The sequence below is a fragment of the Pangasianodon hypophthalmus genome, chromosome 27 (assembly GCF_027358585.1).
Source record: "Pangasianodon hypophthalmus isolate fPanHyp1 chromosome 27, fPanHyp1.pri, whole genome shotgun sequence".
NCBI classification, from domain to species: domain Eukaryota; kingdom Metazoa; phylum Chordata; class Actinopteri; order Siluriformes; family Pangasiidae; genus Pangasianodon; species Pangasianodon hypophthalmus.
In genome coordinates, this window is record NC_069736.1 from 4,049,717 (window position 1) to 4,121,805 (window position 72,089).

The 72,089-nt window shown below is 38.3% G+C and overlaps 4 protein-coding genes across 8 annotated transcripts in view; all 4 read left to right on the forward strand.

Moving 5' to 3' along the window:
- Positions 1–24,351: 24,351 nt before the first annotated feature.
- june (JunE proto-oncogene, AP-1 transcription factor subunit) lies at positions 24,352–30,383 on the forward strand. The gene is made up of 2 exons (XM_026921972.3): positions 24,352–24,683; positions 25,241–30,383. Exon 2 carries the CDS (start codon positions 25,363–25,365, stop codon positions 26,392–26,394), a length of 1,032 nt encoding a protein of 343 aa, XP_026777773.2. The 5' UTR covers positions 24,352–24,683; positions 25,241–25,362; the 3' UTR covers positions 26,395–30,383.
- Positions 30,384–39,695: 9,312 nt separating this feature from the next.
- LOC128317615 (clumping factor A-like) lies at positions 39,696–41,723 on the forward strand. Its single transcript, XM_053230645.1, has 2 exons — positions 39,696–39,852; positions 40,641–41,723. The coding sequence occupies exons 1-2, from the start codon at positions 39,696–39,698 to the stop codon at positions 41,207–41,209; spliced, it is 726 nt and encodes a 241-aa protein (XP_053086620.1). The 3' UTR covers positions 41,210–41,723.
- Positions 41,724–50,980: 9,257 nt separating this feature from the next.
- Positions 50,981–56,558, forward strand: thap1 (THAP domain containing, apoptosis associated protein 1). Of its 2 annotated transcripts, XM_026921974.3 has the most exons (4): positions 50,981–51,212; positions 52,346–52,541; positions 53,522–54,014; positions 56,294–56,558. In XM_026921974.3, the coding sequence occupies exons 1-3, from the start codon at positions 51,142–51,144 to the stop codon at positions 53,981–53,983; spliced, it is 729 nt and encodes a 242-aa protein (XP_026777775.2). In that variant the 5' UTR covers positions 50,981–51,141; the 3' UTR covers positions 53,984–54,014; positions 56,294–56,558. The 2 variants fall into 2 exon arrangements, with proteins under 2 accessions (XP_026777775.2, XP_034156467.2); XM_034300576.2 differs by having other exon boundaries at positions 50,982–51,212; positions 53,522–56,558.
- Positions 56,559–59,171: 2,613 nt separating this feature from the next.
- LOC113531283 (MOB kinase activator 3B) overlaps positions 59,172–72,089 on the forward strand; it is a 25,403-nt gene continuing 12,485 nt past the window's right edge. The window contains exons 1-3 of one of the 4 annotated variants that reach the window (XM_026921896.3): positions 59,172–59,481; positions 60,046–60,130; positions 68,840–69,443. In XM_026921896.3, the coding sequence (XP_026777697.1) occupies positions 69,026–69,443 (418 nt within the window). In that variant the 5' untranslated portion in view covers positions 59,172–59,481; positions 60,046–60,130; positions 68,840–69,025. Of the gene's footprint in view, positions 59,482–60,045; positions 60,131–65,119; positions 65,361–68,839; positions 69,444–72,089 lie in introns of those variants that run through there. The other 3 variants (XM_053230673.1, XM_053230674.1, XM_053230675.1) reach the window with 3 other exon arrangements.

Consider the following 72,089-nt stretch of genomic DNA (forward strand, 5'->3'; position numbering starts at 1 on the left):
TAATGACCATAATGAGTGGCGTACTCACGTTATCAGTCATAGGTCATGGATATGGCGAAAAAAAAAAAAGGCAGCTGGCTTTGTAAGTAAGCAAAAAATGATGGGGAAGAATAAAATGCTAAAAAAGCAAAGGAGGCTTCGTTTCTGTTTCTGAATCCTGGCAATGCTACAGCCACGAGCCAGGGGAGCGAAATTAGTCTGCTGTCTGGGTAAGAGTGATGGCATACTCTCTCCGCTATCAATCACAACGACACTAGCCAATCACAGGCATCTGTGAGCTCATGTATGTGGAAGAGGGCAGAAGTTTTACTAATTAAGCACTGCTCATAGCTCCAGTGTAAACTTAAGAGACAGTAACTTCCTTCGGGATATTTGTGTAAATTTGATTCTTCATTCTTTCCAGTTTTACTTTGAGTGAGGTATTCACTGTCTCATTTTACTTTACAATCCCATGGTGCATTGCAGCCGAGCTAGGCTGTGCACTGTGAGGTCATCTGGCCTCTTTGCAAGCAGTTACACCCGCCTGAAACTAACCATGACACTCACATACACACACACACACACACACACACCCACACACACACCCACACACGTGCACATACACCTACACACACACACACACACACCTACACACACACCACACACCATGCAGCAGCAACATGTCGGCTCTTCTTGGAGCTCTGATGTGGGTTTTGGTGCATCAGATGACGCACAAATAAACCACACACAATCACGACTAACACACACATGCACACACACACACACACACACACACATATCGGTCCATCATTTAGCTAGTGTTTACAGCAATTAGCAATGTATAATTTTCATCATGTATACTGCTTGTGTGTTTTTAAAAATAAGCAAAAAATGTATTTAAACAAAACAACATTTTGTAATTTTGTCATTCAATGGCCATATGTGAATCATTAAGCAATCTGAATCAAAATGCTTTACCTAAGTCCAGTATTCATAAAGCTATATGACACCTGCATAATCCCTTTCTGACAAATGACATAAACCTGCAGAAATATTTTCGAAAAATGTATTCCAAAAAACATCACCTGTCATAAAGACAGCTTTTGTCAACGTTGATATCAAGTTGATGTAAGACCAGAGGCGAATGACTCGATGCTGTTGTTGAAGTGTAATGATCACTGTCACCGTCAAAACCTTCACTGTATAAGAGTCTTATAATGTCTCATAACATAACCTTATGTCAACAATTTGTCTCAAAAACTCGTTATGATAACAAGCGCATGTTTGAATGAGCTTTAATAAATGTTTATGTAGGCTGATGGTCATTATCATGAAAAGCCTATGTAGGTGACATACACCTTTCTCCATTCTAGTGTTCTAGTGTCAGCTCTGGTTGCTACACTGATGTGCACGACTTCTGCATCTAATGGCGGCATCTTGTTTTTAATAAATTTTACATTTTGGTTGCAGCATTTTGTAATATTTTAATATATGCATGTTATATTAGTAACATACAGTATAGTTAAGAAATAAAACACTTTGGGGTGTGCTGTTATAGGAAAATAATCAATGATGTGTTTTATTCCTCTTATACCACAGCAATTTTTCCACAGTAATTTTTTTATTTATTACAGAACCACACATCACTGAAGCGTGTTATTCCTTACTTATGACTTATGTTATAGCAGCTACAAACAGCAGTTCCCTCACCAGCCTCTCTTTTTCTCTCTCTTGAACTTACTAAGACTGAAAACTTGCTTCGTCAGGTTACCGAGAAACCAGAAAGTATAAACTTGTAAACTTTTCTGTCCCTAAGAATTTCCAGTGACGGAAAAAGTTACAGCTTTACCTCCAACTGTTACAAAGTGCTGACACAAGCTCTGAAAATGTAAATAAACGTCTCCTCACAGAAAATATGATGTGTGTGTGTGTGATTGTCGTTTTCTTGTCATATATATATATATATATATATATATATATATATATATATATATATGTATATATATATATATATATATATATATACATACACACACACACACACACACACACACACATATATATATATATATATATATATATATATATATATATATTTTTTTTTTTTTTTTTTCTTATTAGTTTTAGATTATACGGAGCGTTTGCCCATACATGTCCCTGTGAATGAGCAGCTACTACAGAAACGATAGAATATTAGAACAAGCATGTTTATAGAAAATTATTCAACACCGTCTGATCAATCAGATTCGAGAATTAGATAGCGCGAATTAGATAAATTGTTGTCATAAATTGCTATTAAAAGCCCAAAGAGTTCAAGGGAAAAGTGTACATTCCAGTAAACAGTGGTTGAATTTCAACAGAAATGATTCACCAGCAGGAATGTGAATGATATCATCACACCGACTGGCCTACACACTAAAAGAGCAGTTAGCTGTAAACGTCCACGTCCAGTCAGGAAACGTGTGAAAATAACCACAGCTCGCAATGTACGTTTTCAAGGTGCTTTTTTCCAACCCACAGCTGATTCAGATGTCTGAAGGCTCTTTGAGGACCGCTTTTCATTAGGCTCAAGACCCACTCTTACAGGAAGTGTGTAAGAGTGTAAGTGTGTAAGTGTGTAAATCATCCCCCTTTGCTATGGGGGGGAATATCAGAGGGACACGTTTACATCATAATAGTATGTGTGTTTTCGTAAAGTGATTGTGTACGCTCAGTTTTGGTGTGTCTCCCCACACAAATGCACACATATACACAGACACACACACACACACATACACACCACCACCCCCCCGGGATGAGGTCATTGTAATTACCCAGAGCCTGGCCTGAAAACACCCTAAGCAGTTCGCACAGGGGGAAATCACACATGTGTGTGGGTGTGTGTGTGTGGCGTATCTGTGTGCGTTCAAGTGAAGGTGAATTTTTTTGTAAAGGTTTTTATGAAGGTATTAAGCAAAGCAGAGCTTCTGTAGAGAGATGGAGAGAGAGAGGGAGTGTGTGTGTGTGTGTGCGCGCATGTGTGTATTAGTACACATGTGAGTGTATGTGCAGATGCATGAAATGGGATTTAAATATATGTTGTGTTATTGTGTGTGTGTGTGTGTGTACATGTTGCCTGGGTTTCGTGTGTCATTGTGTATCTTTTGTGTGTCAGTGTGTATCTATGCATGTATCTGTGTGTGTCTATGTGTCAAAGATCTTTGTGTTTGTGTGTTTGTGTACAATGTACAACTGTAAGTGAGTGAATTAGTGCTATAAGGGACTTTGTAGTGTACGTGTATGTGTAAGTATATGTGTCTATATGTGTCAACAGGGGTTTTTGTGTGTGTATGTGTTGGGTGGAGTTGTATGAGCTCATCTGATTGAGTAGCAGTGGCTTGGCGCGATTGTTCACACCGTGGCTCAGGGGACGCGGAGAAGAGGGAGCGTTGCCACGGTGATCCGACCCTGGCATGGTCCGCGCGCCCTGAGGCTTTACACATCCCAGAATCCTCTGCAGGAGAGACCTTTCCATTCGGTCAAAGGGATTAACCTGTTAATGCTCAGCCCGGAAAATTACACACACACACACACATACACACACACACCTTTCCCCCTCAATCACTGCCATCCACCCACCATCACTGCACATGTACACACACACACACACACACATCTCTCCAGCTTTCTCCTGTCTGTCTGTAATGCTGCAGCAGTGCTTTATGTCATGTATTTTTAATTTGTGTTTGTTTATTGACATTGTTCTGGTTACTCAGGAAAAGCGAGTGATGAAAACGAAAGCGAAAAGATGAAAAGCATAACATTCTGTAGCTCCAGGTTTGACTCAGCGTTCTCTCTGATCTGCGCAGGTTCTCGTAATGTTATGGGAAAGGTGTGAAGGTGCGGTGAGGTCAGCTATTGTGGCATATATAGCTGATATTGCACTGTATATTTACCTCAGAGACAAAATAGCAACCATATATACAGCACAACACAAATTTATACCACAGCGCTGCTGACGTCTGAAATCTGATTGGTCATTGGTTTATATTAATGCAGTCATTACTGTTTCTATGGTAACAACTAACATAGGGACTTTTGTGGTGGATGCTCCACCAACAAATTCTTAAAAACGTCTGTAGTTGTTGATACGTTGTGAAGTTTTCTATGAACTAATTCATATGAACCGTGCAGCAAAACATGACCAGCTTGCAAACAACCTCAAAAGAATATTAAAAACTCCAGAGGATCTGAGTTTTTGAGGCATATGAAAAAGTTGCAGTGTTTCGGCCATAAGCGCCTGAAGCAGATGGGGGAAAAACACCCTTTCGCACACTGCTCTACTGTACACCCAGGCCTTTGCCGTGAAGCGCCAGCGCTACATTACGCGCCGTACGTGTGCAACCTGTAATTGCAGTCAGCTAATGGGCTCGGAATAACCCAGGGGCTGACCGTTACACCCGCAGGTTTGAGTTTCAACAAAATTATTCGCTCTGACTGCGCATAACATTATGGCACGCCTGACATGCTAATGCATGCAGCAAACAGCTATTTTCCCCAAATGAACAGGAAAAGAGGGCGGGGAGTTCAACATGTGTGGATTTTCATTTATATATTTATTTATTTATTTCTGAAGAGATTTTGGTGGTAGGGTATGGAAAGAATAAGTAATGGAGTAGGAGTCAAAAATGCAACAAAAATTACATGCTGAACTAAAACTAACAAAAACTACACACTAAAACTAACAGTTATTGAAATAAGCATTTGCGTTATTTCATTTAATCCAATATATGATCAGAAACTGAGTATATTTTTATAGTATAGTATATACGGCAAGGCTGTTTAACTCCTGATAGGTTTTCTTTTATTAGTTTTAACATTATTCATGTGATTTTATTTTCATTTGCTTACCTTTACCCGTAAAGCATTGCAAATTTAAATTTTGTAATATTATTAAATTCTAAAATTTTGCTTTTTGTCATGTAAATTATCTAGTCAAGTAGTCCTACTCAAGTCTACAGCAAACAGTCAGGGATGGGAAAAGTACAGAAAAGTTTTTATTTAAGTGAAAGTGTGCATTAAAAATCATACTTAAGCAAAAGTTAACTTAAATATTTGAAAATTTTAAATCATAAAAACAACTATTCACAGGAGTCAAGTTGAAAAGGTTAAGGTTATGGGTTAACCTAGTACTTTCTCTTATGAAAGCATTCATATTAATTTGTAGAAAATAAGACAAAAAAGACGTACCTTGTAATGTGATCGAAAAACGGGAATGCGGAAAGTTCGACTGATACTGGAGACTCCTTCCATAAATACAGAAATGTCTCCTTACAGAAAACCTCACCATATCAATGATTATAGATTAAATAACCTTTTTTTAATCAGTTTATTATTATGTTTGGATTATGTGGAGCGTCCGCTATACACCTCCCTGCAAATTTGTTGTTACTATAGAAAGGATAATGTATTTGAAGGAGCGCATTAATGTGAACCTGTGATGACATAGAATAAATTTTTGGTAATCAATCCATATTTAGGTCCTAAAATGTTGTCTTGTTTTGTTACAAATTGTCTGCCGATACGTATTTTTCACCTATTTCATCTGTTAAGTCTAAATTTTTTCTCTTAACCACGGCTCACATGCATATATAGTAGACCACGCACTGGAAAAAAAATAAATAAATAACACCAGCTCAAGAATTTGGCTTGTAAAACAATAAAGGAATTAAATGTATGCAATACGTCCAAACCCCCAACCCACATACAAGTCATGGCAAGTCAAAAATAGCTGCAAAACCAAAAATATGGTGGAAAACTGCAGATCTGGCAACTCCAGTTAATACCTCCTATATGACAAATACATATTTTAGATTTTTATTAAGTAGAAAACCGCTGTAATAAGCTTCGGGTTGTGATCGAGATACCTCCATGAAGTGTTTATGTGAACACAGTGGCTCCTCTCGAGAAAACACTCAGTGTGTGTGTGTGTTTGAGAGTGTGTTCACTGAGGCTTTGCTAATTACTATTAGAGTGTGTATCTGCATTAACTCGACTCTCTGACATGTCTAAGAGGATTTGGAAAATTGGTGGTTCATTTTCAGACTGCGAAGCGACACCAGAGAAGTGGAGAGTGTTACATCGGGCTGAGCTGAGCGCACAGCCACACACACACACACACACATGTTGACTTCACACACTGACCAGCACTTGTCTGGGCACTGAGATAAATCCCGGCCCTGTCTGGCCCCATTAGCAGATATGACATCACTCCTCTCTCATAAAGCAGACATGATCCCATCACATCTTTCCACCACTCCCTCCATCCATCTCTTCTCTTTCACTCACTCATTCTCTCACACTCTCAGTCTCTCGCCTTTGCCCATTTCATTTCTCGCTCATCCCTGAGATTACTCTCATGCTGTCTGGTTAATCTTTTCTTCACTCTGACTCTTGCATTACAGAAAAGTCACACGACCTTTGATTCACGTGATTCACACATGACATTTACACATGTGGTTTTTAGATACTTCACCTTTCACATTTTTCACGTCGTGCATGTCATTTTTTTTCACAATTCATTTATTTTCACATAATGTTCCACATTTAGATGTCACATGCTTATGAGATCACATACTATTTCAGGGCATAACATGATGAACTGTACCTTCACATGGTTTTATTTTCACACGTGAACACATGAATATGTACGCGATTCTTCCATGACGTTTCTCATGCTTTTACTCACTTAGAATTGCTTGACTTGTCTCTTCTTTTATGTCAATTCTTATTACGTTGATGTGTACCCTCATCAAACTTTGCACTTTTCCATTCAACTATTTCAGTAGTTTTGAAAAAAAAAAAAAAAAAAAAGATTTAGCAGCAGTATATATGAACTGAGTTAGTGTTGTTACTGAATGCAAAATTGCTCAAACCTACATTATCACGACTAATATGCAATCCATTAGATGATCATCTGGATTTTTTTTTTTGCTTCAGTATAGACATGTAAAGAGCTAAGCTCTTTCTGGAAATTCATCAGCATTCTGTATTCACAAGTCTCTAATGCCGCTGATCACATATAGATTGAAAAGCATCCAGAGTAAGATGTGTCTTTGTCTCTCAAAGCAAATAGTAAATGCAAATATATAGCACTCTGCTGTTTATTAGTAGATGTATAGATTTTATTACAAACACAATGCAAAGTATAATGCAGTCGAGTAGATTTCAACGGATAATTACAAAGACTAACAACTTTGGCTGGGTTTTTAAAAAAAAAAAAAGAAGGAGAGAAAAGGAGACAAAATTCCCATCACGAGTATGTGCATAGAAGTGAGTGTAAAGTATAAAACAAATACGATTAAAACCTTTTTAGCATGTTTTTTTTTTTTTTTTTTTAAATAAAACTGAAAAGGTTCAAGCCATTGACACTATATTGTGACATCACTACCTCAAAAAATTAATTTTAAAATTACATTGTTATTTAAAGATTTTCATTAACAATTACATTAAAAAATGCATACATTTTTTTCACCATAAGGTTGGAGAATAATTTAAATTATAAAACAAAGTTTAAAAAAAAACAAAATGGTGGCTAAGTTTTCACAGTAAATATGCAGAATATCACTGTATGTTTCCAGTAAATTTATAGTAGTTTACTCATACGTATAATTATAGACTAAACTAATATATACATACATTATTATAATCCACTACATTTGCTTATTTGGCTGATGTTTTCATCCAAAATTTCAAACAACTGAAGCAGGAAATGTCTGCGTAGTTAAAGGCTAAGGGCCTTCTGCTGTGTAGCTCAAAGGCTTAACCACTGAGAAAGCACTTCGACTAGCTTGCAGTGATTCAGCTACCCCCACCTCTGAATTAACTCACGCTAAACGACAATTTTCGGTGTGTTACGAAACCAAATTTTGTACTAGCATATAAACCTAAAAGTTTGACTCATTTTCAATACGCTTATTTTCGGATGTTGATACAAAGAGAATCGGCCCAATCATTTACAGTACAATCCTGGGAAATAATAAAACAGTATTTTGCTGTAAAAAACTACTTGTGTAAGGTTTAAACACTAATAAAGGGAGAGGCCCAATCTGGATTAGGTAAAATTAGGGAAATCCAGACTGGTGTGATAAACATCACATAAGCAATGACACAGCAGCGAAGGGAAAATCGTGCGAGTTCACCACTGCCGTATTTACGTCTCAGCCATGACTACAAATGGTTAAAGTCATTCTGAAATGCTCCCATTTAGTGTGACCTTAACATCGCTGTGAACAGTGAAATCATTTTGACAACCACCAACCGTTTGAGTACAAAAGTATGACTGTGCATCGAATCCTGAGAAGACAATTACAAGAGAGGATTGACTCACTGAGTGACGGTGAGACACTCCATTATCGAGCCCTTTTTTCCCTACATTTGATAGATGCTTTTATCTAAATGAGGCAGTCCAACCATGAAGCTGAGCATTGCAGGGTTACTGGGTTTGCTCAATGTACTCAGCAGTGTGGGATTTGATCTCACAACCTTTGGGTCAGGAGAGTGTTAACTGCTGTCTCTCTGTCTCTTCCACACACATTGCTCACAGACTGGATGTAATTACGCCAGTCCATCAGACAGCTCCATCCTTCAGCGCTTGGCTCGATGACATGTTTATGGCAGTCTGTTATTCTCAAAATGACATTTTTAACGTTGACCAAGCATCGGGATCGCGGCAGTGCCCCTCGAACAGTGTGTACTTTTCTGCAGTAAGCATGCTCTCGCTCTCTCTCTTTCTCAGAATGAGCATCAAACACATGAAACCGCAGTTCGTCAGCTTTAATGGTTTGTATTTTTAATTTATTAGACATCATGCGATAAATTTTAAGCAGACTGAGGACTATCACACTTGATCTAATTACAGATTTACATTTCTCGTTACTCTCATAACTACACACCTTTTCGCTGTAGTTACTGAAAAACTTATAGTAATTATCAAATAATATGCCTTAAGATGTATAACTATGTAATAATCATGGACTTAAAAAAAAAAAAAAAAAAAAAAAAGCCAGGGCTACTCTGCTGTGGCATTAAAAAAAAATAAAGTTCACGAAGGCTATTTTCTTTCCATCCAATTGTTTTTTAAGTTAATTGTCTTTCCATCTTTCTTTTTTTTTACTTTAGTATACATTTACTGTGCTAATCCTTTCATGTCAGATATCTATACAGAAATAACAAAAAATTGCATTAAATGTTCTTCTTTAATTTAAATACTCAATGTTCGCCATAAATCATCAACATCAATAAGAAATCATTCAATAAATTCAACCTCTTGCTAAATACATCATCACACAAGGCTTCCTGTAAGCAGGGGTTGTGTTTGGACAGTAAAATTGTTCAAGGGTGATGGTGAGTTCAAGCCCACAGTTTTAGGACATCAGGGAATTGGCTTAGTTAACAATCCTGAATCAGAAAATGCAGCTGGTGTTTTCGTAATATGTTTCTCGTTTGGAATTGATATATTAGGTTTTTTCCCCATTTGTCATTGGATTTCTTTGGAAAAAGCCTAAAATGTATTTCACAAGAACCGGAAAACTGAAAGACAGCCTGAAAAGGAAAGCACTGTATAGATCACACAGTTAGCTAGCTAGTTAGACAAGCTAACATGGAAGAGGAGCAATGCGTAGTCCGGATGAATAGTGGGAGAGAAAAAACACAGTAAACAGTTAAATACATATAACAGTACTTTTTTGATTTAACCCTTTTTCAAAATCGCTCATCTAATGTGCCATGTGAAATCCTTTATCATGGCCGACATTTTTCAACATTAATCTGCTGCTGCTCAGACTGTTTTAACACATATGTGCTGAACATGATTGGCATTTAGTAATCTCTTTCTCATTATCATTAGACAACCTTTAAAATGATTTTTGGCCAAAAACCAAAAGTGTCGTTTTCGACATCCATAATAAATTATAGCTAACAGTTAGCTATACACTTGTCTAATGTTAGTTACGCTACCTACACTGATAGATTTTATTTCACAATAACGAATACACAATATTCTCCATTTACCGTGACAGAAAGCAAGAACTCAGAGTCAGCATGGGACACGTTACGAGACGAGAGTACCAAAAAAACATTACTAATGCGAGATTAGGAGAACGGGTGGGGCTTCTAGGTGTGAAATATTTGACTTGAATGAAACTAACAGGAAAGGTGTGTATTTATAGGCATCTGCAATCAATCTAAACTATATAGTTCACTCCAGTTGTTTTTCTTCATATATCTGTATGTTCATCCTCTATATAGGATCGATTATTTATCACACCTATGAAACATTGCATGAGTGATCTACTATTGTACAAATGTCATTCAATGCAGCTATCCTTCAGGCTCAAGAGCCGCCACAACCTTTAAATCCATCACACACACAGCTACAGAGCTATTTATATCCGATCCAACACTTCACAATACAATTAAAATACAAATGCATGAACTGCTCCATGCCTGTCTAACAACACACACACACACACACACAGACATTGCAAGCGACTAAGGTCACTAATTCAGCTGCCACAGATCACATCCCATCAAATCACAGTCAATTCCTTCAAGTGTAGAGAAAAGACAGTCTCCATTTTAAAGAAAGTTAGAGGCTGAAAACAGGGCAGTGTATCTCCAGCACGTCACAGCTTGCGAAAATAAATTCAACCCAAAATGATGCAAAAATTCAAGTTCTAACACGAGACCTTTAGTTCATTGCATGATGTGAAAAAATGTACAAATGCTAACCCTGTTTGATGCTAACAAGTTTTACCTTTTCATACACTAGCAATACATTTGGACATGACTAGTGAAAAAAAAAAAAGAAAATTTTCACACAAAATCAGTCTTTATTGTAAAGTCTGCCTACTCCACGGCCATCTTGGCAAACCAGCGAGGGTTTGAAATGGCTACCATCTGACAAAAATGGTGTAAATAATGAAAAATTTCAGGTTTTCCTGGCTACTGTGTATGCCATTTCTCCATAACTCGCCTTCACTCCATACTGTCTCTTTACTAAACACACTAAATTCTCTTGGCCGTATACAGAACTTCTTTATCTGTATTTCTGCTATATCATGGGCTCCCTGTTCATAACATCAGAACACAGTATAGCATGTTTGCTATAATGCTAGTCAGTAGATTAGTCTGTTTATTATAATGCTAGCTTTTGGGTTAACCTGTTTACTTTAAAGCTTGTTTCTTTACTACAACTACAAGATACAATGTTTACTATAAGGCTATGTTTTAGCCTGTTGCACTGTAATGCTAGTTCTAGAGTTATCCATGTCACTGTAATGCTAGTCCATGGGTTAGCCTGTTTACTATAATGCTAGTAATACAGTTAGCCTGAGCAGTATAATGCTAATCCATAGGTTAGCCAGTTTACTATAATGCTAGTTTATATTTTAGCCAGTTTACTATATTTGTAGGACAGACTCTTTACTTTAAAGCTAGTTTATGGGTTAGCTGGTTTACTATAATGATAGTTTATATTTTAGTCTTTACACTATTATTATAGGATAGTTTACTTTAAGCCTAATTTATGCTTTAGCATGTCTATTATAATGCTATTTCTATAGTTAGCCTGGTCACTATAATGATATATAGCGTGTTGCTAGTCTGTAGATTATCCTATTTACTATAATGCTAGTTTATGTTTTAGTCTGTTTACTATAATGCTACTTAATACTTTAGCATCTTTATTATAATTGAAGGACAGTCTGTGTCGATAATGCTAGTTAATGCTTTAGCATCTTTATTATAATCAAAGGACCAACTATTCTATAATGGTAGTTTGTGGGTTAGTCTGGTTACTGAAATGCTAGCTTTTATTTTAGTTTGTTTAGTATAATGCTAGTCTGTAGCTCAGCTTCTTTACTATAATGCTAATTTATATTTAGCTTGTTTACTATAATGCTATTATAGGGGTTAGCTTGTTTACTATAATGCTATAATCAATTTGGAATAATAAATTGATTAATCCAAATGCATCTCTGCAGCTTTCTTTAAAATTGACTGATATGTTTGATGTAAGGTCAGGATGCCTTGCAGGAGTCCATCAAATGCTCAATTTCATTGTCTCATATTGCATTTTTTTGCAAATATTCTAATAATTTGTCAGTTTACATGGTTCAGAAATAGGACGGCCGGTATTTTTATGCCAGCATGCAGAAGGCTGAAATTGATCCCAGGAGCTTCTGTTCTATTTAACCTACTTAAGCATGAGCGTGTGCAGAAGCCCCAGGGATTTAACATTTCCAAGTGTCAAAATGAATTAAGCATCACAAATACTACTTAAATCTCTCTCTCTCTCTCACACACACACACACACAGTAGTAAAAGTTTGTATTTGATATTTAGGGGCTCAGATCAGTGCAACAGGAAGAGAGAGGAAGTGTAAGAAAGGAGGAAGCAACCTCAGGAAACCCTTTATATACTGAATTAAAAGGGTTTTTTTGTTGTTGTTGTTAATCATGTATACGGAATGGGAGAGAAAGGTGGAGAGGAAATGTAGTTATTTGTAATTTTAAAATGTTTTTTTTTTTTTGTCTACATGGCATCATCATACTTCACTTGTCCCCATGTGGCTTTAGTTCACTTTCAGCCCAAGTCTCTTCTATCAGATTAACTGAGAGAACCCCTGGCATTTCATCATTACCAATGGTTGCCTAGGGACAGTGGATGGATGAACACCAAGCGGTGAGCGTGAAGAGGTGCCATTCGGTCAGACAGCAGACTGAGGTCAGATTAATTCTCCGGCTTGGTCAATAAACATTAACGTGTCAAGCCATCACCTACAACTCCACTGTTCATTTCACAAACTCATTTAGAGTGTATCGTGGTGCTGCAGTCGCTTCATTAATCCCTGATTCATTCTTCTCAAACTTCTGAAGGCCTGGAATTTTTAGAAAGGTAGTACAATCTCCACTATTTATCAGGCTATCCAATTAACAGGAAGTATGCTGCATTTTTCAGTGATGATACAGAATCACACCATCTCAGCAGTGTTGCACAAGCTACTCCAAATCATCCCTAAAAACTATGCCGGCTTTACGCTCTATGATTTTCAGCCCAGTTTTGCTGTAACAAATTGTAAGAATTATATGCTTCAGATAGTTCAGAACGCAGCAGCGAGGGTCCTGACTAGGACTAGGAAGTATGAGCATATCACGCCAGTCTTATCTACATTACACTGGCTCCCAGTAAGATTCCGCATCGATTTTAAAATATTACTCCTAACCTATAAAGCATTAAACGGTCTCGCTCCGCAGTATTTAAGCGATATGTTAGTACCTTACGTTCCGCCGCGCCTACTTCGCTCTAAGGATGCAGGCTGTCTATCAGTACCACGCGTTGCCAAAACCACGGCAGGGGGCAGAGCTTTCTCTTACCAAGCCCCAAAATTATGGAATAGTCTCCCAGTTAATGTACGTGAAGCAGACACGGTCTCAGTGTTTAAGTCGAGGTTGAAGACTTATTTATTTAACCTAGCATTTAGCGACTAGTGTTTTTATCAAAGGAGTAGATCTGGGGGACTCGTGGATGTTGAGTTTTATCTCCACACGGTGACTGTGAGTGTACCTAACCACTTTCCTTCTCCTTCTGCCGAGCTACACTCCTGAGCTGCCGGTGATCCAGACCTCCCCCCCCCCTTCACTCTGGACCTGTCCACCGGCAATGCTTCATACTGCCACGAAAACGCTTCAGCTGTTTTCCATGGACTACACCAACACACATTGTGCTCACACACACGCACACTACAGTGTAAACCCATATGAGGATGGGTTCTCTGTTGAGCCTGGTTCCTCTCAAGGTTTCTTCCTATCACCATCTCAGGGAGTTTTTCCTTGCCACCGTCGCCCTGCTTGCTCATCAGAGACGGCACACACACACACTTCACTTTACTTTAGTTTGTGTAAAGCTGCTTTGAGACAATGACCTTTGTAAAAAGCGCTATACAAATAAAAATGAATTGAATTGAATTGAATTGAATATGGTTGAGAGTTGAGATCAGCAGTCTTAAAGGCATAACGTGGCACGCTCATCAGCGATTTGGTCCCGTTGTGACCAAGGACCAATCAGCTGCTATGACGCTCGTCTAAAAGCCACCAATAGGAGGACAGCATAGGACTAAACAAAACTCACACAACACCTACAAACATGGGAGTGGAAATAGTGAAACGTAAATGCAATGTGGGACAACTCCTTGCCTTTTTAAAATGTTTTTTTCTAGACATAAAATGGGCACTATTGTTCCGGTTTGGTGAAATAAATTTTGGTTTTTCAAGCTGATGTGTTGAAGTTATAGAAAGTCCTCATACACTTACAAGACAATAAATACAAAAAATATGAGACACTGTGTACAGACAGTAATTACAGACAGTAAAATGTGTGGTTAGCCTTGTATTGTTCTTGCCTTGAGCTAGGAGCAGTGCAAAGATATGAAGTAGAGCAGCATGATATTACACAGTTCCCAGAAGGAGTCTATGGACCTAATAGACTTCAGTGATGTTAATATGTGTATATCTTTGCACTTCAGTCTGTCTGCAGGGAAGCAAGAAAGTAGCTTCCTACAATACAAATAACCTGATAAAACACATTATGGCATTTAAGCAGTATCTTTATTAGACAGTGTGAGGACGGCCAACCTGAGTGCCGACCAGAGCAGTATCAGCAAGCGTAGTCATTAAAAATTAGAACAAGGTGTCGCGAACTGCATGCACATGAGAGCACTTCAGTTCTGCTGAGCACTGAAGCCCCGACTGATTAATACGAAGTACTCATTTTGGTAACAGTATCAGTATAGGCATTAGCGAGCACCAAGAAGCATATACCATGGTACAATATATTACCATTGGTCTGGTATGGATGCATCCCTAATTGAAACCATTAGACCAATTCCCAGTACAAGTGGGTGTTTCTTGTCAGGGTTTTGCAAGTGCAAATTCAAAAAGCTGATAGAGACCCATTCTTGGCTTTGGATTGTCTGTGGGTAGACTATGAGCATGCATGGCTGGAGAGTAGTCATCATCAGTATGACATCAATAAATGGTGAGTCAAACAGCTAACTACTGCGCTTGAATGAGCGACAAAACACTTTAGACTAATGGCAAGCCAAAAACGCAATGCCTAATGCAGGATCAAGCATGGACCAAACAGGAAAAGCAGGCACTTATACCCAGTCACTCAAACCTGTCACAGTCCAGCCAATCGTCTGTAATGTATTTGTGTCAGTATCCACTCTCGGCCATGTTCTGATGATGGTTTTGCAGTTCTGTCCGCTGACACACTGGCCACTTTGTATTCAGCATGGGAGCTGCTGCCGTTAATTAGCCTCTGTCTGTCGCTGAGCAGAACCAGCATAAATCAAGCCCGCTCTTGCCAGGCCTCATTAGGGCGCTTTGAGTGATGCTGAGACGGCACGAGGCCAGACGTTTAAGTCGGAGCACACCCAGCACTGTTTTTACAGCTCACTTCAGAGCAGTGGAGGGATGGAGCGGAACGGAGTGGAGGGGAGTCTAAATGGACTTTCTGGCAAATGGTTTTGCCAAAAAAAAAGAGGACTCAATTCAAATCTTGCTTCCAAACCTAGCCAGATAGCAGATGGAATATGGTTGGGGTTAGGCACAATTTTAGGATCAGTTACAGCAATGCCAAGTGTTCTATGAGCTAATAATTGTCCAAATTAGTGATGGGTGGTCATGATATTAGATGTGAGGGCTAAATTCTAACATCTATCAAAAGCTTGACAATAAAACTAGCTCTCATCGATGGCATAATAAGAATGATGTGGAGCAAACTATCACACACACATACACACACACTTAATAGCAGACAGTCATGATTAATAATTTCTTTAAGTGTTTCAGGCCTGTAATGCCCTATTGGGTCCAGGCCATGTTTCCTTTGAAGAACTAACATGAAAAAGTTGTAACCAAGAGCCACTTGAACAGCTTCATTGCACCTTGGCATCGGTTCCACAAGGCTCTAGAACTGTACTGGAGCAATGCACACTGTTCTTCCAAAAGATATTCCCTCATTTGGTGTTTTCATGATAGAGGTGGAGAGCACTGTCTAACACATCAATCCAAAATCTCTCAAACTGGGCTGAGATTTGGTGACTGTGAAGGCTATAGCATACGATTTACTTCATTTTCGTCCTCATCAAACCAGTCAGTGAGTCCTTGTGTCCTATGGATTGAGGGCGGAGTCATCCTGGAATAGGCCACTCCCACCATGATAGAAAAGTAGGATAAAGGTGAAATAAATAATTGCCCTCCACAGCATAACAGAGCCACTGTTCATTTTTCCTTTAATTTGTCATTCATCTGTATTGTGTTATTATAAATGTGCAGAGAATGCAAAGTCTTCAGCAACTAATAACAAGAAAACAGAATTACCTCTTGATTGTCTAGTGATTTTTTTTTTTAACTTTTCTTTGTTTCTCAACTCTTTCAGTCATGCCATTTGATGTCTCCAAACCATGACCAAACTTGACATTCAACCAAACCAATGTTTCTGTGGCAACCAGAAAGGAGCATGAGTCATGTGGGGAATGAGGTGGCCCTCTAAACTGGAGCTCCACATCTCATGGGCTGGATATTTCCTCACATATCCAATATCACTCATCAAAAGCTATCATGAAATGTCACCGCTCAAGTTGAGAGAGGTATTCCCTACCATCCATACCCAACTCATCCTACATTAAGTGCTTAAGCAATATGTTCTGTTAGGGATAAATGACTAATTAGCAAGAATATCTTTTTTTCCCAACATGAAACTTGTCTTCAGATCAGATACTCTAATCAAGAAAAAAAAAATACAGCTTACATTATCATCCTGACCTGACACTAACAAGAAAAATAGTTAAAATTACTACTGTTTGTAAATCTCAAACAAAAAATGGGGTTTTTAGTTGCTGTCCCATTCTGTCCATCTATTATTTAGATTCTCACCTATGCACTATTGAAGTGTTGTTTGTAAATGAGTCGATTCTTTGATTCGACTCTTTGATTCACCTCTTTTAAATAAGTGAATGTTGGGAGCCAATTCACATATGTGAGCTATTTCTTTCTTTCTTTCTTTCTTTCTTTCTTTCTGTCTTTTTTCATAGATGCTTGCAATGTCCACTGCTTAAATGCTTCCATGTAAGTTTTTTCAACATCTGAACCGTTGCTTTTTATGAATGGTGAGTTGTGTGTTTAACTCAGCATGTGTGGCTTTCAATTATCAGAATAAATGGAAATAAATCTCTTAAATGAAGCACAGACACAGCAGCAGGATAGCATTAATAGAGCAATGCTTACTGTTTTAGTCAGTGCACATCTGTAGCACCTTGTTGATTGAAACAGGCCTGCATTTTTATAAAATGCATTTCAGAGTAATGGTATTTTATTGCCTAGAATGTAGAGTAAGAGTTCTACCATAGTTAGGCAACAAAAAATGTCAGTGAAAATGTCAGTGAATCGTTTGGGAGCCAAAAGAATCGACTCTTGAGCTGAGTCGAATGATATGACTCACTGAAAAGAGCTGTAATTCCCATCACTACCATGCACACACACCTGCTATCAGGGTATCTGTGCAGGAGAAAGCCATGGTCTCTGTTTCCATAAATATGGTTTATACGGCTAATAAGAGAAACTCAGATAAGATACGCTGTTAATAGATGTTGTATTAATAGTTTATCTGTTGTATGTGCTGTAATAGAGATTGTATAACAGCTGGATTGCTTTACAATTGATCTTTGGTAAGTAGTGAACATATAATAAGGGGTAATGAAGTAGAAAACAAGATATAAACTCAGTCCAGATTTTATAAAAGTCTCCACTGATTTATTAAGACATTATTCTGGCAGCTCAAGTTTTTCGGCTCTCGTTCAGGAATCTCAAATACGATCCATTTTTAATTCCATACTCCAGCTTCTACTTGCACTGTAGTTTTGCCCAGAAGCGAGTGTCAGGCAAAGAGAGCGACCACTAACCTATAATCTGTCACACACACACGCACACACAAACTGGCGGCTGACCAGCCACTCCTCAAAGCTAGACGCAAATGCGTGTTTATTCTACACGCTCAGACGCTACCTCACTGGCTGTTTGTTCAAAAGCCTCTCGTCCTGAACACGGTCATTTATTCCACTAATATCTGTGGCAGCCCAGCGGGTAAATAAACACCGACTGGGCCTAAGGAGAGGCGTGCTTTGTTTTCCCTTCTCTTTTCTGATTTTTTTTACAATGTTGTCTCATGAATGTAGCACAGGAATAACAGCTGAGAGCTTCTCTATTCGTCTCTAGGTCAAAGCTTATCCATGTGCGGCTGTAGCAGAACCAAAAGACAATGACTCGTTCTGAAGGTTGCTTTAGGAGTAAGTGTGTAAAAATGTAAAGCACTGGATTTAACAAACCAACACACAAACAAAACCTACATGGTCACAGTTTTTGTTCAATATACAAATGAATTGAGTCACTTGTTTTTGTTGAAAGTTTTTAAAAATGTTAAGGTTATATTTTATGGGTGGAGTTAGTGTTTCTACATTTTCTTAGGACTCATTTCATTCGTATGAAACTGAAGAAAATCCAAGCATAAAATATAACTTTAGTATAAAAATCTTACCCAATCAGAAAATCATACTAAAATTCATACAATCAAGGCAGATACAGCTGGATTTTGTTCAACATCATACAAATGAAATGAGTCTTTGAAAAAGTTTATAAAGATTAAAGTTATATTTTATGGGCGGAGTTAGTGTTTCTACATTTTCTACAACTCATTTGATTGATATGAAATTAAACAGAATTTGTGAAAATCATAAGATTTTTTTATACAAGCAAGACAGAGAAGTTTGGATTTTGTTCCGTATCATATGAATGAAATGAGTCTTTTGAAAATGTTTACAAAGGTTAAGGTTATACAACTCATTTTATTCATATGAAACTGAACAAAATTTCAATCGTATCTGCCTCACTTGTTCAAATTCGTAAGATTTTCTCCTGAGCTCTTATTGACTAAGATTTTTATAACACAGCTACTCACTTCATAAATGTTTACTGTTTTATTTAGCATTGGTCTCATATTTGCAAATTTACCACATTTCTAACAACTGAAGTTTTATGAAAAGTTATAATAGTTGGTTATGGTTACGACGGTGTAGGTTAGGGTTATGAAATGAAACAGCTAAATCCATCATTCATACACATTTGCAAGAAGTTCATAAAACTTTATAAGGAGTGGAAACTGAGAATTTTGATATACTACCAATAACCAATTGGTACCAGTAAATACATTAATTTTCATTCCCTGTGACATCAACATACGATCCAGGTATCACATAAAGATCTTCCACTCTTAGCAATGTGTATCCCTCTTAAATATCAGCTATAAAATACAACCTGTCCATGAAATCAACTCCATCTTCGCAAAAGAGCTCTACAAAGCTCAGAAAGCACAAGATGAACTAAAAGGTATTCGCGGAATTAAATGAATAGAGTGCAAGTAGCTAATAGACTCTTGATACAATAGCCTTCCATGGAACACTGACTATCTGCCATTGGCTGCTGCTTGGTAATATGAATACACAGAATATTCCTGTTGATAATAAATAGCAGACCAGCCGTGGTGTTAAAAGCCAGAATGCTTTTCATGAAGGTAAGAGGCTTCGCTTCTTTCTTCCTACAGCTCCTAGGTGGCCTTCATTAAGGCATTCAATTCTGAGCGAAATGGACAGTGTGAATGGGGAGCGCAGAAAAAAGATGGCTGTTCGTTACATTATACATTACAAATTTAGCAAAACTCTTCTGCCATCGGAGACTAATTAGGCTGAAAGATTATTTCTTCCATGTGCTTCACAGCATATCAGAAATGGAAAATAAGTCTGCACTCGCCTTTGAAATGATAAACTTGCGTTACAAATTGTTTAATCCAAAGTTTGGTTCATCGACTTCTCTCTTTCATCTGGTGTAACTGGATTTTATTTTACACTTATTTTTGCAGCACAAGTCATCAGTCGCTTTCAGCAAAAAGTTTGTGAAATGCGGTTGTGAAATAGTTTCTTGTTCTTGCATGACAAAAGAGGAAGATGCATCGATTATAATCTTAAGGTGTGTTCACATATGCGGTATTTATTCCGTTTGAATGGAACTCTGGCGTGTTTTCCGTGTCAGTGTGGCTCTTTAGGCAGGTGACAGCACAGAGTGAAGACTCAGGCATGGACCAAAACAACCGGTTCGAGAGTGTCTGGGCGGGGTGGTGTCGGTCCACTTCCGAGAGAACTCAGTGAGAACGCGATTTGACTCTGAATCGACTCGACTTCATGAAGTGAACCAGACATGCTGTGTGTTTTGGGTTGCAGATTTTTTTTGCAGCTGCAGAGCTGAAGCGCTGCAGAAATGTAAAATGTTCTGGATATTTGGACCAGATTTAGATTTTCTTATTTCGAAGAAAAAAATACACGCTGGGTGCGGCACACAAAATGTTTGAAACTCATTGTTTACATAATTATTGAATCGTTCTGCTCCAGATCCGAGTTTGTGTGATTTCCACTGCCATATTTCTGACCAACGAATGAAAGAGTTACGCGGCTGTTTTTAGCCTTAAATGTCACTCATACATATTAATGCTTTTTTCATTTTTTTACACTATGAAACCAAACCAAATCAAATAGCAAATGAACCACAAGTATCAATTTCACTCTGATTCAGACTCACAAATGGACTAACAGGTGTGAAAGGAGCCTAAATGCATTTTTTAAATGTGATTTTTCACCTTGTGCGCCATGTGAGGGGTCAGCGAAGATCACAGACCTTGTTTCCTCTACAGCTCAGTCTGTGTGTAGCATATCACTCATTCTGGCCTGAAATGACTCCTGTCTTGTTGGTGTGTTAAAGCCTGAGGTGGCTGTACGAGCGCTAAAACGACTCCTGACCTTGAAGGAAACACTGTGATGGAGGATAAATCTAACAATCATTAATAATGTGTCTGAAACTATGAGTATGTACGTGTATATGTGTGTATGTGTTTTGGCTTGGATGGAGGAATAATATCCCGCAGCGAATCACCTTTAGAGAGGTTAACTCATGCAGACGGGTGAGATCTAGCCTCCGTGTTGGTCAGGGTAGCAGTGTTATTGCTTTGGGCACTGACACTGTCCTCAACCCTGTCAGCACAGAACACGCACTCTGTAACGCTGAAACGGTCGCTGTGCCAAAGCAGCGTCTCTGAACACCTTCACCTCTTCACCTGCCGATATTATCAGTGGAAACTGTTCCTTTAGAAAACATCTCTCCAGTAAAGCAGTAAAACTGAACTACAGTAGTTCAGGTAAAAGACCTGAAACTAGCATAATAATTGTAGATTTTATATATAATTGTATATATATGATTGCATATGATTTATAGATTTCATTTGTTTTTCTATATTTTGTTTTTTTTTACTTGTTTAATCCTAGAAAACATTTTTTTTTTACCTCAAATATGTGACATATTTTTCCCAGAATAAATTCAGCTACTAATGGAAATTACTTTTTTGTCAAATATATGAATATACAGCTGCAAATAATAATAAGATCGAGAAGAAGAAGATGAAGAAGAAGAAGAACAACAACAATTTTTTTTTCCTTATTAGCAGCTATTTATGTTATACTTCTTCCATAAATATTATTTCTGTCTCCTTACAGAAAACCTCCATATTCATAAACTGACAAACCATCAAACAAAGAAAGAAAGAAATGGCTGCCAATAATGAGACTATTTTTCCACTATTGGCAGCTAATTATTGATTTGTTTGTTGGTTGGTTGGTTTATATGAATACGGAGGTTTTCTGTAAGAAGACATCTAGTTAATATTTATGGAAGAAGTCTCCAGTGTCAGAGCTTTGCAAGTATGTTTTCCACCACTGTAAAGTGTTTATCTTGGTAGCATGAAAGGCTGCATTCTTTTCTATTTTTAATTTAAAGAGAGAGAGAAAAAAGAGGTTGGGAAGGGAATAAAAATATATGGGAATAAAAGGGAAGGAATGAAAAGTATGATTTGTTGTTCTTTAACAGAAAAATGCAATCAGTGGCAAATTGCTGAGGTATAAGAGAAATAAAACACTTCAGGACATGTTATTTTTGGAAAATAATAAACTTTGAGGTGGAATATTAACTCCGCTTCACATCAGGCCACATCGTTGATTATTTTCCTATAACGGCACGCAACCGTCATCTTTTCTTCCTTTCATGTGGGACTCTGTAGCGCAGTACTGCATCTCTCATTCTAAGTGTTCTGACATTTTTGTTTATCGTGTACAGCGTATTATGGAAGTACACCATACAAGAGATCCTGAGGGCTAATTGAATCTACCATCTCCGCTCTACATCTCCTCCCCAAACGTTACATCCACCTTCATAATGTGTCATCAGAAAGGGGTTTTCCCAGTACTCAGACTGGGAAATCTCATCTAGAGACCACTGTATCACAGTAAGGCATGAGTAAGCAGATTTCTAACAGATGTGTATATGTTCTTTTATTTTTTTTATTTTTCTGGAGCATGGTGTTAAATGATGATACTTGCTGCAGTTCTACTACATGAGGTACTGTAATGGCAGTTTGACTCTGATGTATTACAGCTGAAATGCACTGAACTGCATTCATATATCTGTAAAACTGCATAAGGCGCTGTTACGACATATTACTTTACAACATATAACCCCAATTAAATGAATGCAATTCAGTGCATTTCATCTGTAATGAAATGGGATTTTTCCCTTCATTCTTAAGGCTTTCAAGAAGCATTCAGTTTGTAAAAAAGAGATTTTGAGGCTGACTGATCAGTCATATGACTGATCTGAGATCTGACTAAGGAAAAGCCCGCTTTTGATCGTTTTCTATTAGACAGACCCTAAAATCACGATTTCACTCTGATCAGAATTCATTACTGTGCTACAAACTTCTGTATATTCCGCTGAAAATATACATAACATTTCATCATATGCAGAATAGAATTGTTTGGCGCAAGAAGGTAGTATATATCAGCAGAAAATAAGTACATATTATCACTTCAATCTCCTTGTGGTAATGACAAATAAGTACAAGTACAATCACTTTCCCAGAACTACACACTTTAGTATTAGAATGATGTGTTTGAATACAACAAAATCCCCTCAGTGTTGAATTAACACCTAGAGCTGGACACAAATGTAGGTTCAACAACAAAAGAGTTCATTTAACACTGTGGGTGTTTAAACACACACTTACTTTGTGATAACTCACACATTATTATTAGCTGGTGGAGTTTTTCTTCAATCTGTATGAAGCTTTTGATTTGAAGCCATTTTGATTTGATTTCACATTTGTTCTGCAGTAATAAAACTGGAAAGATTACTGTGTAGTTAGATTAGATTAAAATCTTTATGAGAGATTTGATAGGAATAAACCTATAAGAAGGGATAGCCACTGTGATTCACAAATGAATCGGTTCAGCCTTTATAATAAGGTACAGTAAGATTTGTTCGAATAGAACCGACTCACAAACGATTCCAATTTGAACGACTCTTTAGGAACGTATTATAAAGGTCGGAGGAAACCAAGTTTTTTTGGTTGTTTTTAATTGGTTTGGGTTTTTTTTGCCAACGTTCAAATATTTCTAGTTTAACTGTGTCTTATTTAGATCAGATTAAAAATCCATATGAGTAATATAGTTCTAACACAAGACAGCCACGGTGATTCGCAAATGAATCGGTTCAATTGGAAGCTTTAGAATAACAATGAGTCGTTCAAATTGAATCGACTCACAAAATGAATCGAAAATGAACGACTCTTTATGAACCTATTATACAGGTCTGAGGAAACAAAGGGTTTTGCTTGTTTTGGAGTTGTTTGGAGTTTAATAACTTTTTAAGTTCCGTTGTGTCTTTGTCAAGTACTTGGTTTATACATGTTAGTAGCAATGCTAATAACATTCATGCTATAATGATAGCATTATAAGCGTCAAACGACGGGTGTTATTTATTAGCCGTTTATTAGCCATAAAATAAGTTATGTAGACAAACTGTTAGCATAAACAGCTAATATGGATGTTATTTATTAGCATAAACCGCTAATACCGATGTTATTTATTAGCCAAACTGCTAATACTGGCTCGAAACTGTAGCACAATACACAACATTCAGGAATCAAATGAAATTAGAATGAGTCGATTCGTTTAAACGGCTTTGCTCGAAAGAATCGAGTCACTACAGGGAGCCGAACGCCCATCTGGTAACCATAGTAACGGGTAAGCCTTCCCCCCTTACACCACCACCGAGAACCAATCAAAAAAGGATTTTATATCAAGGGGCGGAGTTAGGAGCGCGCGGGACAGCCATCAGGAAGTGGAGCGAAGCGGAGAAGGGCGTGTAGTTTTACTGAGCAGCCGAGCAGAAAAGTCCCGCAGTCGCGCGGAGACGGAGTGAGAGGTGCACGCGCTCGGACCAAACGACGGTGTGACGACGCGAGATTATAGAGATATTTAGAGATATTTTCTTAAACCATCATAAACTTATCGAGGCAGCATTAAATTAGAGATTGTCGTGCTGTCATCATTGCGTGGCGCATTTTGGATTACATGGCCGTGGCGCTGTTGCACGCGGAGCCGGTGGATCTCGCGCTCGGAGTGGAGTGAACTGCGCTGACGCTCGCGCGAGTGACGGATCGCCGCCTGCACGGTATTTCATGTCTGATTACTGACTAATCGCGAACACGCGCGCGCGCGCAACACACACACACACACACACACACACACACAATCACGTACACACTCACTTTTGAGTCACTGGGATGCGTTTTATGGGAAGGTGATTTCTGTGACTCGTTCTTTCGGGTTTTTCTGTCACCTACACAGACAGTAAGAGACGCGCGCGAGTTACTGTAATCATTATTCATCGCCTGACTCGGAGTGCTTGCTTATTAAGATAAAGCGTAATGATTTTACAGCCTACACGAGTCAGTATGCGTATAGGAATGAGCCTTATTCTGGGGGAAAAAAAGAAAAAAAAATCAGCCGGAATTAAATGAAAGCAGTAGATGTGTGTTGAAACACAGGGATTCCAAACAACATGTAATCATGTAGCAGTGTTTAAACTGGAGATCGGTGTGTCCTAGTTGGCTGAGTGCTGTGTTCTAATCTTTTGGCTCAAATCTATCTCTCTGCTGAGGGTCAGAAATGATTTGAGAAGTTACTCAACGTCTATCTGTCATATTCACAGGCATGTCTCTCTTACAGGTTGTCCTACAGAGACTTCCCCCACGCAAGGGCCACTTTCCAGTGTGGACTATGTTAAATGTGAAAACCTTCCAGCTCTGATACCCCTAATCAGATTATGAAGATTTCCCACTCCTGCGTCAATGACAGGTAAGATGGAAACACCCTTCTACCACGATGATACGCCGAGCGTTCCAAACTTTGGGCAACTTCCAGACTACGATCGCTATCAAAGCCACAAGATGATGAGTAAGAAGAACATGGCCGTGCACAATTTCCCCGGAGCAGTGGGAGGCACGCCAGGCCTGAAGCTGTTGCAGAGCCAGGCTGGGAGCAGCGTCAACCCGAGCCTGGGCATGAACAGCAACCCGAACACCTCTCTGATGTCGCCGTCCGACATGAACCTCTTGAAACTCTCCAATCCTGAGCTGGAGCACTTGATCATCCAGTCTAACCAGGGACTGGTCACGACAAGCCCGGCGCCTAACTCTTCCACTAACGCTTTCATATACAGGAACCAGGCCACAAACGAGCAGGAAGGCTTCGCAGACGGTTTCGTCAAAGCTCTGGCAGATCTGCACAAACAGAACCAGTTGGTCGGGGCTCCCATATCTCCATCATCCTCCATTCAGGGTCCGTATCAAAGGAACCTCATGTCGAGCACAGAGATGCCGATCTACACCAACTTGAGCAGTTATAATCCCAACCAGCTCCCTACATCATACCCTGGAGGACAGATCCCCTACACCTCGGCTCATGCTACTGCCCACTCCAGCCAGGGGCAAGGTCATCACCCTCATGGTCGAGGTCTTGATGCCCCTCAGACCGTTCCAGAGGTTCCTCACCCCCCTGGAGGAGATCCGACCGGTTCTCCGCCTTCCCTCTCTCCTATCGACCTCGAGACCCAGGAGAGAATCAAGGCTGAGCGGAAGAAGCTGCGGAATCGCATCGCGGCCTCCAAGTGCCGCAAGAGGAAGCTGGAGCGCATTTCACGCCTGGAGGAGAAGGTGAAGGTGCTGAAGACGCAGAACTCTGACCTGGCATCCACCGCCAGCATCTTGCGCGAGCAGGTCGCGCAGCTCAAACAGAAAGTCATGAACCACGTGACCAACGGCTGTCAGATCGCAGTCGGATCAGCCAGCATGGCCAAGAGCAGCGAGAGCGCCAGCTGCTGAAGGTGCTTTTTATTTCCTTCGCTCTGAACTCTCAATTTCCCTTCTGCTACTTCATGTCGCTGTGAAAGATGAACAGCGAATACCGGAGAATGGCAGAAAGAGAACGGAAACCTCGTCCCGACTGACACGGAAACTCGCAGACACCTCTCAGAGAGAGTGCAGAAAAAAAAAAAAAAAACAGCAACTTGTCAGAGTGATCTCTTAGCTGTGATCTCTGGCCACAAGAAATCATTCTCTCCTCGCATACAGACTGCGATTGAAAAGGGAAGATGCCTCTTCGCACTTACAAGCCGTTTCTCATTTGACTGCACTTTGTACTCGAACTCCATCGGGTTAATAAGGAGCGAGAGCCTGGCTCACAGCAATACTAACCAAACCCAACGTGTGGGACGACGACTCAAACGGAAACAACAAACGTAGCGCGGATCGACCTTAGGACACGAACGTGACTCACAGATGGGATTCCTTCGAATTAAAAAAAAAATTAATCTCCCCTGAGGATGAGCAGCTTGTGATAAAAAAAAAAAAAAGCGATTTTACACTTCACTGGGATGGGAGTACAGTATCTCTTACAGTTGCAGGGTAACTTTTTTTTTTCAACAACATGCACTATTCTGCAAATCTGAACTTTTCTATATTAAGACAAACAAACCTACAGTGACCCGGCTACATGAGCGAAATTTCTGTTGTGCCGTTCCTCTGTTCCTGATTGAAGGTGTCTGCACATAAATGAAATACACCATTCATATTAATATTAAATATGTCAAAAGTGTTGTAGTTAAGTGGAGACTTACTTGTTGCAGTCCAGTCTAAGTGATATACATTGAAGCCTATTTGTACATTCGTCGGTTTGTTTGATATCGTGCAATTTGTGAATACAGGATACAGGAAAAGTTTGCTTTTCTTTTTTTTTTTACAATCTCTGAGCAACTTTTTTATAAGTATTATTTCATTGACTGTGTTTATTACATGATGAACAAGAACACACGTTTGGTCCCGTGCAGCACTTCTAACGGCATCCATTTTGAGCAACCGATAAAATTCCTGAACATTCCGAGACCTTTTGCACTGTATTCAGTGGGTTGTGTTTTAACGCCTTGTGGCTGCTCTTTTAATTTAAACCGCTGAGGCTTTGAGAAAAGGGACGTGTTTCCATATGAGGGCTTTGAGCCAGAAAAGGGCTTTCGATCAATAATAATTTGCATTTGTTTTTTTTTTTTGTTTTTTTTTTTTTGTAAAATTTCTGAAACAATTTATTTATGCAAAAACTTTATCTATGATATTTATGTTGTTTGTGTAAGAGGACTGTACAGGTTCGAATACCAGTGTCGTGTTGGAACTTTTGTTTTTGTTTTGTTTTTCGTTTTTGGGGACTACATAGTTGCACATAAAATCGAAACAGTAAACATTGTCTAATATTTATCCTCTGTGTACAGCGTAATATTTTGCCTCTGTTTTTGTTGGGGGGAAAAAATAAATAAAACGTTTGGATTGTTGGTACGATATCGAAAATCAGTCCAGAAATAGTTTACTTTATATCAGCTTTATAAAGGATATTGTTTATAAATAATGATAATACAGTGGGAAAGGAAATTTTTTTCTTGTTGAAATTGTGTTTTGTTAAGACCAGGCATGTACCGATACCTGTATAATTGCGTAAGTGGAAAAACTTTCAAAAATTGTTGAAAAATTCTTTGGAAAAAACTCTTTTAAAGACAGCTCTTGTCATGCTAGCTCCTGAATTAAATGCAGGAGGGTATTTTCAAGCATCTGCTATAATACTGTGCATAAGTATTGGCACCTGTTTTTAAATCTGAAAATTGGCAAGTTTTTCCAAAATATTTTGATAAAAATCTCTGCAGATACAAAAGAACACTTTAAGATACAGCTGTCTTCATGCTGCCTCTAGAATTGAGTGCATGACGATATTTTAAAGCATCATACGCAATAATATTGTGTACATTTCATAAGTATCGGCACCTGCCTACGCACCACAGCTTGCTTTTCTTTTTTTCCAGGTGATTGACGCTCACGCAAAGTGAGAACTCTTTATCACATTGTTGGTGCACTGAAGTTCTGTCCAACTGCCTTTCCTACTAAACAAACACATGAAATCTTTATTTATATATATATATGTGTCTATATTCTTATCAGTCCGAATAAGGGTTTGATCCGAACTGTCGATTAACCTTTTCCGAGCGTCAAAAGGGAAATATTTATTTTTGAAACTTGAAAACGTTTGTTTTTTTTGTTTTTTGTTTTGTTTTTTGTTTGTTTTTTTTTTTGGATGGCACAAACTTCTATTTTTGTACAAAGAAAATGTTTTAATGAAGAGTGAGAACAGAACAGTAAAATGTGCATACTGTACTTTGGTTCGTAGATCTTTCCTCATTCCAGAAATACTTTATTTATTGAGCTGGTATTAAATGTTTTTGCGCTTTGAGCATTTCTGCCTCTTGTGAAGTGAGATTTCAAGAAGACTCCAGAAAAAAGCCTGTCACGTTTACTAGCACGAAATCCTGAAGGTTTACGCTAAAGAAGGACTTTGTTTTTTGTCTGAGGAGGCAACTTTACAAACCATGATGTGCACTTGAGGCCTTTTAGGACTTTACAGATATAATTGTCGATATGAAATGTACCACTCGTGGCATTTTCTTGTACCTGATCTGATATTTATGGCTTTGTATCCACCAGCCTGGATGAAATCGTAAGAATACGAGAGTTACTTCATTTATTTTCACACTAAACTTGTTTGCTAAAGCTGTGATCATTCAAGAGGTCGAGATATCAGACGTCTTAGATATTTGTCCTGATGTAAGGGTGTGTGTCAGTAACGATGATGTTCGCTATTATTTCACGCATGTGACGAGCTCTCTCTGTCTGCCTCACCCTCTAGCCAAAGATGTCAACACTTTCGTAAGACAGTATTAGCTTACTCTAACAAAAAAAGAATGAAAAGTTCATTTTAAATTCATAACAATAAAAAAAATCACACTTGTGCAGTGATGATGACTGATAAAAAATAGTGCTAATGAAATAAAGGTTTTTTTGGTTGATTGTTTTGAGGGGAGCTTTTACCCATAAGCCCCTGCTCTTTCCGCTTTTCCTCTCTCCCCTCATGGCCTGATGGGAATTGTAGTCTCCGTGCAATCACAAGACGACGTGACTAAGGGGCGACTTGCCTTGCTTTCGATTCATGGTTGTTGCTTTGTTGTTTAATTTTTTTATTCGGTTCTGAATATTGTTCCTTGTTTTCATGTTTTTTAATCAATAAAGATGTAGATTTCTGAACACGCTTTGCTCGTCTCAGGTCTGATTTCAACTGGAGCTTATGCAGTTGGGTGCAAAAGTTTGCACACCCTTCAGACAAAACATGATTTTTTATTTATTTTTTTTTTAAACCAAGACGTTTGGTGTGTAAAGTTTCATAGATGTTCCTTAATTGGTATGGGTAATATAAATGTTCAAAAATGGTGGGGAAAAAGTAACTGTTTTTATGTATTTCTTTTCAGATGTTCTTATGCCTTATGTTTTGGATTGTTTTCTTGTCACAGCATGCACCTACGTTTGATTGTCGGATTTTTTTTTTTTAAAGCCAGTACAAAAGTGATAAAATACAGTACAGTTTCCTTTTTTCTCCATTTCAAAACCAATTGGGGGATGCTAACTTTTGCACTCAACTGTACACTTGTTACTTGAGCTTTGTTCATTGTTTCTAATGTAAAATGATAGTTATTACAGCTTGTATGATGAAATACATCTTCCTTGGAAGTTATAAATAGTCAGGATTCCTGCCAGTGGGTTGGTGCACATATTTACAGCTTTGCTCTGAGGAATTGCTGTCAATTTGCAGTTTCACTTTTCATCCTCTCTTCTTGATGTCTCTGTTTCAACTGAATGTCCGCAATATGATTTTTTTTTTTTTTTTAATTCTTCAGAAAGTCACACTTGCTTTTGTGGAATTAAACCGTATTAAATGACACAATGCACAGAGATCTGGCAAGTGTTTTACAAGACAACACTTTACTCTTGGTCAGAAAAGAAAGGTGTGTGTGCAGATGACTGATGATAATGTCAAGTAAAAAAAAATCACAATGAGTGTGTAATTATGGCAGGTTGAACCTACGGAACAATGCAGTTGCTGCATTCTAGCAAACAATAGATTATGTAAGACGTACATTCTTCCTTAGTATCTCAGTATAGAAACCTAAATGTTTCTTTTCTGTCTGTACGAGTCTAGAAACGAGTTTATTCACGCAAAAATTACAGGAAATGATTAGTTACCGATAAACCGCCTGGGAGGACAACCAGGGAAGCTGTCCCGTGTCTAGGAGGGTTTAGTAGTCCATTGATATGCAGAATAAAGCGTCTGAAATACATTTGTTGAAATGTGATGTGTAAAACGTAGGCATTTTCGCCTCATCAGAAGTTAATATTTCCCCAATTTTGTAAAATGCTGCGTTTTTATTCAACAGCTTCCACACCCATGGGAACTCTCACGGCTAATTATAGACGTTTTCTAATATGTAGAGGGTCTCTGTTTGCAAAAATGTCATCATGCGCACAAAAGAGAAAAGCAAAATGAAAAGAGGAACGAGGGACTGGTTCTTAAAGCAACACTGAATATCACATTAGAATGAGTTTTGTAAGGAATCACACATCACAACATCCTCCATCTTGAAGACTTTCCCAAGGTGGAAAACGTTCAAAAGAGTTACAAATCGCCGACACTGGAGACTCCTTCCATAAATGTTACATAAACGTTTCCTAATCGTATCAACCATTATACGCTTTTCTTTGTTAAACATCAACATTTTTTAAAATCTGTTTATTATTAGGTTTAGATCATGTGGAGCATCCACCATACAAGTCCTTGTGAATGATTTGTTGCTATAGAAACAACAATGTTTCTATGGTAATAACAAGCGCATTACTATAAACCTGTGACTACTGCTAGAGCTGCTGTTATAGAAAAATTAATCACCAATCAGATTCGAGTATTCAGCGGTGCTGTGGTAGAATATTTGGTTATGCGTTACAGCCGTTTATATTTCACAGGTTGTGTGTGTGTATGTGTGTGTGTGTGTGTGTGTGTGTGTTTGCCAAGGGGCACTCCCGAGCCTAGGCAGTAGGCACCACGGGCCTGCCCATAAATCATAGGTGTAACTGATAGCTATTGCGTGTGTGTGCATGGTTCTCTGGGTTTGGTGATTGTTTCAGAAACCCAAGGAGGAAGTAAGTTCAGACGGAGGGAGATGCCCCGGCTGCACAATCAAAAATTTTTTTACACCATCACCAGTGAATACACTGCAATCTACAAGCCTTTTGTCATGGAGGTTTCCCCGTTCACAAACTCGACAAAACCGCCTTGTGAGAAGTGTTAGATGCACATACTCAGTGTTATAGACCAGACAGCGTCAGGGAGCACAGTCATACTCAACACTACCACCCGCCCTCTGTGTGCAAAGCCTTTCCCATAAGCCCAAGGCTTCCAGTAAAGTACATGGAATAGGCGCCTGGGTCATTGTGAAAGTAAAAGTCACAGCTGAGGATTGTAGAGCGCAGAATGACAACTTATTAAAATGCCCCATTGTTAGGAAACATGCTGTTTTGTTTTGACTTCCTGCTGACCTACTGACTGCTCTGGCTGCTCTATCTCTCTCTCTCTCTTTCTCGTGTGGGTGTGTTTGCTTCGCGAGACGGGCTTTTGTGATGGCAAATAGAAACTCAGGCTTTAAATAGTACATTTCTACCCATCTCGCGTTGTGATTTTTTTTTTTTTATATATAGCAGGGACGTCTGTGTGAAACGGGGCTCACACATACTCACTCTGAGAATTTTCTTGAAACAAGGAAAAGAAACAAAAATACACGAGTAGCTCATAACGAAAACTTCAGGGTTAGTGGCGATGACCAGATTTCCGCACACGACTTCTTACTTCACGTGATTGTCTTTTGGTTAATGTTACACTTGCAAGACTTGAAAAAATCTTGCACTCTTTATATGTGTTGGTTTTTGATTTATTTATTAATATAATATATTTATGTATTTATTCATTTTTCTCCTTTCTCCTTGGTAGCCGATGCCTACCCATCAGCTAGCTCTTCCCATTACACGACAGCTGCCAAATGGGGAGGGTGAAAGCTGACACATACTTCCTTGGAGACAGGTGAAACCAAATACGGCATCTTTTTGAACTGCTGTTCGTGCTGCATCACTCGGAAAAAAGGTGCAATCCACCCTCTTCCGCATACATGAAATCTCAGACGCCCACGATTGGCTAGTGTCACTGACTGACAGTGGAGAGAGTATGCAATCCCTTCCACCCAGAAAACACGCACAACTTTGCTTTATTTTTATTATTTATGTTTTATTTGTTTATTTGACAATTTTTAAAGACAATGTTTGAGCATTTTTAAATACATTTAATTTATAATTATATAGTATGATAAGACATTTTAAATAATAATAATAATAATAATAATAATAATAATGTTATTCAACAGGTTTAACATGTTTACTCTCCAAGCATCAGTTACAGTCTTATTAGGATCTGAAAGCAGATGAATCATTTTAAAAAATGAAGTATGTGTAGTAACACCTTAAATGTCATTCTGTACCTTCTTGTTTTGTCTGTGTCCACAAAAATAATAAAACTCTAACAGAACTAGAACACTCAAAGTGTTGAACCTTTGACTGGCAGTTTAAATATCATGACATCACTGCGCTGTTGAATTCTCCATTCTGATTGGTCAGAAGGTGTTGATTAATTTTCACAAATCGCAGGTTTTTATTAACGCGCTTGTTCCAGTGTTATCACTTCTATAGTAACAGCTCGTTCGCATGGACTTGTATGGTGGAGACTCCACGTGAACGAATTTAAAATGCTTTCTGTAAGAGTTTATTTCAGAAGGAAGGAGTCTCCAGTGTCAGTGCTTTGTAACAGTCAGAGGTAAAGCTGTAACCTGAATCATGCTCCAGTTTGTGCTTTCTCTGCATCAAGCTACATTTTTTTGTCTTATTAACTAAAACATGACTGAATGACTGTTTATAGTTGATATAACTAAATGATAACAGACAGTCCATAACATTTAAAGGTAACTATAAAAGGGTAAAAAGTAAGACATGTCATTTTGTAATAAAGAATAAACTGTAATGCTTGGCAAATTGCTCTGGTGTGAGAGGAATAATACATTTATGTACTGTTTTAGGAAAAGTATCAACTTTGGGGTGGTATCAGTAACTCTTCTTCCTGTTAGGCCACATCACACCATACGGTAATTGATTATTTTCCTTAAACAGCAAACCCTCAAGTGTTTCATTCTTTACTTATTCAAAATTGTTTGATCCTAGTTTTAATTCTGGAACATTCATAAGCGTTAAATTAGATTTTTTTTGTGGGAGGAATGATACAGGGGATGGCTCATTAGACGATATTTTACTGTGTGTGTGTGTGTGTGTGTGTGTGTGTGTGTGTGTGTGTGTGTGTGTGCACGCATGCACGTCCATCTAAAGGCCCTTGTCTTCCCCCAAGCCATGCGTTCATTTGAGAATGACTAACTCTCCACTTCCACCCACCTTTACCACCCACACACACACACAGGAAGAGGAATTACTGGGTCAATGAGATAAATCTATTCTCCATGGACGTGTCTTCTGACTTTCTTTTCCTTCATGATCCTCGCAGAACAACGTCCAATCTCCATTCGATGAACTTTCAGTCATGGACAACATAGAAGCTTAGAGAAACGTCTTGTATTTAAAAAAAAACAAAAAACAAAAAACTGTCCTTGCGTAACGTTTGTTTTCTGTAACGAACGTAACCGAGAATATTACCTTCCTGATAGTTTTCTTATTTACATCTTATTTATTACAGTTTTTTTAATGATTATCTTTAGGAGGTGGCAGTTTCACCCGCCTTGCCCATGGGTAAGGAAAGGAAAAGGACACACCTTTGGAATTGGGCACATGATGTACTCTGTCCTATTTGTGGTTGGAAAGCAGGAAGTAGGTGCATTCCAGAAAGTATCAATACTAGCGCCTGATGAGTGTGTCGAAATGAATTATGTCAAAATCATCCTGTGTTAAGGATAGATGAAGAGAAATGAGAGAGAGAGTGTTTAGTGTAAGAGAGAGTAGGGCAGGTAAAGGAGGGATTTTCGTCACTGAAGTATTTGTCTTGGGAGGGTTTGGGTGTGTAACAACATTGCAACACAGGAGTGGGAAGAGGCGCACACCCGTTCCCTGTGTGTGTGTGTGTGTGTGTGTGTGTGTGTGTGTGCACTAAGGACGCCGGCCTGAACACGAGTGCTTCAATAAAAGATGAGTGGAATGAGGCGCGCTCGAGCACAAGTGCTTGGTGCATGCAGCTATTTCAGGTGAACATTTCCTACATCGCCTTGGCAACTATTGTTGCCTTGACATGCTCTGTGGTTTTTGTGTGTGTGTGTGTGTGTGTGTGTGTTCTACAGGCTGGAGGATCTAATGAAGCATGGCCATGAGGAGAGAGGAAATGAACGCATTCAGACATTCAAATGAACTACAAATCAAAAAAGCATCAGAAGTAGGAGTGCTAAAAAAAAAAAAAAAGAAGGAATCTCCTCTATGATGCATTACTGTAACTAAAGAAAGAATGAAATAATGGTCTCAGAAAATCGTAACATCCCCAGGCATTTCCCCGCCCGTGTCACGCTCTTTTAATACGCGTGATACACTTGCCGATGTATTGGACAGTGAGTGCTAGATATGTGTGTGAAAGTACCAAATAAAATTTGACACTGTAGAGTCATTTTAGCCTGAGCATAAAACCGACTGCTCTGAGATTACAGGGGTGTTCCACAAGGCTCGGGCCTTGCTCCCTTTTTTTTTCTTTTATTTACAGAGCTTATCATCATCTCTTTGTGTTATGTGTAAGTTCCTTAACAACAGCACTGAGTGCCCCAGAGAATACATGACTACGCTATAATTATGCTTCTAATAGATTGCTTCTTATTGTACGTAAGAAATAAGGAATAAAACATGACACGTGTGCGGTTATAGGAAAATAATCAACGACAGAGTGTTGTGTTTGTATAACACACGTCCTGAAGCGTTTTATTCCTCTTATACAACACTAAAACATTTGACCAATTATTACAATATTATTAATCAAATAATAACGTCATACTTTTTATCCATTTATAGCTACATTGAATGTCCACCAAACAAGTTAGTTCCTGTTAGCGCTTACGTTATTAGCACAGTTATAAACAGTCATTCCGTTACCAGTTTTTCTTTATATTTTCTTTTTAAATATAATAAGATAAATGTCTCAGATTTTCATGTTACCAAAAAAACCGTAAAGCATGTCTTGGTTCCAAAGCGCTGACACTGGAGACTCCTTCCATAAATATTAAATAAGCGTCTCTGCCATACAGGTCACTATGTATATGATAATGTATTAGAACAAGCACATTAATGTAAGCCTGTGATTTACAGCCAGCATTACCGTCAGAGCTGCTGTTATAAAAATTTGATCAACACCTTTGAACCAATCACATTCAAGAATTCAACAGCACTGTGGTATAAAAACAGTTATTCAGTGTGTCAATTCTGAAAGCCTGTGGTGTCTTATTCTGAACTTCCACCGCCAAAGCTTCTACCCTCGTCACCCGACGGTTGAAATAACAGTGACATTTGAAGTCATAGGCAAAAACCAGAGAACTAAAAAAAGAAAAAGAAGAAGTCGTCGACTCTCAGGTTAGGCAGGCAGCACGAGATATTAATCTGAAGATGTCTTCAGTGTCTGGGTGTGATCACATACCGTGACACCAAAATCCAAAAGATAATATACAATATGCAATGTGCATCAGCGCATGTAATCAAATATGCTGGACAATATTTAAAACAGGCTGCTTGCTTTATAGAAGTGAGAAACTGGAGATGTCTGCATTGTTTTTATAAACTCCTGAAGGATAAGAGCGACCATTTTAACAAATCAGTTCAACAAAATATTCTAGAAGTTTCCCAAATTCTGTATATTGGGAATTACCGTAATTACCAGTTTTCAATTGGGGAAAAAGTGGCCGAGTCGACCTCCAATTGGGAATTCCAAGTTGGAATTTTGGAAGCTTTCTGACAGCTTCCCGATTTCTCCGACCAAACTCAAACATGGCGTGTTTCACTACATGAAATAAAGCTTTAAAACAGGAATTTTCATTTATATTTCAGTTTATATTCAAACACACAGTTAGTCACACCAACAGTATTTACGATATTTTAACTTACTGAAAGGACAAGTTTATTTAACATTTATTTTCGGAAGGAGTCTCCAGTGTCAGCGTTTTTGTAACAGTCATTAGGTTTTCCCTAGAACTACAAGAACTACCTTGTTTCACAGACGTTCCCTAACATTAAAGGTAAATATAAATGGATAAAAAGTATGGCATGTCATTCATTAATCAATTAAAAAAATGTCTTTTTTGGAAAATTACTGTAGGACAAACTGTTATAGGAAGATAAACGACTTTATTATTTTCCTATAACAGCACACCCTGTTGTGTTTTATTCCATATTTAATGTAATAATGTATAAATGTTCATAATAGGTGAAGTATAGTTTCCGGCGATCAACGTTTTTTTCAGACATCTCAGCATGGAGCATGTTAAATTAGGAGAAGCTGGGAATACAGATTACAGATCTGAACGTGAGTAAAGGTCACCCGCAAGTCGTTGACCCCGTCCTTCATGGTTCTGATTATCCGAGTGTGTTTCCCATTAGTGGCGCGAATTTGCCGCAGCTCATGTTCCACACTTTGCTTTCTTTCCTTAAGCCTCTTCATTAATAGGAAAAGTGATTATTCTGCCTGGGGGTCAAATAATCAGCCCTTCCATCCTCTCCTGTGGACTTGGGTTACAAAGACAAATACCTCCCCGATGTTTCAGGTCAGCGGCATTACGGCGAGAGATTTATTTGATGATGATAGGAATCAAACCGGAGTTTGTGTTAACCCCTGGAGGTGTACATTGTGTTCCTAAACCATGTGTGTAAGTCGCACATCTCTGTCAGTGAGAACATAACCCTAACCAAGGACGATAAAATGACTGTGGTTTTCACACTTTTAAATACAACTCTCTAATTGGGTGTGGTGCAAATTACCAGAACCAAAAAAAGTTTTAGCGTGTCTAACACATCATTCATCACAATACTAATGCTAAATGACTTATCTACAAAACGCTAGACTGACAAATGCACCAGGACTAACTACTCATTGTTTTTCAGATTTATGAGCAAGAAGACTATTTCTCGCTAGTTAGCTTGCTTTCTCAAAAAACAACAACAACAACAAAAAAATGTTATAAACAGCCCGCGAGATGATCTAACAAGGAACCCAGATTGCACACGAAACACTGCCGGATTTTGCTGGGTTGCATCAGATGACGTTTGTATAAGGATTACAGGAAATGGATCGGCTCGGCTGTGAAAAGAGAAGCAGAGCGAATGAATGACAGGACAATGAGGACGTCGGCCTGTCGAGGCAACAGCTAAGCTGCTCTAATCTATAATCTGATCCGATTGGTCGTGCTAAAACACATTAGCCTATCAAAAACAACCTGAAAGGAAAGGCAAGGATAAATCAAGGTCACCCACAATGCCCTGTTTCGCTATAAAGACAATAAATATGTGTCTCCAAACAAGCGCTAGATAGACATCAGACTTCTCTTTCTTTCTCTTTCAAAAAAAATTTCATTTGGCTAATTAGCGCTATGTACATGCAACAGCATACAAGACACAACCCACACACACACACACCCGCACAAACGCACACACACACAGATATAAATATAGAGCAACGTGTTACATATTTATAACATTATCATAGAAAATAGTGTCTAACTAAAGTGTTGGCAAAATCTATAACTGTGCTTGATTACTGATATCAGAATTAGCATAACAGTACTCAGAACAGCGGGTTAGCATGGGAAATTTCCTCCACAATATCTACATTTTGCTCAATAAATAAATGTAAACACTATAATGTTTTTGTGGCATTTGTTTAATTGGATTTTCTTTATCTAGTTTTAGGACTAAAGTTTCTGATCACATTTCAGATCAAATTCATGTAGAAATACAGAAAATTGTAAAGGGTTCACAAACTTTCTAGCAGCACTGTAAACTCCATAAACTCCAAGAAACTGGGTGCTTCCACGCTTCCACTCCACAACCATATAATTGGTATTATCTTCATCATTTAGCATTGTTTCCATGCAGTTACTGGGTAGTTCAAAACCAGCTTACACCAGCAAGACCAGCTTTACCAGTAAGGTTTTGGTTTTGTCATGTTGGTTGATCAGAACTAATCCTCGTAAATCGGTTTAGGAAAACATGCTGGTGTAAGGTGTTGCATTTTTGCGTGTATTGAAAAAAAAAACATGAATGGTCAGAACTAATCCGCATAAACCCGTTTAGCGCAGTATGCTTGTCTAAGTAGTTTCATTTTTTATATAGTAAAAAAAAAAAAAAAGAAAAAAGAACTAATCAGCATAAACCAGTACAGGATAGCATTCTTGCTTAAATTGTTTCTTTTTATATGTATTTAAAAAAGAAGAAGTAGTAGTAATCGGCATGAACAGATTTTTATTTCTTTCTTTCTTTTTTTACATTTAAAAAATGGTATTTAATGAAAGAAAGGTTGATCTTAGTTATTTTTCTTTAGTATCAATTTTCTGTGAGGAAAAAAATGGAAACTTTCAACTATCTATTTTTCTTTTTAACAATTTATATACAACTTTCAAAAATTCTACAAAGTTAAAATGACATGTGACTTTATCTGGAACTAGACAACAATTCAAAACAAAAAGCAAAAAAACAACAGAACAATAATTTAAGAACCAAAAACAGGAAGTCGAAGTTTTACACAACAAGTTCTTAGAAAACCTTCCAAAAGGAAGATGCAAACATCTGAGCCAGTATAATTTTCCCCGAATAATACTAACAAAGGAATGTCTGTGCAACCTAAAACAACATGTCCCGGTGTTAAATGAATTACATTTCTGTCGTTTGGTCCTAAGGGGATGTAAACTTTTGCACTCGAGCGTAAATTCAGTGAGTGAGCTTCATGACTGCTCCTCAACCTGACAAACCTGTAGGATTCTTTTTATTTGCATGGATCAAGAGAAAGGGAATTTTATAAACATTTCTCTTTGTCATTCGTCTTTTGTTTAACAAGCGCAGGCTTTAGAAATGGCAAATCATAACTGTCAAGCCCGTCCCATGGCGTCAACACAAAGCCAGATTAGGGGTGGGGTGGTGTATTTACCACCATGACAGGCTGTAACAATGGCTCTACAACGCGCCTGCACTCCTCCCACTCATTATCCGCACTGGCAGTTAAGCCCAAAAGCCCCGCCTTTAACAGGTCAGGTGACTTCTCGTGCCAGCTGCTGATGTGCTTTCTGCTGTCCATCACTGACAACAGGCGTACTGGTGATGTGCAAAACGATTCTGTATTTGAGTGATTTGAGCTGTTCAGTGCTAAAAGGATTCAAATGTTTTACTCAAACATTAATCTGCTAATACATTTGTCAACATTGTTTTATTACTTAGATGTTTGGCTGTTAACAAGCTGCTATCCAACTCCAAAAAATGCATACTGGTATAAATAAATAAATAAATAAATAAATAAATAAATAAATAACTGCTGATGTTTATTGTAAATTATTGTATGTTTACTGTAACTTACTGTATATTGTGTAAATTGTGTTCCTTGTACACTTTGTGAATAAAAGGTTTTAATACAGATTCTGATACTGACTCTGATTCTGACCCTGATTCTGACACTGACTCTGATTCTGAGTCTGACTCTGATACTGACTCTGACACTGACTTTGATTCTGATACTGACTCTGATTCTGAGTCTGACTCTGATTCTGACCCTGATTCTGACACTGACTCTGACTCTGATACTGACTCTGATTCTGACACTGACTCTGATACTGACTCTGATTCTGACACTGATTCTGACATTGACTCTGGCCCTGATGCTGACACTGATTCTGACTCTGATTCTGACACTGACTCTGATTCTGACTCTGACACTGATTCTGACACTGACTCTGACACTGTCTCTGATTCTTATACTGATTCTGACTCTGACTCTGATTCTTACACTGACTCTGATTCTGACACTGACTCTAACACTGTCTCTGATTCTTATACTGATTCTGACTCTGACTCTGATTCTGACACTGACTCTGATTCTGACCCTGATTCTGACACTGATTCTGACACTGACCCTGATTCTGACACTGACTCTGACATTGTCTCTGATTCTGACACTGACCCTGATTCTGACACTGATTCTGACACTGACCCTGATTCTGACCCTGATTCTGACACTGACTCTGATTCTGAGTCTGACTCTGATACTGACTCTGACACTGACTTTGATTCTGACACTGACTCTGATTCTGATTCTGATACTGACTCTGACACTGACTCTGATTCTGACACTGACTCTGACTCTGATTCTGACTCTGATACTGACTCTGATTCTGACACTGATTCTGACATTGACTCTGGCCCTGATGCTATCTCTGATTCTGACACTGACTCTGATTCTGACTCTGACCCTGATTCTGACACTGATTCTGACACTGACTCTGACACTGACCCTGATTCTGACACTGACTCTGATTCTGACACTGACTCTGACTCTGACACTGTCTCTGATTCTTATACTGATTCTGACTCTGATTCTGACACTGATTCTGATACTGACTCTGATTCTGACTCTGACTCTGATTTTATGATTTATGATATACAGTCGGCAGTTTAGGCACTTCAGTTCTTTTTATCATTTTTTTTTACTTCTGCATTGTTCATTTCTGTGCCGTTGCTGTTTCTCATGTTTCTTTTTTAGATTGACTCACCTGTTAGTACTGAAATATGTACTGTGTTAAACAGGCATGTGTAGTGGGTCTCTGCTCGAGTTCAGTCGACGCGGGAGGTTTGAGTTAGTGCTAAAAGTTTTTTCAGCAGCACATCTACAAAGCTGGTTGAACAAATCTTTTAGATTAACACACTCGGTACTCTAAGCTCAAAAAGATACATTTGCATCACTAAACATTCAGAGATCTGGATAATAAAGCGTCCACCCACAGGATCGTGAAAAGCCGTTCTCTCTGCCAGGACAAATAATGCAGTATCATATATTACCAGGAATTGTGGCTTTATCATTAAAGAATTGGTATTCCCTTCATTCTAGGCCTAACAAAACAAAAGTACAAATCAACACAACAGCGTGCTCCACCAAATCAAGCCTCATAAAACACACTCCACTGTCATATTCGACCTTTTACCACGTCCAGATTCGTGTGTGACTAATCGCACATTATTGGCTAGTTCCCTGAGAGTTTATCACACTCTTTGACACACGGCTTAAGCGAGACAAGTTCATGTCCCAGTGGCATTAACAGGACAAAGGGCTTTTAAGCGTCGGCTAAATAAACACGCTTTAATCGGGACCGCTTTGTAACGCGAGCCCTGTGCGCCTGTGACACCCATCATCCTCTCAGTTTGTTTTCACAGCATTGATTAAATCAAGTCTCCAGCAATTACATCACGTTTTTTAAAGAGGGAGTTTGGCCTTTAGCGGAGCGCGAGGAGCTTTAATGCAAGCCCGAGCGCCGTATTGGGTTTACCCAAATATTTTTTCAGTTTCCAAGGGTAACCTTAACTGGACGGAGAGCGCGAGCACCCAGGCGAAATGAGGACCAATTAACGAGGGACAGGACGCAGCCCGTACGGACACGTAGAGTTTAATCGGAGAGAATTAATAGCTGAGGACGTGTCAGCTGTCGAGCTTATACTAGAGCTGAGTCACGTATAAACAGCGGCGTGTTTACGATACCTCACGTTAAATCGAGAACAACAGAAAAGCCAGAAAGTGTTGATCTGGAGTCGTATAATCCTGTAATGTTTGTTTTTTACCTTGTGATTGCAGTGTGCATAAAGAAGTCTGTCATAAGTGTGTGTGTGGTTTGTGTGTGTGTGTGTGTGTGTGTGTGTGTGTGTGTGTGTAACACACCCAGAGAATGACACCCTGGCACAAGTGGACGCTGTTTGACGCTGTCCCTTTCGAAGCCCACACGCTCCGGCGTGACATCACTGGGAGACTATTTGGCAGGCAGGCCGATGCCTGTGCGATGTGTAATGGAAGAAGTCGTCGCTGTGTTGGCCGCAGTGCGCAAACGCACATCTGAAAGCTGTTATCAGCTCCAATGACATCAGCCCCTCTTGGCCTGGGCCTGTGCTGATCTCATTTGCCCTGTCCATTCACTCATTTGCAGTGCGGATGAGCGTGTTTGTGCGTGTGTGTGTGCGTGTTTGTGTGTGTGAGTGTGTGTGTGGGTGTGTGTGTGTGTGAGTGTGTGTGTGAGTGTGTGTGTTCTGGTCAGGCCACTGGGAGGGACGTAAAGCCTAAAACACCTTGTCATTAAGGGCATAATTGCAGAATAACCTGTCATTACAGACAATCTTTGTCTCTCAAAGTGTTGAGATTTCATATAGAGAAGAAAGACAGCATCACTATTGTCATCACCAGTCTTGTTTAAATGCCCCGACTTCAGTCTATTATGGATAAGGAACTGAGCAAAGCCATTTCTGCCCTGAAAGACGCATTTGAAAAGAGGAACTCAATGTCGTCTTCATGAGCTTGCCCACAGGCGCCGGCTGACTGATTTATGGCACTTTGACTTCAGAGACTTCAGCATCAAGGCATCAAAAAAATAAATATTACTATAATAAATAATAACTGATTACTAAAGCAGGATTTATAGAGTGGAAATTTAGGAGGAAACTAGAGAGGAGATAATACACAAAAGAGTACACAATTCTTCCAGAAATCTACACTAAATCTTCATTTGTAAATGTGCTGATTAGTCACAGTGGCATTGAACGTACAGTCTGCAAACACTTCACAGATGACACACAACCGTCAGACCACTCATTTAAGGTTAAAGTCAAACCTCTAGCTAGTGAACATGAAAATGTACAGGGACAAGCAGAAAGGTTGAGAAACCTGAGGGGGAAAAAATACAGTGCAAAGATGAAATATACAAGCTGTCAAAATGAGCAAAATGTGCATCTCTAGAGGAGACTCAAAATCCCTGGCTAGTGCCTTGCAGGTCATTCGAAAGCCTTTTCATTTCCAAGGGATGTTTTTTGGAAAGAATTATAAACCGAAAAAAGAAAATTATTAACCACATAGATCTAAAAGATTGAAATATAGAATCTAGTTCAATAATATTTATTATATTGTAACTTCTAGAAAAAAAATTACTTAACAATGAAACTGGGGCTGAGGAACAGTGAAGCAAATGGTACAAAAATAGATTTTGCGTCCAGTCAGCTACTTGTTACTGTAGCCCTGGACAACTGCTTTTAGAATAGCGCACTGTGCCCTAATATGGAAGGAATAAATGGGGGTGTGCTGTTATAGGAAAGTAATCCATGACGCAAAGCAGAGTTACTGTTACCACTCCAAAGTTGATCATTTTCCAATAACACCATGTTTTACTCTTCTTATACCTCAGCAATTTGCCAATCAATACAATTCTTTTTTATCTATTAATGAAAACGCCATACTTTTTATCCATTTATAGTTACGTTTAATGTTGTGGAACGTCCATGAAACAAGTTCGAGCTATAAACAGTCACTTTCACCAGCTTCTCATTTTTCCTGTCTCAGGAAGATAATTAGACACAAACTCGCCCCTTGTCACGTCACAGAGAAGTCCTCCGTCCTGAAGACTTTCCTGTTGTGGAAAACTTAATGTTCTGGTTTTACCTCTGACTGTTACAAAGCACTGACACTGGAGACTCCTTCCTTAAATCTCCTTACAGAAAACTTCACCATACCAACAACTATACATTTTTCTTTGTTAAATAGCAACATGTTTTTTTATGAAGTCCCTGTGAATGAGCTGTCACTATAGAAACGATAACATATTACAATAATTAATATGCGCATTAATATAAACCTGTGATTTGTGGGAACTATTCACAGAGCTGCTGTTATAGAAAATTAACCAGCATCTTCCGACCAATCAGAATCGAGAATTCAACGGTGTTATGATATAAATCGTCAGCATCATATCATATGACCACGTCGTCCAGCCTCTAGGCTGTGTTACACAGGTTTGCTCTTAGTGGGAAAGACAGTAAATTGCCCGTATGGCAGCATTTCAGGTATCGCAACATGTATTTTTCACTGCATGATAACACACAACGTCGTACCAAACAAGAGCAGGCAAAGCCGTGACGAGCGCACTCTGTCATTACGAGCTGGATCGTGGCATGATGTGCGACTGTCAGGGCTGCAAAGGAAAGAGGAGAATGGACAGAAAAAAAAGACAGAAGAGCAGAAAGCTAGTCATTAACGTTTTTCCTGTGAGTATAGCGTGTGTTAGCGTCCGCTCCACACCAGTCATCAGCCTTACAGCAGTCTATAGATTGCACAAGCACACATATGGGTACTTAAACAAGTGCTCTGCAAACAACTTCCCTTCAAATTAAAAAAAAAAACCCATGTCATAGCAGAGTTGAAAGGGTTTTTTTTTTTTTTGTAATTATTATTTACAGCATTCATAGCACAATGTACTGTATTTTTAAATACAGTGCACAACTGTTTTTTTTAAGAAAAACATATTACTGTAAAATACATATTACTATATATATATATATATATGTATAAAATAAAATAAAATAAATATATAAAATAAATAAATGTATAAATGTATAAAATAAAAATATATACCTTAAATTTAAAACAGAGACAAAATCCTAGCAAGAGAATCAAATAAATGTGTTTATTAAAACAATTATTTCATTTCGGTAACTTTTCCGAGTAGCTAGTTAGCTATTATTAATACGTTTGTTCTAACGTTTCTATAGGCAAACAGGGACGCGTAGGCTGGACGGGTTAAAAAAAAAAAGTGTGTAATGTGTGTAATGTTTTCTGTAGGAAATGTTTATTTACATTGATGGAAGGAGTCTCCAATTTCAGTCTTTTTCAACTTTAAGTTTTCAACTTAAAGCTGTAACTTTTTCCGACAAAAAAAAATTCAAGACAGAGGAGTTTACGTGTTCCAGTTTCTCGAAAACATGACAAGCTGTGTTTTTTTTTGTCTTATTAACTTAAAGAAAGAGAAAAAAGAGGCTGGTGAAGGAACAAGAGTTTATAGCTACTATAACGTAAGTGAGAACAGGAACTAACTTGTTTTGTGGATGTTCCACAATATTAAACGTAACTGTAAATCGATCAAAAGTATGATATGTCGTACTTTAATAAATAGCTAATTGTAACAGCGGTGTTGCAGTATCCATACAGTAAGTTCCTTTGATACAGTATAATGTCAGTACTGTAAATATTTTCCCAGAATACCATGCTGCTGTATTGAACTGTAAAAAACCTTTTTAAGCATCGTACTGCTTTGAACACAGCATTTTTTTGTACAAATTACAGAAATTCTTTAGTGCATACTTGGAAGCGCATGGAGCGCCTAACTGAATTAAGTGGCTTTTCAAAATTCCTCACTATACACAAAGCCTCGGTGGTGCAGGAAGAAGCCAAGAAGTGTGCAAAGGAAGTGCTCATTATAGCATTTCTCTGCCCACCAGCAGTGGTTTGGAACACAGCCAGCGTGGCACCGAGTCTCAGCCTGAGTCAGCCTTGTTACTGCGTAATCTATCACTGATCGTTTCTCAGACTTCAATACTCAGATGAATGAGGATTACTTATGCAAATTGTATGCAGATAATATTGTTATGACCACTGTTACAGCCGTTATGCTAAAACACACATGCGCACACACACACACACACAAAACCAAGCAAATCAAATGACGGACCTCTCCTGAGAATTGATCTTCACTTGAACACTCATTCACCTTATAGGAAGTGAAAGTTTTGGCTCTGTAGGCAAACACTAGTGCCAAGAATTTAGGGGACATTCATGTGCATTTTCATTTTACATTTACTCATCTGGCAAAGGGTTTATGAAGACATTTGTATTACTCTCTTTGTGGGGTTTTCCTTCGACTTATTTATTACTGTAGTTAAATAAAGTTAAAACCACTAAACCCCTAAACCCAAACGTCAGTCACCTGAACCTGTTTTAATTTTAAAAGGAGTTTTCTTCATGGGGACGAGTCAAATGTTCTCACAAGTCAAATGTATTCACACTATTACTATTATATATCATTATGACTATTATGTCATTTTTACTAGTATTTTTATACATCATTATTACTATTACCATTATTATTACAATTATATATCATTATAACAACTTCTATTATACATCATTGTTACCATTGCTATTAGTATTAATATTACTACCATATGTCATCACTGTCATTATTACACTTACTCTTATACATAATTATTACTATTACTACTTTATGTCATCACTGTCATTATTACACTTACTCTTATACATCATTATTACTATTACTACTCTATGTCATTACTGTTATTATGCCATTACGACAAATACTGTTATATATCATTATTATTATTACTATTAGTAGTGCTATTATGTCATTACTACTTTACTACTTATACTATTAAATGTCATTATTACTATTACTACTACATGACATTACTGTCATTATTACTATTACTATTACTATCCTATGTCATTACTGTCATTATTACTATTACTATCCTATGTCATTACTGTCATTATTACTATTAGTAGTACTATTATGTCATTACTACAAACACTATTATATGTCATTGTTACTATTAGTTTAGTCATTACTATTATTACCAGTTTATATTATTATTACTATTATTATTATTATTATTATTGTTATATCATCATTACATATTACTGGCGTCCCATCCAGGGTGTACTCCTGCCTCACACCCAGTGTTCCAGGGAGAGGGTCCGGATCCACGGCCACCCTGACCAGGATAAAGCAGTTACTGAAGATGAATGAATGAATATTAATAGTAAAAAAAAAAAAAAAAAAATTATACGTTTAAAATTAGACATGCTTCTTTCTGAATGTGATATATAAATAAAATCTTCCAAAAACTTTTGTAAAAACTATTTTTCTGTTCTGGATTGCTGTCTTGTTACGGGACACACCGACATTTCATTATTAACTCATTTTATTTTGTGTAGATAAACTGTACAATACAGTAGAATACATTTCCTTTTTTTCTCCAAGAGAGATGAAAACTGTTGCACTGAGTTGTCTGTAAAACACAAATTAGAAATCACATTCATAAGAACAAGGTTTATCTCAAAGTAACATGATTAATATGATAAACAGTGCTGAAAGGTCATCAAGCTAGCAGAAAACTCTCACGTGCTCAACATAACCTCATAAAAACCACAAACTCTTGTATGTCTTTCAGTTCAACCTTTATGTGCTCTACTGTAAATGTAAATGAGCATTGCAACCCCACAGCAGTTTTTCAACTTCTCATCAACCCTCACGCCATCTTTTCTGAGAAATGTTCTAAGTTTGAGTGCTGCATGTGTGCCTCCACACCAACACAGCTAATTATCAGCCTTTCCCTCTGACAGTAACGGCGTCTGTTTGATGGTGTTATCGGTGGTAATTCCTGGTGTAGGTGGGTATTACTGTAATTAGGTGTCAATAGAGACATGCAAATTAATATGTGATAAACCGAAATAGCACTGGCAAGCAGCTAATCTTCTCCAATTCCCCCAGTCCCTTCAAATTGCATGGATTTAGAGATTTTCGACATTTTTAGTTCAGATGGGAACAATTATTGCGGAGGATTTCAAGAATCTCAGAGTGAAATAGGTCACGCAGGAAGGAGCACTCAGCTTTCTCTCTCTGTCTCTGTCTTTCTGGACAGACTCAAGTCAGCCTACTTTCGCTTGATCTGATCCTGCATTGTGCTGAAGAAAGATTAATTAGGGTTTCAAAACAGTTGTTTCAGCTGAGTCAGTTGACTGCACGTCATTTCATGTGATTAGGTTGTTTTTTTGTTTTTTTTTTGTTATAGCCCTAACCAAAGAACAATAATGTACATGAGACACAATCTTACAGCCATTTTAAGAAATTTCCAGCCTCGTTTCCAAAGACTTCTTATTTTCAAGCATCCATACAATATGGTGAGGACTGTGTGTATTACCCATAATGCACTGAGAATGTATGTTAATTCTTCATATGTTAAATCTGTTAAAATATATTAAAGTCCCTGTTTGTTCCTTCTGTCAGGTTTTAGCCAAGAGCGGTGATTTATATTTATATATGGTGGTGATTTATATTTTATATATTCTTTTCACTTTTATTGATGATTTGTTACTTGAGAGCTCTGAGTAATATGTTATTTAAAGGGTAAATATTGTACATAGGGCCTTCAGAAGGCATTCATAACACTTTATTTAAATGATACCTGATTTTTAGATTTCACAACATTCATAACACTTTATTTGAAAAGAAGCTAAACTGGGTCCTCATTATACATCCATAACACTTTATCTAAAGAATTCCTGCATTGGGCCTTTCACATTCAAAACATTTTATTTGAAGGGTACCCACACTGAGCCTTCATAACATATTCATAACACGTCATTTGAAGCCTAGCTAATTTAGGTTTTCATTATACATTCATAACATTCTTTGGAAAGGTACCTACCTTTGATGTTCATAACACATTCATAATTTATTTAATGAATACCTATATTGGGCTTTTATAACACATTTATAACACTATTTATAAGCTGCCTATATTCAGTCTTTATAACACATTTATAACTCGTTATTTAAAAGATACCTGTATTATGTGTTTATAACACATTCCTAACACTTTGTTTAAAGGTTACCTACTTTGGCCTTCATAGAACTTCATTTGAAGGGAACCTACTTTGGGCCTTTACAACACATTCAGAAAAGATTAATAAAGGGAACATATATTGGAATTGTTAATAAAGCCAAACTAATAATTTGAAAGATGAAGACATAAAAATACACTGTCTATCCATAATAATAATAATAATAATAATAATAATAATAATAATAATAATAATTAAATGTTATAAACCATTTATGCAGTGCTATGAATGTGTTATTAAAGCCCAATTTAAGTATCCTTCAGATGACTTGAAAAACTCCCCAAAGTTTAAGAAAAGAGCTTTTTGTGTTATACTTCCACCTTGTGGTCTAAAACAGAAGCGTTTTCTGTTATTAGAAAAGCAACACTGGTTTTCCAGCTCCTTCTGGCTCAACTGTCACTTAAAGTATGTAAATTGTACGTTACATCAGCTGGCAAAATCATTTTCCCAAAATTATGAGCCACAGAAAAAAGAAAAAGCCAAAACAATGAGTACAGCTTAAAAGTCCCTCATGCCTTGAAGATCTTACTTAAGATCTTACTTAAGTGATGCTGGCTTTCCTTATGTCAACGAAACTGCAAATACTCTGCACACGTACATATAACATCATCATCATCTATTTCTGTGATGTATACAATCATCCATGTACCAGTGTATCACTGCTTGCACTATTATGTCATATGCACTTAATGTTAACTGTAGGTGCATGTTACTGCAGCATATGAATTTCCTTCTTGTTTTTTGTCATATATGCTCTCATTTGTTGTCATAAACTTTATATTGCACAATCATACGACAAAAGATTGAAAGATTAAAAAGAATGAATAAATGCACAAGATTAAAAAGACATTATAACCTCTATATCTGTAATCAGTATCAAATGTTTAGTGCCAGGAGACTTATCCTACCTGTCTTGCAGTTCAGTTCATCACAAGTGAAGCATATTTCCATTGAATACAAGCCTGATTAAGCTGCATAGAGAATTTCATTCCCTTAACATGCTCTGGATCTCCTTTAGTAGCAGTATGTTGTGCTGTTATTCACCTGTCAATAAACTCAGTACCTTCTGACTGTCACGTGTATCTCTAGTACACTACATTTCCTGTTTAGTTCTGTATCTCATCTTCCTGTTTACACTACAATCACAAACCCACCAGCCAGACACGAAGCCACAAGGGCTCATGCAGAGGGGAGAATAAATTGTCTAGGAATTTAGTCACTATAAGTTCTTTTAAATGCATGACTAATTCAGCATGTGAAACTTTAATGTTGATTATGCATAAATTGCTCATCATTGTGGAAAGACATTGTGCAGTGATGAAAAAAAACACACACACACACACAATGTTTAAAGCTTGTACATTGCACTTTATAGATTAAATACTTAAATATTTATTAGGCAGTTGTTTCATTTAATTTTATAGCTACTTTCTTTAACTGCTATTTAATTCAAATGTATATTTGATATTTATTAGATTATATACAAAACATAACATAATTATATTTATTATATTTAATATATTTATAATTTATATTAATTAAGTCCAAATAATTATGTCAGTCAGAAGAAACTACGCAACAAAACAGAAGTGAGACGGATGAAAAGGTAGAACGCACCAATCAAATTCGCGATCCAAAGTCACGTGATCCAACTCCGCTATCTCCGCCATCTTGGAGCCTGGCAAAAACGCCACTGCCGTAATCTGCGCATGCGCACGGATTTTACGCATGCGTACTAAACAAGTACAGTGAGTAACAGCTCTGTTATGAGAGCGGACGAATAAAAACAAGCTAATATATATATTTTTTAAAAAATAATAACAATAAGAGAGGACTGGCTTCAAGTCGTTTGACAGCGCTGATATTTCGGTTGCGAATTCAAAACAATGGTGCAGTCCTGTTCGGCGTACGGATGTAAAAACAGATATCATAAAGATAAGGACATTTCGTTTCACAAGTAAGTGGGACTTCACGAGCTCACCGCGAGAGTCGATGCTTCTCTTTTCTCTTTTCAGATATAAAGAAGGAAAAAAGAAAGAAAAGAAAGACAGAAAAGGACACCACACATCCCGGAGCTGGAAACTCTGTACATCTTGTCCTTGCCTTGTGAATGTGTGACGTGTGCTGGCTTACTCATCACTTTCTCATTATTTCTAACTCGGGTTGAATCCCAATTCCTCCCTGCCAAGTGCACTAGGTGCACGAAGGTGTGTAATACACCCACTTCCTAGTGCACTCTGTGTCCAGCTGCGAGCCATTTGGGATTCAGCCAAGACATCTTTTAATTCTGCATGTGTGGATCTTCCACTGTGTGTCAAAAATGTAATTTATTTTCACATCTTCTCTCTTAGTCCATGTGGCTTTCCTCCAGGTTCACTAGTTTTCTTCCACCGCTCCAAAGACATGCCAGAAGGTCGATTGGTGCCTCGAAACTGTCCCTAGGTGACTCGAAACTGTCCCTAGGTGCCTCGAAACTGTCCCTAGGTGCCTCGAAACTGTCCCTAGGTGACTCGAAACTGACCTTAGGTGACTCAAAACTGTCCCTAGGTGCCTCAAACCCGACCTTAGGTGACACGAAACTGACCTTAGGTGACTTGAAATTGTCCCTAGTCCCATCCAGGATGTGTCCCGGTGTATGCTTACCAGGATAAAGTGTTTACGTACATCACCTATCAATTCAAGACTACTTTGACAACAGATGACACTTCATCCATCCCAGGTGAGATGTCATGTTTGAGCGTGAATTGATCCAGAGCCTATCCCGGGAACGCTGGACATGAGGTGGGAGTACACCCTGGATGGGACACCAGTTCATCACAGGGCATCATACACACACATACATTGACACCTAGGGGCCAATAAATGAGGCCAGTCCACCTACTGGCATGTTTTTATGAAGTGCAAGGAAAACGGAGAACTCAGAGGAATCCCACATGGACACGGAGAACATGTGAAACATCCTACAGAGTCCAGGATCGAACCGAGGAGACTGGAAATCCAAATCCAATCAGTGAATCCTAATGGATAACATTAGTCTGAGAGTTTTTGAGTCCTCATGAATTTTCTTTCGTTCTTTTTTTTCCTACATAGATTCCCTCTGGCGAGACCTGACCTCTGCGGGAAATGGGTGGCGGCAATGAAGAGGCGCAATTTCAAACCAACGAAATACAGCAACATCTGCTCACAGCACTTTACCAAAGACTGCTTCAAACGGGAGTGCAACAACCGGGTGCTGAAGGAGAACGCCGTGCCTTCCCTGTTTCATTTCAACAAGTTACAAATGAAGGTACAGGACATCACCATCGCCATCCTTTTTTTCCTAACCATATCTTTCATTCTTCTCAAAACACCTTGTGATCATACAGCAGGAGTCCATGCTGAAAAAGTCCTGAACGCTACTCTGATTGGTCAGGAGATGTCAGTTCATTTTCTATAACAGCAGCTCTGACAGTAGTTATATTAATGCACCCATTCTGATAAGCTACCGTTTCCATAGTAACAGCTAATTCACAGGGGCTTGGCCGGCAGACGATGTACATAATCTAAGACTAACAATAAACAGATTAAGAAATGTGGTGAAGTTATCTGTAACGAGGTGTTTGTTTAGCATTTTTGGAAGGACTCTCCGGTGTCAGTGTTTTGTTTTTCGCCACAGGAAATCCTTCCGCTGTTCATGCTTTGTGGTTACTCAGTAAAGTGCTCCATTTTTTTTTGTCCTAACTTTAAGTGAGAGAAAAAAGAGGCTGCTTATAGCTGCTATAACAGCTACTAACTTGCTTTGCAGACATTCCACAACATTGAATGTAACTATAAACGGATAAAATGTGCATGACATTCTTTAATAAATAATCCCTGTTAATTCTTTTCCTTTAACAGCGTGCACCTTCATATGTCACTTATTCAAAGTATATTAATCTATATATGTATTTATGTAATATATGGTCAGCTGCAAAAGTTAGCACACCCTTAAGACGTTTAATGTGTTTGCTCCAAACAGAGTACGTTAAGATATTAGTAGTGATATTAATTAAAACGATAACAAATCAAGAATTTCTGATCGGTGTGTTGTTGCAGGATACATTTTCATTTCATTTGTAGCTTTTTGGAGTTTTTTTAAGTTTAGATAAATTGTAAAATCAAGAGACAGTCTGTTTTTTTCCCAAAACAAAAAACATGGTGTGAAAACTTTTGCACTCAACTGTATATCAGAAAGGGTTAAAATTGTACACGGGATAAAGAATAATAAGCTTGCCTGTCACCTTGCAGGCTGAATCGCTAGAGGAAGCCATCACTCAAGAGCTGAGCTTCTCCCTGCCTTCACCTAGCACACACACCCTGGAATCTGACGTCCCGCAAACCCCAGACCCCCGACCCTCCCCTCCAACCTCCACCTCCGTACCGGCTCCGTCTCCATCCGCCCCTCTGAAAGAGGAGGACCCTCTGAGAGCGAGCGCCTTCGTCTCCTGCGACCACAACTACACGGTGGACGACATCGTGCAGCAGAAGAAGCGGGTGGAGCAGCTGGTGGAGCAGCTGAACAAACTGCGCAGGAAGCTGAAGACGCTGCGGCAGAAGTGCAGGAGGCAGGAGAGGCAGCTGGAGCGCTTCCGAGCCATGGAGGAGATCTCCAAAAGCGGGAACGACCAGGAGCTCGGGCAGAGCTACGTCCTCCTGCCCAGAGAACTCCTCACCACACTTAAAGGCATTCACACCGTCGAGGGTTTGTGAGACACGCAGGACTGCGCACAGACGCAAACGGGCGAGTTTGGTATATTTTCAGAGGCTTTGTGTTATGGACAGCGGGCGAGTAATGGATTAATCGAGTACACGTTAACAATCTAGTAGGCAAATGCAGATCTTTTTTTCTATAATGGCCAGATCTTTTTTTTAATGGTTTACGGTATTAACATGATTTATATTTGCTTTTTTTTTTTATATCTGATTCTGTGTTCATTGCTGAAGATAGAAAACAGCTGTCTTTATGCTGTTATCCTTTATCTCCTTGAACGTAACACAACAGTAGTGACTTTACTTGCCATGGCAGACCTGTCAATCTTCACACTTTAATGTCTGAGTACTCGTTATCTCTCTACGAGTTATCTCTCAAAAATATCAGCAAAAAGCAGTTTTCTTTTTGCAGCAAATGAAATGATTAGAACTCTCCGATATTAACTGACATCCCGGAATCTCCGCCCCCTTCCCCTAACAGTAGTAACGTTTGCCAGTGCTTTCGCCTCGACTCGATTTTTCCGTTTGATAAATGCAGCGTTTGCTGTCTGTGACTGTAAGTGGAGAATATTTCGAGGTCATTAATGTGAAATAAAGTCTATCAGAATATATTTGACTCAGACACAATTAGACAGCTAACGTTTGACAAGTATATATTTAATGTCACTAAATATTTTTGGTCACGAAGCACTTTTGCAAAGAGGAAAGAAAGGCTGGAAAATTTGAGTGACAAAAAAATGCTTAAATGTTAGCTTACAGTGACGTGCCAGATTTATCACTTTTTTTTAAATCTGGTGAAATATTTAAAAATCAGAAAGTGCTGAAAAATGCTGTTTGCTCTCGTTTCTAAGCGATTTGTAAAAGGACTATGTGCTATCCTTCATTAGTCCTTAATTATTGCAAGTAATATAAATGGTCAAATAGTCAACGTTAAGATTGTAATAGTGAAAAAAATCAGCTAGTGGATAACCGTTGCACTTTATCTTCTTCAAATCAAATCTGGAAACAGAAATCATATTTTCTTTTTTTTTTGTAATATTTTTTCTGTTCATTTTGCTTTATTTCTTAGATTTGGTGTTACCATGTTCCAGGATATATCTACATCTCCTTTCTAATATTCTGTCATTTTTTTTTCTATTCGTACAGATGTTTCAAAAATCACGGAAGATCCAAACACGTCGTACAAAAGAATGCAGTAGTATTTGAGTCTTTTTTTTTTTTTTCTTTTTTTTTTTTTTTAATAAGAAAGTCCCAGAGTTCTGTTGGAGCGCTGTACACATTTTACTTTAAATAATCCATTCCTTTACATCTCAGAGTACTCGACTACAAAATTACTCGACCGGCCTGTCTGCTTTGCTTTGTGTTGTTTTCGAAATTCTGTGCTGCTTTCTTTGTTCTATAATATATAATATATAATATTACATGTTCAATTTAAATAGGTTATAGTGCTGGATTGTTCATATATTTTCCACAAAACATTCAACAAATTTTTATTTTTTTTTTGCACAGTTTCAGTTTAACTTTGACAGTTGGTGCACATAAAGTACAATATGAACTAACCTCTGTTGAAAAATCTGCATATAAATATCTGATATGGATTAAATAATCAAGTGAGTGAAACAGATAACACATCTTAAAGGAGCGGTTTGTAATTTTTTAGAAGTTTCTAGACCTGTAATAATTTTACAATCGTAAAGACACCGCAGAAAAACTATTATTCATAATATTACCGTTTAATAATTCTGGATAATTGGTTTATTTCAAGCTTCTGTTTTATATTTTTCTGGCCCTGAAAATAATGCAGCATCACAGCTGAGTAGATGAAATATTTTGCTTTTTCCATAAAAGGCAACTCATAAGACATTTGAGAGACACGTGATGAGGTTGGATGGATGGAGGGAAAAGCTTGTTGTGTTTTTGAAAATTGCTGTTCTCCTCTCAGGCAGCGCCATGATGGTGCTAAAATGTTACAAACCGCTCCTTTAAAATGAGGTGCAAACCTGTTGGAGTGTGATAAATATGATTTTCTCATCCAGTTGCTGTTTTTTTCTGAGATATAATACTTGACCTTTAGCTATACATTGATATCTCATATGCTGGAAAATACTTAAAGATTCCATGACAATGCTGATATTTGTGATGAGTCCTGATTCATACAAATGTATGCAGGTGTTTGTTTTTCTTTCCTTAATATATTGTTTGTAAAATGGTGGACTGTAGCGACGTGCTGACCGGAGAACCTTCTGGCTCTCGTGGCTCATATGAACACTTATTAATAAACATCATGATTTTTTTTTTTTTTTTTCACAGGAACAGATGATTCACAGACGTTTTCAGAAACATCACTTGTTCTCTGAGCAAACTGGAACACATTTCCAAGGGCTTTACCTGTGCTCGTAATGTTTTACACATAATCATTTATGGTTATTGTTCCTTAATAATGTTTAACTGAATGAAAGCCATATACACATATACTTGATCTTTGGTTAGGAGAGGTTGTTTGAATCACAGCTGCCTTACAGTCTCTGTGCAATCTCTTGTGTGGACTGACTCAATACAACATGCTTAAGATTTATTCTGTGCTCATATCTTCGTGTTTTTCCTCCTGTTATGGAAAAGAGAGAAATTGTTCTTAAAAGAGCAATTTAGTGAAAAGCATCAAATCTACACAATTTTTTTATTTATTTTTTTGTTTTGTTTTACAGACATGCTTGGGGACATTTTTAATGTTGCACTGGGGCAAAATGATTCCTATAAATACACTACTGTATATGATCAAAACTTTGTGGACGTCTGACCATCACACTCGTATGAGGTTCTTCCCCAAACTGTTCCCGCAAAGTTGGAAGCACACAATTGTATAGAATGTCTTTGTATGCTGTAGCATTACAGTTTCCCTTCACTGGAACTAAGAGGCCCAAACCTGTTCCAGCATGACAATGCCCCTGTGCACAAAACGATCCATGAAGACATGGTGTGTTAATGTTGGAGTGGATGAACTCGAGTGTCCTGCACAGAGCCCTGAACTCAACCCCACTGAACACCTTTGGGATGAACTGGAACACCGACTGCACCCCAGACCTCCTCACCAGCTGTTATAGCTGAATGAACACAAAACCCCACAGCCACGCTCCGAAATCGAGTGGGGCTTATTATAACAGCAAAGAGGAGACTACATCGGGAAAGAGATGCTCAACAAACACATGATTGTGATGGTCAGGTGTACACATACTTTTGGCCATATACATGTACAAATCTAAATATTCATATACTTGCTTATTTTCAATACATTAAACTATGTAACTTCATTTTGTAAAATAAATAAATAAATTCGTCCTTATTTACATATTGAAGCACCTTTTACGGCTTAGCTGTAGCATTTACGTATTTAGACCCCATGCTACAGTGATGCAGTGGTAAAAACAAATAAAATAAAGGTCAATTCACTGAAGGGGAAAGGACGCTTTTTATGTGTAAGACGTGCTTTTGCTTTTGGTAGCAGTTACTATCGCTTTGTCTCGTCTTTATATTGGTGGCCTGTCAATTCATTAATCTTGTACAAATTTGGCCAGCTGTGAGCTGGTGTCATCTTGAGGCTTTTCAGCTTTTCTGCCACAATTTCCCCTTTAAATATCAACACCTAGGGGATGAAAGTACACCAGATTGTAATAAAGAACAATTATTCATATTTTATTCATGTTTATAGGTTACAGTAAGGCTGTGTAAACACTGAAGAACTGAAGGAATTTGGGTCTTGTAGTTCAAGAAGCAGACCGCAGCCGACGGTGGAAAATTTAGATTTGATTATTTTGGTCAAACTAACACTAAAAAGTGTTTCACAAGGTAGCTCTTTCACCACTTTTCATCATTAAGCTCTCGGTCAGGACTTTATTTCAAACCGCCATCACAAAACCTATTGCTAACAAAAGAGAAGTTCACAACGTGTGTGTGTGTGTGTGTGTGTGTGTGTGTCTGCTGTTGTGACATGGCCACACTAAACCTCAGTTGATGACTGCTTTTTCTTCACTCTGCAGAAGTACAGTTCATGTTCAGACTGGCCTGGTAATGAATGGCACACCCTTTAATACCTTTCTTTAAGTGAATTAAAGAAAAGAACAGTCACAACTCTTTCTATCATGCCCTTGCAAAATGTATTTCAGGAGATTTCAAGCAGTTTGCACTTTTATAGAAGTTACATTGCATCAGTAATGATGAAGAAGGCATGGCCTCTCTGTCTGATCTAAAATAAAACATTGCAGCACACACCTATACATCAGATTAATGGGTTTTATGGACAGTCAGCTCATCTCCTTCCTGTCATGGAGTCACATGTTCCTTTTGTCATTCTTCTTTCTTTCCTCTCCACCACAGTCTCTCCAAGACACTCCATCCTTTTCCTCTCACACGCTCTCGCTCTGCCCCTCATTTCCCCTGACCTCATCTGTCTCGAACAGATCCACCATGCTTCATACCACCCCTCTACTTCACTGTCCGTCTCCTGTCGTCTTCCTCCTCTCTTTCACTTTGTGAGTTCCTCAGCTGCTCATCCTTTATCCCCTCAACTCCTCCTCCTCCTCCTCCTCCTCCTCGTCCTGGTGGGAGGAGGTGTGTGGCTTTCTGAATCCTGCTTTCTAGACTATGGAGTCTTCCTTCCTTCTCATTTCTCCAACACACCTGATTTTCTGATGCAGCCTTCTTGATTTTTCTGCTGCTGGGTGGTGTGTATTTTTGTTGGGTTTGGCTGTTATTTTAACAAAAATGAATCTTATGCATCAAGATAGCTTTGAATTAGTGAAATAAAATTTATTATTATTATTATTATTATTATTATTATTATTACTTTACAAAATACAATAACAACTAAAGAGACACAATAAGCATAAAAACAGAGAAGAAATATTCCATTAATGGTTTATAGTAATAATAATAATAATAATAATAATAATAAAGCATGCTTTTTTAAATGAGAGAAATTGAGAATCATACTATTTCTTTCATCAAAGTAAATATTTTTACATTTTATTTGTATTTTTTTTATTTACTATTACACATACAATAAGCATAAGAACGCATAATGTTATTTTTCAACCTAATTATTGTAATTGTGGTTATAATTTAATAACGTGCTAAATATTAAAAATATTTAACACACAGTCTGTGTATATAATATCTGAATGTCCACAAGATGGCGCTGTAACTACTTAAAAACGACCACTAATTGCTACACTGTATGACGCATGCGCAGGACTGGCTACAAAACGTCTCATGGCATGCCATTGGTTCCCATGGCTACGTCCATACTACCGTACTAAATAGTATGTCACCGCCGCTAGGGGCCGCAGTATTGTGGCTTTACTATTTAGGAGGCTAGTATGCATGTGGCCCGCAGCCTGTGTGCTCTGTGAGTGGTGGCGCAGACGGCAAAGCGGGATTCACCAGGAGAGAGAGGGATTATCACACGGGACTGAAATAAAAGTGGTGGATAAAGTACAGGAAAGGTAAATAAGAAGATTAAACGCTGTTTTTGTCGGTTAGTAGTTTTAAAATGGTAGTATTTTGTGCACTATGCTGTGTGTAGTGCTAGTTGGAGGTGTTTATGTGGCTGTTCAGTAAACGTGCCTGTGTTGTGCTTTGCTTTTGCTAGCCTTCTGAGGCGTCATGTTTCTAAAAATATCTCATATTATGTGATGTTTTTGATGCACTGTTTGATAAAAGTATCTTTAAGCTGCTAGGAAATAAGATATTTAGTGTTTTTAAGGGGAGTGAGGCGTTATTTAAAGGGGCTGCATTACTACGCTGTATTACGCAACACGTTGTCATTTTAAAATTTTTTTATAATTAATATTATTTTCTCATTTTCAACACTGTAAAGTAAACAGAACCTGACTTAAAGTTTTCCTTGTCAAGTTTCAACACAACAGTAATAAAGTCAGTGAGCTCTAATTAACATTGTAGCAGATCAATGTGCTGCTAATGAGCTTGGCTGAATCCCAAATGTTTCCCACTCCCTGGATGTGTGCACTACATAGGGTATGATATTATGCCTTGTCCACCCTCTTTAGGGCACTATTTGTCCAGCAGGACGCGATTTTGGACTCAGCTGCTGTGCAGGACTTATGAATGGAGCAGTAACCTATAAACTGTAAGGTGTGTCCCAAACACATTACACACTATTTAGCACACCTCAGTATTTAAAATGAGTTTTAATTTTAATGACATATGTTTTATTAAATTAAAACCCGCTTATGTGCATTTGCAATCCTTACCAACTCAGAAGCCACGCCCCTTCACAACACCGGACTGAACCATGCCTATTGTTCAAGTGATTGCAATTGACTCTTTTTAGTGAGTCGGTTCATTTGGCTCAGCTCACCAATACGAGTCGACTCTTTCCAAACGACTTCCCAAAACCATATTTTGACCAGTGATTGTTATTTTTTTTTCGTAAACATTCTCAACTGAAATTATTTCATGAAATATTACATTTCCTTGGGAGCTCCTATGTGCGTGTCGACTCTTAAAGGTGCACCTAAAAGAGCCGGTTCAAAGAGCCGACTCGTTCTGGAACAGCATATAATTAGTGTTTGTCCACTTCATATATTATTTTTATCTGTTTCATAAATACTATGATATTAGAGATTTTTCTGTTGTTGGTTCTACTGTAGTTTTGGACACATTGATATTTTAGTATCATATGTAGAGTAGAAATATGTTTTGATTCATTATTGATTGATATTATAATCGTTGGGAAATTGCTGTGGTATAAGAGGAATGAAACACGTTGGGATGTGCTGTTACTGGAGAATAATCAACTTCAAGATAAGAGTAACTCTTTAATGGTGGGAAACATCATTCCACCCTGTTGTTGATTGTTTTCCTGTAACGGCACATCACCAAGTGTTATTCTGTACATAAGTGAGCTTCAGTAGAAAAAGAGGGATAAATCAGTGGTTATGTGTCACCGTCTGTGCTAGTGAGAGCTTTTTATCTGTTTCATTTTGATATCTAAGGCCAAATTAATAATTTATCTGCTTATTTGTGTTTTGGCGCCCTTAAATTGTCCAGTCTTGTAGGTTATTTGTGACAACAGAAATGCAGCGAAGTGAAATAATTACAGTAATCACTCAGATTTTAGACATGTGAGTGAGCAGATTATGACTAACGTGAACATATTGAGTGATATTCTGTCAAACGGATACAGAACTTCATACTGTACAGTAATCACTACTTCCTGTCTGAGACCACACTGATTCATGCTGCAGGAATTCACAGATCTTTAAAAGGAAGGGCAGGGAGCTTGAGTTAAACATTGACAGCTTTGATTGCTGGAGCCAGATTTACAGTCGTGAACTCGCCTGTGCCTTTAAGCAACCAAAACGGCTCATAAACGTAAAGTGAGCCGTGGTTTTTTCTTTCCCCGTTCTGTCACTACTCGTTTTATTGCTTCTACTCATAGCAGTAAGTAAGCAGCCTGGTGTTTCCCTGAACAACAGCCTGTAAAAACCCGTCCATACGGAAACGCCGTGGCTTGGCATCAGTACTGTACTGTTTATTCACCAGGCAGCTCACTGCATTTTTTTTTTTCTCCCATCTGTGTGAAATCTCACGATGGGGCTTTTGTTGCTGGGTGCAGCTCTGGAGGGAGGCCAGGGCACGTGTGTGTGTGTGTGTGTGTGTGTGTGTGTGTGTGTGTGTAAAGCTTTTTATTTACTGAGCAGGTTTAATCCATTACAATCCACACAGTCCTGTGATCATTTAATCTGACTCTCTGTACCCTGACACGGGCATGAGAGTCCCTCTGTGGGTGTTCTGGCGCTCAACGACCCCCAAAATTTCAGACTAAAAACAATAAAAACTATGTTAATGGAAAAATCCACCCTGAACAATTTGCCTGTTAATCTTTTAAATTTTTTAATCGCTGTGATATAAGAAGAATAAAACACTTTTGAAAATAATAAACATCACTCTGCCCTGTCATTGATTATTTTTCATATAACCACACAACCGTGTCGTGTTTTCTTCCTGTCCCATTTGTATATCAAGCTTTGGCCTGTTTCTGCTCCACAGCATCTCTAGTGACCCAAAAACCTGTAACATCCTCACACACTCCACCGACCTTTTTTTTTTTGATGGACATCCTGCAAATATCTGCTGTCCTGAAACACCAAGAACATTCCTCTTCTTCTAATGAAGCTTAGCACATCTCTGTCTCAGCCATCTTGAGGCGCACAGGTCATGAGTACTGAAGCAAAGTCAGCTTCATCCTGTCCAAACTTTATCCCAGAGCATTTATTTAGCCTCTCAGTTCCGCTTGGCCATGCACCATGTCTTACAAGAGTAAGTGTGTTTGGCTGGTGGGTTTTCCGTTTCGTGACATCACATTTATTTTCATTTTGAATGATAAATGATTGCTTCCTTTGAAACCGAAACTAAAATTAGGCTCGTAAATATAGGTTCAGAGCTTTGACATGACACAGACATTTAGCAAGAAGAAATGATGTTGGATTTTTTTTATGATTATTATTATTTTTTTGTAGTGAATAGGCTAAATTGTTGAGGATTACTTATTCTTTATGCTCATGAATTGCTTTCGATTCAAAAGAACAGTGTCTGAGAAAAGAGAGTCAAAGCCACGTGTTTACAAGCTGATCTGAACGCAGAGTCGTTTGGCAAACTGTTCCATAGTCACAAGCCTGAAAAACACACACACACACACACACACACACACACACACACAGAGACGCACAGCTGATGTCGGATCAACCGGCCCTCTGTGTGGTCCTCATAAAGCCCACTGAAAGCTGAGGCTCGGGCGTTAAACAGACGCAGTGTTCATGTTTAAAGCCCACATTCCCACAGCGAGAGCCTCCACCGCCACCCAGCATGATCTCGCCCTCCATCTTAAAGCCTTAACGCTGAACCACGGTGGACTTAACGCTGCGATTAAACAAATCACATGGTAATGGCTGAGGAAACTGTTTGATTCAGAGGTGCACAGTGATTCTGCAATGACGCACAAAACGTATCTTAATCTTAATACTTAGGCTTATGGGTTCGAGGCGTAAACGTCGTGAGGCAGATTTTACATTTCTTACAATTAAAGTGAGGCCAAATCCCACATGGCTTCACTATTATGTTCACTATTATGTTCATGTTGTTGTAGATCCTGTGTAGTGTGTTATGTCTATTAGAACAGCATTTGAAATTTAGAAGAAAAAAAAAAAGTTAAATGCATGCAGGAAATTCAGATATCACTTTTATATCTGAACAGAAAAATATTTCAATATAAAATATTTCATTGTAAATAATATTTAATATTTATATTTAATTATTTATGTTTAATATTTATTTCATTTATCATTTAGATTTAATATTTAATAAAAAAAAAACTATAAAATGTACCACAAATAATGTGTATTTATTTACAACCAAAAGAAGGGTCATTTAGTCAGGAAATGTTTCTTTTATTAGACATTTGTGTTGAATATCAAGTAATTGATCACTGTTTTTTATGTGTACTCAATGAGAAAATTATCTACTGAAACACGCGATCTTAACCAATTATATATGCGTTTCTTGTTAGTAAAAATGTAAATATGGATATTTAAACAGTATTTGAGCATGATATTTGGTTCGAATAAAAACTCTAATAGTGTTTTTAATGATGGATGAAAATGAGTTACCACCTCGTACAGCATCTCTCCAAGTGTTTTATTCCTCTTAGACCACAGCAATTCCTTCCTGGTTCCTTTTTTTATTGATTAAAGAAAGAAATATACTTTTTGTCCTTTTATAGTTAGGTTTAGTGTTGTGAAGTGTCCTTGAAACAAGGTATCACTTACATTATAATGGTTATAAACAGTCATTCCTTCACCAGCCTCTATTTTTTTCTCTCTCGTGAAGTTAATAAGGCAGAAAAATAGAAATCAGAGTCGAAGTGGAATTTAGGGGCCACTGCAGGGGTCGCATCTTTTAGCCGTGGAAGTTTTACAGCTTCACGTCCCGCCCTGTCACATTCCTGCATAGTGATCAAAGCGCAGAAACCCGCATGACGACCCGCCGTTATCACTGTTAACCTTTAGAACAAATTTGGGTCTTTTACACACTGATTGAAGTTCCTTATGTTGCCAGAGGCATGTTGTGTGTGTGTGTATGTGTGTGTGTGTGTTGTGAATATCTTATTGACCTTATTGACACTTATTGACCTTACGTGGACCACAAAGGATTTTTCAGCGAAACAACCAACCCAGTTAGACGAGAAAAGTATGAGCACGGTTGAGGTCAAGACCTGAATGACGAGCAGAAATATGCGACAACTGAAAGTGCCATTTAATGTGTTAATTTTTTTTGCGTTAGAGTGCGAAAGAAGACATTCATGTCATTCCAAACTCTGATCTCCAGCTATTTACATCACAGAGATGCATTTAGGGCATGTAAACCTTTAAAGAGGCTTTGATTGGCGGGGTGCATAGCCAGTAATCAGTAGCCTAAGGATAGCATTTTAGTTAATAATAATATTGTGTTTAAAAAAAAAAAAAAACTTTTAAAAGTTTACAAGACGTCAACAAATTTAGCTCAGCGTTTAAGATTCTGCTTTAGTGACTTTTATGAATTTAAATATCACGATAAATGTTGTGAATTTGTACTGGGATTCACAGATCAAAAATAATTACTCTTTTAACTATTATTTAGGTTGTGTATAATTTAAAGGGTACATGTGACTACATGTAACTAAAACTGCTAAACTAAAACCAAATTATTGTAATTACACGGTTATTACAGTGCTTTCAAATGCCACAAAGTCACACACCGTAAAAAGATATTCAGTCTCTTTACTTTAGCGTAAGTGATTACGAAACTAAACACCATAGAGTAGTGCTGTTCATCAGTGTGAGCCATCACTACCTGTAGGTTTTTTTTTTTAATGCTGCAGGTGAGAATCTGTCCATCAGTGATGTCTTTGTGTTTCTTAATCAGTTCTGGAAATCAGTGTAGAGAGAGAGAAAGAGGAGAAACCTGCCATCTTACACCTAATCAGCAAAATATTCAGTTCACGCCCTCGCAGTGTGTTCAGACCGTGTACGCAAATCGAAATTCAGCATGACTGACTACGTTTTAAATGGATTTTACAAATTTTGGAAACATCTGATAGGAATGTATTTGTGATTAGCTTTTAGCATAGTATAACTAGCAGGTTGGGTTTCTATACATGCAAGGCCAGGGGTTATTTTTGAACATATGAAGCCCCGCCCCAATCTGAAAGTTTCAATATCAAAACCCAACCCGCTCTGGACATTTAGGATGAAATAAACACAGAATGCACCGCGGTGATCTTCAGCTGGCTCTCGTCCTTGAAATTATCGAATCATTGATCGAGGTATTTCTTCTGTTAGTTCTGTTTTGTCACTTCAGTGTAACTAGCATACATCTGTGTTCACAAGGACTCAATTTCCATCAGAAATGCACATCTTGCTATTGATGTCAGAGAGAATGCATTAATAAGCAACATGGACCAACGCATAAAAATTATGCTCCAATATTTGTTAAAATGTTTGTTTGATAAAATAAATGTCCGTTAAAATTTGGTTAAAAAAACTTTTGTTTTGGTTTTAAAAAGTTGGTTTGGTAAGAAGGTTTGTTTAGGTAAAAATGTTTGTTAAAGTTTGTTAAAAACTTTGGTTTAAAAAGTCCGGTAAGAAAAAAAAAAAAGTCTGTTTGGTTAAAAAAAATTGTTTGGTAAAAAATGTTTGTTGGGTAAAAAGAAGTTTTGTAATAAGTTTGGTTAAAAGATTTGTTTGATAAAGTTTGGCAAAAATGTTTCTTGGGTAAAAAAGGTTGTTTTGTAGTAGGTTTGGTTAAAAGGTTTGGTGAATACGTATATTTGTTGTGTAACACAAAACGTTGGTTTGGTAAAGTTTGTTTGTTGAAAAAAGTTTGTACGTTATAGAAAGTTGGTTAAGTAAAAAAGTTTGTTGGGTAAAAAGGTTTGTTAAGAGTCTCTTGACAGAATGTAGTGTGGGCCAAGAGGCAGGGCTTTAGCAATTCCGGTCAAACTTCTAAATTTAATCAAACTAATTTTTATGCTTTGGATTGTTGTCTTGTTACAGAATACACCCACTTTTCATTTCATGCTTAGTGTGTCAACGGTGCAGATTGAGTTTTTAGATTACATTTAAGGTGGAACTTAAAAAAGTCTCTAAAAGTGTTAAATTGAACCTGCTGACACCCTGCCATTAGCTTATTGTGGCTCTGTCAAAGAACGACAAAAATAATCTTTCACTTTATACACCCTGGGCTAGTGTGTCTGTGTGTGTCTGTTTGTGTCTGTGTGTGTCTGTGTGTGTGTGTGTGTTAACTAAAATACACCGGGCAGCTTGGGGAATTCCACTTAAACAGCACCACGCTTCCCAGTAATACACTGCTTTTGCTTTTGCTGCTCATCATGATTTGAAGGAAGGGATTTCTCTGCGAATGAGTCCACTAATTACCTGTAGTGAAACCAAAACAGTCATCATAGTTAATGAGGTTGTAGTGAGATTTGTTGTGGTTACTGAAAGCCATCCTGACTGTGGGAAAGTTGCAGGGTAAATGCTGTGACTGGCACCAAAACAGGCATTTAACTGTGGTGCCACAACGTGTCTATTGATACCTTACTGTTTCTATAGTAACAGTTTACACAGGGACTGGGTCAAGTTTTCTCTATGGAGATGTTTATTTAACAATCATAGAAGGAGTCGCCAGTGTCAGCACTTTGTAACAGCTGAATATTCCAACGCAGGAAAGTCCTCAGAAGTTTCTCGGTTTCTCTGTAATATTCCAAACGGTGTTTTTTTGTTTTTGTTTTTGTTTTTTGTCTCATTACCTTCAAGAGACAGAAAAAGAGAAGTCGGCGAGAGAATGACTTTAATAGCTGATATAATGTAAATGATAACTGGACCTAATTTATTTCATGGATGTTCAACACCTTTAAATGTAACAGATGAAAAGAACCAACAATGTTACAATAGAATTGTCAACAACGTTACGATAAAATTCTCAATGACCTTACAATATAGACTGATTGTGTCAACAACATTACAATAAAATCATGTCAACAGTGTTATGATAAAATTGTCAACACCATTAAAATACAATTGTGTCAACAACATTAGAAAATAAATGTCAAAACATTACAATAAATTTCACAGCAATGTTGCACTATAGCCTAATTGTGGCAACCACATTACAATAAAATTGCATCAACAACGATACAGTGTAAATGTTGCAATACAGTTCTGTCAGCAGCATTACAATAAAATCATGTCAACAGCATTACAATAAAATTGTGTCAGTAACATTTACAATATAATTGTCAACAAGGTTACAATAAAATTGTCAACAACGTTACAACTGTAATTGTTGACAAGTTGCTGTGCTATGAGAGAAATAACATTTCATTTCATTTCTCTCATGCTGTTATTGGAAATTAATCAACGTGAGGGTTGGAACAGTTACTCTCCTCTGCGTCTGGCTGTATCACACCACCCCATCATTGATTATTTTCCTATAATAGCATACCATAAGTATATTATTCATCACTTATTACACTTTTAATGTTTTGAATGATTATAATTTCTATAGTACCATTTAAGTCACAGGGCCCTGCATTGGCTTTTAGGAAGTTTTGCACCCTTGTTCCCCAATACTGATTATCAAAGGCATAAAAAAACAAATATTTTATATGTACATCTGATGGAAGAATTAAAGTAAAGCTCTCTCCATGTCTGCAAAATACTGAAGCATTTGCAGATTAAAATAAGTGTTTCTCTGGCCAAGCGTGCAGCAACACATCCCCATCACACTGATGTCTATCAGCACAAAGGCTTGAGTAGTTAAAAAAGAACCCCCATAGCCTTGTTCCGTGTGTGTGTGAGCATCCTGCCTCATCATGCCTGAAGGTTATAGTTTTAGTGAGTATACACAGCTGTCGTGTTCAGACTCAACCTGTAAACGCTGACTAGCTGTAGTGACTTTGCTCATCTGTCCTGTGGTTACATCTGAAGCTCATGCACCCAGATCTGCAAAACAAACACACACACACACACACACACACTTAAAGATGATTTACCTCAAAGGGATTATTTCCTCTGTAATGCTCTTACAGAAAAAACTCTTTGGCTTTTCTTTGGTCTGATTTTAGTGCACTGAGAGAACCTTCTGGAAATTTTGATTGTTTTGAGCATAAGAAAAATGGAAAGGAAATCCTGGAGTACGGACATCATCATTTCCAATGAAGTCTCATGTGCCGCCCATGTGATACGGAGCATTTCATATCTTTTTTTTGTTTGTTTGTTTGTTTGTTTGTTTTTTTTACATTTTTCTGGTCACAAGCTTCAAGATTGCTAGCTGCGCTTCCGTGTATACGCACTTCCTTGTACCAATTTTCAGCTGGAGAAAAACAAGAAAATGTGAGAGAATTAACTTTTTTTGAGAAATATATATTCTGTAAATAAACTTTTTTTTACGCATAAAGTTTTGTGTAAAGCATTTGGTGGTGAGTAAATGAGTCTCATGTTTACCAACAGGCTGCAGGAAAAAGTCCAGTCGCCTCTAATTGAGTGAATAAAAGTCAGTGTGATTAGTGTTGTTGACACAATCGTTGAAGTAAAAAAAAATAAATAAATAAAGTGAGAACACAGGATGTTTGAAGCAAGACCCAAGAAGTATTGGTAAAGTTTTTTTGTTTAAAATGATCTCTTCAGGCATTGATGTCTCTTAAAAGCAAAATGTATGTGAATTAAACGTGTAAATTATTTTTATTAATAGTTTTAGATGTCAATCTGTTCACATCACAGGTCTTTTTTTTTCTTCTCTCAGATGACCTTGTTATAAAGCAGAGGCCAACCATTAGCCGAGGAAACCATCAGTCGTCATCATCATCATCATCATCTGTCCACTGAGTCACCTCCATCCTCTCTTTGTCTTCTCACATCCACCTTTTATCCCTCCATCCCTTTCCCCTCCTGAGGCCCCACCTTTTCTCTTCCTCGCCCATCCCTCACCATGTCCATCGCCCTCAAGCAAGTCTTCAACAAGGACAAGACATTCAGGCCCAAGCGCAAGTTCGAGCCAGGTACACAGCGCTTCGAGCTGCACAAGCGGGCTCAGGCGTCGCTCAGCTCGGGCGTGAACCTGCGGGCGGCCGTGCAGCTGCCCCCCGGTGAGGACCCCAACGACTGGGTGGCCGTCCATGTGGTGGACTTCTTCAACCGCATCAACCTGATCTATGGCACCGTGTGCGAGTTCTGCACAGAAAAGAGCTGCCCGGTGATGTCAGGCGGCCCGCGGTTCGAGTATCGCTGGCAGGACGAGCACAAGTACAAGAAGCCCACAGCATTGCCGGCGCCGCAGTACATGAACCTGCTGATGGACTGGATCGAAGTGCAGATCAACAACGAGGACATCTTTCCCACCAGCGTAGGTGAGTAGCTATGAAAAGATGCGAAAATAAATTGTTTAAAATCTTCCGAAGCTGATCCTCCCCAGGGTACAGCCCTCCAGGAAACCTAAATGACAGCTAAAAATGGTAGCTACAAGTAATGTACTGTATAGCGTGGTAGTTACATCATCATTATCCTCTTGTAACAACACTTCTACTGTCGCCTGTTGTGTTTTGGCCCTCAGCAAAAAGTCACCAAGTTGTCAAGCCATATTTCAGCTACAAGATCATGTCACACATGAAAAGATATTAGTCAAGTCTGGCTAGCATCTTTATTTTCTCCTCATACGGCCAACCGAGATGACTTGTGTAGTAAGTAAGAAATTTATGTGACGGCTCTGCGTGGGATTCGGAATGAGTAGCACATGCTATAGTTACAGCCTCGAGGCGCATCGTATCACCATGAAGTGCAGTAAGTTTAAACATAGCCACCAAATGAAAACTTTTGTTTTGTGAAAGTCAGTAAGAAGTATTTTTTCTCTCTCTCTCTTTGTTGGGTTTTTGGGGGAATTTTCCCTCCATTTTTCTCCCTAATTTGGTCTTGGGCAGTTCCTACCCACCAGCAAGCTTTTCCCCCAAGCATACGACAGCTATCAAGCAACCTGTGAAGCCAGCTGACCACATCCTTTGAATTGCAGCATCTCAGGGCAGCGTAACACACATAGAGGAAAGCGCTATCCGCCCTCTTCCGCATACATGAGCTTGCAGGTTCGCATGACTGGCTGGTGATGGCGATCTCCGGATGATAGGGCATACGCTTTTCTGTTGTGCCACTTGTAAGCCCTGTTTTTTTTTCCTTTTTCTTGTGCTGCCAGACTACTGTGAATAAAAACCTAGAAGAGACACACAATCTGCTTGCCCCGGGCGCCCGGACTACTGACTTACCCACCCCCAGGGCTTTATTATCATCCAAATCATCACAGTTCATTCATTTGAGAGGAGAAATAGGTTACTATAATTATAATCCCAGAATCCCAAGTACAGTCCTCCTCTCTCACACTGTCCTGACTGAGAGTCCATACTGTATTGCTAACATGTAACACTATCACATGCTGTATGTTAATTATTCAGAGCCACCAGATCCTCAGAGACGTGCCGCTCACGCTCCCACCAGCCTCCTTCTGTAACCTGAACCAGCCGACTCTTTATTATCCGCTTCACTCCGCCACCTGCAGCTTCTTTCTCCCTCTCCTTTCCTCATCCCTGTGTTTTAAACCCCTTCAGTACTATAAATTATTCAGTCTGACGTGAGCCGGGGCGTAGCCTTCTTCTGTTTGTGTTGGGGAAAATATGCATTATTTAGAAAGGCTGGAAGAAATGGCCAGGCCAGTGGTGTGGCCGTGTTAAGACACAAGACAGAACAGGGATTGTGTTTGGAAAGTAGAAGGGCAGACATCTATCCAGACATCTACAGTCTCCACACACAGAAGTATCCCATGGCTGTGAACAAATTTTTAGCTAATTTTGGCTTTGCACTTGTTTGAGCGCCGGACTTTGTTTCTAGGTGAATCAGTTATATCAATTTATTCCACAATTCTCGATTCTGATTGGTCAGAAGCTGTTAATTTGCTGTAACAGACTTGTATGGCGGACCTGCCACATATAAACGTGTGCAATCATTCATATAGGGAAGATTATAGTTGCTATAATGTAAGTTATAACATGAACTAACTTGTCTCACAGATGTTTCACAACATTAAACATAACTATAAGCTGCTAAAAAGTAATAAGTGTCTTTCTTTAATTAATAAACATTGTTGGTGTTGACAGAGGTGTAAGAGGAGTGACACTCGTCAGCGCTTGTTGTTATAGGAAAATAATCAACATTACATCAGGCCCCATCACACCACAGCATCACTGATTATTTTCCTATAATAGCACAGCATAGTTTTATTCCATACTGATATGATGATGCTCGGGGAGACGTTTCTGAAACGGTAATGATTTTGACATGTGATGATTTGTGCATTTAATTAGTAAACTAGTTAGTGAACACCTGTGTGTGTGAGTGTGTGTGTGTGTGTGTGTTTGGGGGTGTGCACCAATACTAAGACTCCACCTCTGTCTCATACACTTGCTATTGTCTCACACATACACATGCTGATGTCACACACACTTGCCAGAGTACACTTCAGGTTTGGAGGGTAAGTGATACGATGTCAGGTGTAAATGATAGAGGTCTCTCTCTCTCTCTCTCTCTCTCTCTTTATCTTGATCAAAGGTCCAGCTTGTCCAACCTGCACATCCTGCCCCTTATCATCCTGCCGTGTCTCTATTTTTCTTTTTTACTATCTCTTAGTAAACACATATGGCACACAGACTTGGGGGGAGAAAAACAGGAATCAGACGAGCTGCTGCTCAAACACTCGTCAGTGTAAGGTGGCCTGAAACTCCGGGAGATACGGGATTTCGTTACACACACAACCGCAAAGAGGATTTAACAAGGATTTACTGAAATACACACACACGCTTTCACAAATGTTTACCACAGATCAGTTGAGCTGGGCCTGTTCGCCAAGTAAACTTTATTAGTTTATTTGGTTCTTTTTGTAATTAAAATGGTCTCAAAGTAGCTTTTCAAACTGAAGAACAGTTCAACAAAGAGTTCAACTACAATAAAACTGTAAG

Excerpts from the sequence above, each read along its gene's own strand:
- thap1 (XM_026921974.3), top strand. The coding sequence starts at position 51,142 with ATGGTGCAGTCCTGTTCGGCGTACGGATGTAAAAACAGATATCATAAA. Across the intron at positions 51,213-52,345 it reads AAGGACATTTCGTTTCACAA|ATTCCCTCTGGCGAGACCTG; the intron begins GTAAGTGGGACT and ends TTTCCTACATAG. Across the intron at positions 52,542-53,521 it reads TCAACAAGTTACAAATGAAG|GCTGAATCGCTAGAGGAAGC; the intron begins GTACAGGACATC and ends GTCACCTTGCAG.
- LOC128317615 (XM_053230645.1), top strand. The coding sequence starts at position 39,696 with ATGACAGGCTGTAACAATGGCTCTACAACGCGCCTGCACTCCTCCCAC. Across the intron at positions 39,853-40,640 it reads GTCCATCACTGACAACAGGC|ATTCTGACACTGATTCTGAC; the intron begins GTACTGGTGATG and ends ATTCTGACCCTG.
- june (XM_026921972.3), top strand. The coding sequence starts at position 25,363 with ATGACAGGTAAGATGGAAACACCCTTCTACCACGATGATACGCCGAGC.